The 72089-nt window shown below is 38.5% G+C and overlaps 1 protein-coding gene across 2 annotated transcripts; it reads left to right on the forward strand.

Annotated features, from left to right (window-relative positions):
- The first annotated feature begins 2449 nt into the window (after positions 1 to 2449).
- On the forward strand, positions 2450 to 41204 carry RRAGB (Ras related GTP binding B). 2 transcript variants are annotated; one of them, XM_068962490.1, is made up of 11 exons: positions 2450 to 2541; positions 3363 to 3396; positions 8923 to 9022; positions 13306 to 13389; positions 15515 to 15581; positions 23909 to 24131; positions 26503 to 26598; positions 28765 to 28887; positions 35506 to 35597; positions 36901 to 37016; positions 40922 to 41204. In XM_068962490.1, exons 1-11 carry the CDS (start codon positions 2450 to 2452, stop codon positions 41017 to 41019), a joined length of 1125 nt encoding a protein of 374 aa, XP_068818591.1. In that variant the 3' UTR covers positions 41020 to 41204. The 2 variants fall into 2 exon arrangements, with proteins under 2 accessions (XP_068818591.1, XP_068818593.1); XM_068962492.1 differs by lacking the exon at positions 13306 to 13389.
- The last annotated feature ends 30885 nt before the right edge of the window (positions 41205 to 72089 follow it).

Genomic DNA, 72089 nt, shown 5'->3' on the forward strand with positions numbered 1-72089 from the left:
CAATCTGTGGAAAATTCTTCAAGAGATGGGACTACCAGACCACCTTACCTGTCTCCTGAGAAACCTATATGCAGGACAAGAAGCAACAGTTAGAACCTTACATGAAACAACGGACTGGTTAAAAATTGGGAAAGGAATATGTCAATGTTGTATCTTGTCTCCCTGCTTATTTAACTTATATGCAGTGACTATCATTTAAAATGCCCAGCTAGATGAAGCTTAAGCTTCATCAAGTTTGCCAGGAGAAATATCAATAACTTCAGATATGCAGATGACACCACCCTAATGGCAGAAATCAAAGAGGAACTAAAGAGCCTCTTAATGAAAATGAAAGAGGAGAGTGAAAAAAATTGGCTTAAAACTCAAGTTTCAAAAAACTAAGGTCATGGCATCTGGTCTCATCACTTCATGGCAAATAGATGGGGAAATAATGGAAACAGTGACAGACATTATTTTCTTCGTCTTCCAAAATCACTGCAGATGGTGACTGCAGCCCTGAAATTAAAAGATGCTTGCTCTTTGAAAGAAAATATATGAAGATCCCAGACAGAATATTAAAAAGTAGAAACATCACTTTGCTGACAAAGGTCTCTTTAGTCAAAGCTATGATATTTCCAGTTGTCATATATGGATGTGAAAGTTGGACCATAGAGAAGACTGAGCGCCTAAGAACTGATGCTGAGAAACATTGAGGGCAGGAGGAAAGGGGGCAACAGAGGATGAGGTGGTTGGGTGGCATCACCGACTGAATGCACATGAGTTTGAGCAAACTTCGTGAGACAGTGAAGGACAGGGAAGCCTGGGTGCTGCAGCCCATGGAGGGGTGGGATTGTCCCAAAGAATTGGACATGACTGAGTAACTGAACAATGACAGAGCTAAAGAATCATGGTCAGAATAGAATGAATTTTTCTTGAGTCAAGTCATTTGTTGTAAGACGGAATCATATAGAAGGTTAAATGGTGACATCTGGGGGCAAAACAGTATCTTGTTTCTGTACAGTTTTCCTTCCCTTTGTTCTGTTCTTCCTACTCTCCCTCCAGTCTTTCGTTCCTTCCTTTTTAAGGAATATATACATGTGGCTTATATATATTTATGTATACACACACACATATATAGATATAATATATATTACATTATAGATATACTACATATATCTATATCTGTACGTGTTTAGTTGGTCAGCCCACCAGGCTCCTCTGTCCATGGGATTCTCCAGGAAAGAATACTGGAGTGGGCTGCCATGTCCTGCTCCAGGGGAATCTTCCTGACCCAGGAATCGAACTCCAGTCTCTTATGTCTCCTGCACATAAGAGATATCTTCTTTATCACTAGAGCCACCTGGGATATGCCCCTATATAATTCCCTTACTTTCAGAGAACTATGTGTAAGTCCTAAATTTCCTGATGAACCCCTGATCCCAGCAATAATTACTTTTATTGAGCACTATGCGGAAGAAGCAGTTGTAAGCACTTTGGATGTATTAACTCATTAGTTCCAAGCTCAGTCACACATATGGGTTAATATCAGTAATAAAAACACAAATACGTAAAAAACAAGGAGAAAAAAAATGTTTGGCTCTCATCACTGAAAAACATCAAGGGTGACGTTACAGTTAAAAAAAAAAAAAAGCTAGCTTTGAGACACTAAAATTACAACTGGCTCCTTTAATTCTCCGCGGGAGGTGGGGCCAGGTGGCCCACAAGGAAAGCCCCTTCAGGCTGGCAGCGCTCAGCGGAGCTTCGGTTTTGTAAGAGCCTGGGCCACGTGACGGCAACGGGTGGCACTCTGTTTTTCCGTGCAGTCTCTATGGTATTCGTCTCAGCCCACTGGCCCCTAGGGAAGCGGCAGTCACGTGACAAGCTCCGGGATTAAGGCAGGTGCCCACGTGATCCTGGCCTGCAGTAGGGTGGCTGCGGTGGTTTACCTGCGCTCCTGAAGGGCGGGCTATTAGGTCGTAGTCGCCGCTGCCTCCAGCGGACTCTCCGGAGCAGTTAGGCTCGAGAACAAGGAGCCTACTGAGGCATTCATCGCTTGGTGCCTACGGCATGGGTCTGCTCTTTCTGCCACCTCTGCCTTCCTCATCCCCACCTCTTTGCGAGTGAAGTCCCCTTTGGGTTTCAAGACCTTGGGTCCTGAGGCCCAAACTTGAGACGAACCTCCCGCATCCCTCTTTCCTTCTCATCCTCCATCTCTTCCTTTGCATCACCGAATCACTTAGCCTTTGCGCTGGCCGGCTCGCCGGTGCCTTGAGGCCAAGTTCCAGTCGGTAAAGGTAACCGTGCGGAAAGCGGACCCCCCAGTGGACAAAGGCGGAGGCGAGAATAGAACAGGCCTAAGGACCGTACGCGACGAGAACAGGCGGCTGAGGGGGTGAACAAGGAAAAAAAAAAAAAAAAGAGAGAGAGAGTACTGCGGATTTAGAAGAGACTGGAAAAGACTTGTTGCACGATGGAAGAATCTGACTCTGAAAAAAAGATGGAGAAAGAGAATCTGGGGCCCAGAATGGATCCTCCTATAGGGGAACCGGAAGGATCGCTTGGGTAGGTGAAGGGTATTAACTGAAAACTGGAAGCGGAGGTGGGGGGCTGTGGGGCGGGCATAGACGTTCTAACTGAAGGGAGTATTATGAATTAGAATACCCCACCCTATGATAAATTGCTTCGGTTTGCCAGTAAGGTTGCTTTTGCTGATTGGATAAGCTATCAAGAGGCCTGGTTGTTGGGACAGGCGTGATATCACTCTGGGGAGTGAGGATTGTGTAAAGAGGCAATCTGGATTGTTTTGAATTGTCCATAAAGAAGATTTGACGTCATCATGTTGAGAATAAGAAGACTGAAAAAAGAGCTGGTTTTTCCTGGGCAGAGATCAGTGGCTTGAGAATGCTTTCTGTGCCAATTTGTACTTGAATTTGAGAATTTATATACTTTGTGCCTGTGATGAGTGAAATATGACTTGGAAAGACAGCTGAAGGAATAAAGATTTATAAAAATATGCTGACTGAAAAAAGATATTCAAATATGACAATATTCGATTTATTAAAACATTTGTACATGTTGCTTTGATAAATTTTTAAGGTGATAAAAAACTGAATGTTGAATTTTAGTTCATTTATATTTCTAAATACATCTTCCTAGGAGCTATCTCCTCAGCAGGTAATTAGGGGAGAAGGGAGAATAAACACAGTTTTATAATTTAGGAAATTGATGGCCTCTACTTAACTAAGGTCTGCCACACAGCTGTACTTAGCTGTTGTGCTAAATATGCTCTTTTGCACCTCTGCATTGAAAAAAAAAAATTATTTCATTCCAATTTCCAAGGCAGCTGGATCATGGAAACTCTCTCTTTTGGTTTATATCTGCAGGTGGGTGCTACCAAATACAGCCATGAAGAAAAAGGTAAGATGTGTTAGCTACATCAAAAACATGAAATAAAGGTAAGAAATTACTGTTTAGGAAATATAATTGTGGTTACATTTGCCATCTTTTCTTGACGGTTGTAGGAGCCTTCTACGTGTTCTCCCTGACTCTTGTCCCCTTCTTTGCTATCACATTTAATTTTTTCTAACATAGAAATCTCCCATTCACATACTAAAGAACTTTTTATAACTTCCCAAAGCCCACTGAATACAATCCAAAAGATTCATCTTATAGAATGCCTTTTAAAAACCAATACAATATTATAAAGTAATTAGCCTCCAAAAAACTAAATAAATTTATATTAAAAATAAATAAATTATATTCCTGACTAAATCATCTGCCACACCTTTAAACCCTATCACAGCCATGCAGAATGTGTTTTTCTCCAAGTTTACAGATTAATTTGCATTTTGGGCAAATTAGGCATATGCACTACACACGTCTCTGCCTGTACATTTATGTTGAACCCAGCTCAGATATTACCACTATAAGGTTTCATGTGAGTTCTCCAAATGGAATTGTGCTCTTATGGTAATGTTCCCAACCTTGGGGTTTAGGGATAATCGATAAGGGCACAGCTCTGGAGCAAATTTCTGACCCATTTAAGTTTTCAGCTTCCTCATTTATAAAATGGTGATAATAATGTTACCTATCTCATAAGATTGTTATTAAGCTTAAATGAGCAAATGCAGATAGAGCACTTAAATTAGTACTTAATACAGTTAACCTTGATAAGTCTTTCACAAGCTATTAAAATAAGATTTCTTAAATTAAAAATCAAAGACCATAAAAAAATGAAATATTGCCATTTGCAGCAATATGGATGGACCTAAAGAATATTATGCTCAGTCAAATAAAACAAAGACAAATGCTATGTGATGTCACTTATATATGGAATCTGAAAACTAATACAGATGAATCTATACACAAAATAGAGACAAAAACAGAAGCAAACTGCTGGTTACAAAGGAGAGAGGGACAGTTTAGGGGTATGAGAGTAACAGATACAAACTACTATATAAAAATAGATAAGCAACAAACAATTACTGTATGGCATGGGGAATTATACCCAATATCTTGTAATAACATGTAGTGGAATATACTCGGCAAAAAATGAATCACTGTTCTGTACACCTGAAACTATTGTAACTAATTATTTTGTCATAAATATTGTTTGTATGGATGCTAAGTCACTTCAGTCATGTCCAGCTCTGTGAGACTCTATGGACTGCAGCTGGCCAGGCTCCCCACTCCATGGTATTCTCCAGGAAAGAATACTGGAGCAGGTTGCCGTGCTCTCCTCCAGGGGATCTGACCAACCCTAGGATAAATATTGTGTATTAATATTCAATTTCTTTTTCATAGTTCATCAGGCACTCTATCTATCAGATCTACTCCCTTAAATCTATTTCTCACTTCCACTGTATAATCGTGAGGGATTTGATTTAGGTCATACCTGAATGGTCTAGTGGTTTTCTCTACTTTCTTCAATTTAAGTCTGAATTTGGCAATAAGGAGTTCATGATCTGAGCCACAGTCAGCTCCCAGTCTTGTTTTTGCTGACTGTATAGAGCTTCTCCATCTTTGGCTGGGAAGAATATAATCAATCTGATTTCAGTGTTGACCATCTGGTGATGTCCATGTGTAGAGTCTTCTCTTGTGTTTTTGGAAGAAGGTGTTTACTATGACCAGTGCATTCTCTTGGCAAAACTCTAATAGCCTTTGTCCTGCTTCACCGTACTCCAAGGCCAAATTTGCCTGTTATTCCAGGTGTTTCTTCACTTCTTCCTTTTGCATTCCAGTCCCCTATAATGAAAAAGACATCTTTTTTGGGTGTTAGTTCTAAAAGATCTTGTAGGTCTTCATAGAACTGTTCAACTTCAGCTTCTTCAGCATTACTGGTTGGGGCATAGGCTTGGATTACTGTGATATTGAATAATTTGCCTTGGAAACGAACAGAGATCATTCTGTCATTTTTGAGATTGCATCCAAGTACTGCATTTCAAACTCTCTTGTTGACCATGATGGCTGCTCCATTTCTTCTAAGTGATTCCTGCCCACAGTAGTAGATATAATGGTCATCTGAGTTAAATTCACCCATTCCAGTCCATTTTAGTTTGCTGATTCCTAGAATGTCGACGTTCACTCTTGCCATCTCTTGTTTGACCACTTCCAATTTGCCTTGATTCATGGACCTGACATTCCAGGTTCCTATGCAATATTGCTCTTTACAACATCAGACCTTGCTTCTATCACCAGTCACATCAATAGAGGATGAGATGGCTGAATGGCATCACCGAATCGATGGGCGTGAGTTTGAGTAAACTCTGGGAGTTGGTGATGGACAAGGAGGCCTGGCGTGCTGCGATTCATGGGGTCACAAAGAGTTGGACACGACTGAGCAACTGAACTGAACTGAATATTCAATTAACAAAAAAAGAAATACACTTTAGCCTTTATCTAATAATTCAGTTATAAAACTTCAGTTTGCAGAGGAAATGTTCCTGATGAGCCTATCTAAAGTTGCTATCAACAAGGATGCCTAAAAATACCAAAAATTTGTAAATGATTAAGAGTAAAACTAAAACTTTTTTTCTAACAACTTTAAACAATATTATTAGTGACATTTCCTTAGTAAGATACAGTTATATAGCTAAATAGTTAGATTAAGTTGAACTGAGTGTAGTTTACTTTTTTAATATTCTCAATATATGTAGTTATAATTTTTTATAAAATATCTTAGAATTGAAGATAAAATGTGTACCCCTCATTTGAAAATCAAAGTAATTAGAACTATAGTTCATAAATTTTAAGTGAGAAAAAGGCTCTTAAAATACATCACCTAGTTTCTCTCTTAGTGCAAGTGTCTTTGTTAAATGCTGTCACTGACTAGAAGGTGTTTACCTTCACTGTTTCTATTGGACAATTCTCATTGCTAAAAATTTGCTTGTTTTATATCTTTGTTTTGATAGCTTGCTCATTCTTTTGATTAACATATTTTAAATGACTGTTATATGTTAGGCACTGAAGACTCAAAGGGGATTCTCCCTGCCATGCAGGAGCTCAGAGTCTTGTGAGAGACACACCAAAACAAAAATTGAATAACTGCAATGCATTATGGTCTTTGCAGTGTCATAAGAGTATCATGGGAGAAAAGAGATGAAATATACCTAAGCCAGCGTAGGGTATTAGAATCAGAGAAATTATTATTTTTTAATTTATTTATTTTAATTGGATGCTAATTACTTTACAGTATTGTGGTGGTTTTTGCCATACATTCACATGAATCAGCCATGGGTGTACAGGCGTTCCCCATCCTGAACCCCCTCCCTCCTCCCTCCCCATCCAATCCCTCTGGGTCATTCCAGTGTACCAACCCTGAACACCCTGTCTCATGCATTGAACCTGGACTTGCGGTCTGTTTCACATATGATAATACACATGTTTCAATGCTGTTCTCTCAAATCATCCCACCCTTTCCTTCTCCCACAGAGTCCAAAAGTCTGTTCTTTACATCTGTGTCTCTTTTACTGTCTCACATATAGGGTCATCATTACCATCTTTCTAAATTCCATATATATGCATTAATATACTGTATTGGTGTTCTATCTGACTTACTTCACTCTGTATAATAGGCTCCCGTTTCATCCACCTCATTAGAACTGATTCAAATGCATTCTTTTTAATAGCTGAGTAATATTTCGTTGTGTATATGTACCACAGCTTTCTTATCCATTCGTCTGCTGATGGACATCTAGGTTGCTTACATGTCCTAGCTATTGTAAACAATGCTTCAATGAACATTGAGGTACATGTGTCTCTTTCAATTCTGGTTTCCTCAGTGTGTATGCCCAGCAGTGGGATTGCTGGGTCGTATGGCAGTTCTATTTCCAGTTTTTTAAGGAATCTCCACACTGTTCTCCATAGTGACTGTACTAATTTGCATTCCCACCAACAGTGTAAGAGGGTTCCTTTTTCTCTGCACCCTCTCCAGCATTTATTGTTTGTAGACTTTTGGATAGCAGCCATTCTGACCAGCCTGAGATGGTACCTCATTGTGGTTTTAATTTGCATTTCTCTGATAATGAGTGATGTTGAGCATCTTTTCATGTGTTTGTTAGACATCTGTATGTCTTCTTTGGAGAAATGTCTGTTTAGTTCTTTGGCCCATTTTTTGATTGGGTCATTTATTTTTCTGGAATTGAGCTGCAGGAGCTGGTTGTATATTTTTGAGTTTAATTCTTTGTCAGTTGCTTTGTTTGCTATTATTTTCTCCCATTTGGAAGGCTGTCTTTTCACCTTGCTTATAGTTTCCTTCATTGTGCAAAAGCTTTTAAATTTAATTAGGTCCCATTTGTCTATTTTTGCTTTTATTTCCATTACTCTGGAAGGTGGATCACAGAGGATCCCGCTGTGGTTTACGTCAGAGAGTATTTTGCCTATGTTTTCTGGAATCAGAGAAATTCTTGAGATGATTGCTGAGCCAAGTCTTAAAGGATAAGTGGAGCTTAGCTGAAGAAAGAAAAGGGAGTATAAAGTTAATGGAAGAGATTTCAGCCTAAAAAATGACATAGAACTGGGCTCCCTGGAGACCTGACACATTCAAGGGAACTACAAGCAGTTCAGTTCATTGTAGCTGGACTCTACAAGTTTCAGGTTAGGAGGGTCAGAAGACAAAGGCAGAGAAATAGATAAGCCAGATCAAGGAGGGTCTTATATGTAATATAGTTTAAGGACTTGATCCTGTATGCAATGGGACACTTATGAAAAGAAATAAAAGAGTAACTAGGACTTCCCAGGTGTCTCAGTGGTAAATAAACCTGCCCATGTAGGAGACATTGGTTTGATCCCTAGGTTGGGAAGATACCCTGGAGAAGGAAATGGCAACCCACTCCAGTATTCTTGCCTGGAAAATCCCATGGCAGAGTATTCTGGCAAGCTACACTTCATGGGGTTACAAACAGTCGGACACAACTGAGCGACTGAGCACACGCACAGTGCAAAAGAGTAAATAATGGAACAAAATCATGAAGGTGAGTAAAAGGGATCAAATTAATGGCAGAAGCGGAAGGTTGACTCTGAGTAGGAGGGTGAATTTTCATTTATACTGAAATACCCTGACAGATAGTTCAGTGCATAAAATATTAGATTATGAGAGTTTCCTGTTAAGTTGATTCCTTTTATCAGATTATTGAAGTTTCCTTTATCTCACTAATGTAATACTGAATGTATGATAGTATGTATTTATAACATGGTAAATTCACTGTGATTCTATCACCAAGAGAAATTGTGACTTATGACAGGTAAGTGACTGGTCTCTGGAATTCTAGGTACCTCCATGTTCACATTGGTCAGAGAACTAGTCAGTTACAAGTATCCACTTTAGGTTGTGTGTACTGTCACTTCAGTAAAATACCAAGTTCAAGAGATAAATAGATCCCTTTAGATTTGATTTACCCTTGATTGCTGACTTTTTTCTTTTCTTTTTTCCCATTTTGTCTTTAGGTGCTGTTGATGGGTAAAAGTGGGTCGGGTAAGACCAGCATGAGGTCTATTATCTTTGCAAATTATATTGCAAGAGACACACGTCGTCTTGGTGCAACAAGTAAGATGTTTTATCTTATTGTAAAGTCGTGTGATCTTAATCTGAATAACACACTTGGTTGCAGTAACTTGGTGATACAGAAACTGACAGATTTGTTTTTGAGCACTTTTCCTTTTTTTTTTCATTCCTTCTCAGAAGGATGTGACCTAATTCTGGTTACTACTGCTGGCTCTCTTGGAGAAGTTCTTTCCTTTCTAGGTTGCTTACCAAATGGGATATCCTTGTCCAACTTCATTTTTATCCTGTTCTTTCTCAACAAGCATAGGGGTCCTTTTGTTTGTTCATTTTTTATGTGGGGGAGGGTATTTGTTTTTAACTGTTATTACGTAAGAAGAAATTAATTTATAGGTATTAACAAGCATAACATTAAAATCTATGATTTTTAAAGCAGTAGTTAGTCCTAGTCTTATTAAAAGGTAAATTCCTGGGGTTGGGAGGCTGTCAGAGGAAGATTATCTGGATCTGTACTCTGCTATTTCTCTTCCTGGATATACATAGATGTTCTTGTTGGAATTCAAGCTTTGACTTGAGAAATGTTTCATTGCCCTTTATGGTTTGAATCTTAAATCTGATTTCTTAGTACAAGCTAGCTGGGCTGCCATGGATGCCCAGTGGACCTGTGCTCCTGGGAGACCCTTTCTGTCTTTAGGCTATAATACCATTTCATTTTGTAGCATCCATGCATTTTTGGATTCTTCCTTGGTCCTTGGCCTTTAGGTAACAAAACCATTGTCCTACCTGGCTTTCAATTTTTCCTGATCTGGGTTACTAGCATCTTGAACACTTTTAGGGACAAGCTACCTACTACTTCAAAGGTTATTTCATTCTGGTTTCAAGAACAACAAACATTTTTAAAACACTCCTATGTTCCAGATGCTAGGATACAAAGGAGAAAGAAACTTCTTTTCTGTTCTTAAAGTGCTTATAGTATAGTATAGACTCTCATAATTGGGTAAGCTTTAATGATTAGAAAGTTATTTCTTAGTTAAAGCCCCAGATCTGTTTCCCTTTATTTCTATTAGTTGGTACCCTTTATGTTCTCTTGAGTCTCTGCAAATATTTTGGTATGATTAATGTCTCAATCTATCCTAGCCATCCCTTGCCTCCCAAATCTTATCTTCCTTAAGTTAAAAATCTCTGGTTCCTCCATCTCTCTCTCATTTGATATCATTTTGAAGCATTTTTAAGGACTTATTTGAATATGTCTATATTTTTTTAGAGCTGAGATTTAAATGAAGACATGGTCTAATCACAGGAGAGTATGACTAGTACATCTCTTGTCCTGGGTATCACACTGCTGTTAGCACAGTCTAGCCCCCACTCTCCTTCTATGGAGTGGCTTTCATTATACTGAGTCATACTTTAAAAAAAATTCCTTTTCACATATATTTTTATTAAAACACAAATCCTCCTTCTGATTCTTGTGCAGAAAACATTTTGAACATATGAATAAATGTTTATTGAATTATTCAGTTTTGATTGTTTTAGCCCATGAAATGTTACCTGAAATCTAGAACAAGTTACTATCTCACTGGGCCTCAGTTTCCTTATCCATAGAAAAGGAGCTGGATCCTGTTTTCATTTTAGCTACTTATTTGCTCATCTGATATGTTAACTATCCTTCCTAGCTATGTGCAATTTTTACATTTGATAAGCATCTCATCTAGTTTTCATCTAAGTCATTTATCAGCAATTTTGGTCAGGACAGGGTCCTATGGTCTATTATGCCTCAGGAGACTTCCTTCTAGAAAGTACCTATTCAGACTCCTCCCTGTTTTGATTGGTTATGTTTTAATTTTTTTTCTGTTCTTCCAAGTTTAATACTTGGACCTTAATCAAATGGTTTCAGTAGAACAGATGAAGGTAATGTTTAATTATATTGCTGTTCTATTTACTTCCGTTCTCATATGAACTTCATTTTAATAGATGAAGAAAATATGACCTTGAAGTTAAGCTCACTCAACTCATGAATGTTAGAGCTAGAATGTCAGTCTGTGCTCCTGCTTTATTCATTATGCTACAGCTGCAATTTCTGGCAGACTTCTCTTTGTGTTTTAAGTTCTGCACCTTTCATTGAAGTTGTTTTTCAGTCTAATAAATATTTTTGTCTTTAGCTAATCAGAGTTGAATGACTACTTTGAGTCTGATGAATAGTCTTATCACCCAAATTTCAGAGCTTGTCAATCTACTTAAAATAGTTTTGAAATAATCTAGCAGGTTCATTAAAAAGTTATAAACAGAATATTGCAAATTATATGAACCCTATATGTTTAAACAGGCCATTTATTTAACAAATGTTTTTCTGGAGCTTCCTGTGCATGGGACAGGGCTCTTGGGGCTATCTCAAGTGGTACCTTTATTGATAATACTTTGTTAGTAATTACTGTATTTCTTAAAGTTCATAAAAGTGTACTTCAAAATATTATGTTGACCTTAATGCTTTAGTGTATCATTAACTAGTTTGTCATTTCTGGAAGAAAGGTCTGAGTTCTACTGCTAAACTTATGGACTAAATAAAAATATGTATAGTATATTGATTTTTGCTTACTATTCATTTTTGTTCAATTGCTAATTTTCTTTAAGAGTAGTGAAAGAGTACATATTCTAAAATATTATATCACCTTGAATGTTTTAGTGTTCTTCTAGTTTGTCATTGCTGAAAAAAGTCCAGTTTCATTTTATTAAACTTAGAGTGTACTATGTTTTGGAATTTGAAGTAAGGATACAGAATGGTGGTATTTATTTATTATGGGGCTATTAAAATGTTTGTTGGAATAGTTAACTTGTCAGCAGAAATTGTGCTTATGAAGTATTTTAGTCTTAAACACTGTTGACAGCTCCAAGATTTCCTACCTTCTCAAAATTCTCTGATCTCTTGGCTTTTATTTAATGCTTTATTACCCTGGTTTTATTCCTTTATCTTTAATCATCCCTCCCTTTAAAAGAAAAAGAATTTCTTCTTTCTGCCCCATAAGTGTATGTGTTCTCTCAAAGCTCTGTTCTTGGTTCTTTCCAGTTGCTCTTATGATAGCAAGACAGGAAGACTAGGGGAGCCAGAGGGCCCTGTAGGAGAACTGAGACTGAAGAGAGAGGCAGAAAGCAGGGGTTAGATCATAAAGTGCCCTGTATGCCAAGTCAGGTAGTTTAAACTGAAGTTGGAGGGAAATCCTCAGAGTGTTTCTAACAGAAAAGTAATATGATCAGATTTCATTATTTTTAATTTTCAATTTTAATTACAAAAGTAATACTTGTGAAAAGTCCCTCATTCTCAGGCCTACTTCTATGGACAACCACCACTAATAATTTGAGGTTATCCTTCTGGCCCTATTTTTTGAGTGTATGCAGTCGTGCATAGAGACATGTTATTATTTTTCTTTTTAAAGAAGGATTAAATAAAATTTGCATTGTGGAGAGATCATTATATCTGTAATATGGATGATAGATTGGAGAGAGGCAAGGGAAGAAACAGATTGACAAATTAGGGAACTCTTTTTAGTAGACCAGGTAAGAGATGATGGGGGCTCAACTTGGGTTAGGGTAGTAGTAGTGAATATGTTGAGAAGCAAATGGATTTGGGATATATTTAAGAGGTAAAGTCATCAGGACTTGCTAGGATGTTTTAAGGGAATGAAGCAGGAAAGAGTGAACTCAGGATAAAACTTAAGGTTTGGGCTTAGTCACCTGGTTAAAGTCATTGAATTAGGGAAGACTGAAAGAGGAATAGATTTTGTGGGAAGAATGGGGAGATGATGTTATATTTGGATATATTGAGTTTGGGATACTTGCAATATATGCAAATAAAGATGTCCAATATATGATTCAGAAAGGGAAGAGAGAAATCTGTATTATAGATAAATAATTATGGATTATCAGTATCCAAATGTTAAAATAATGTGAAGAATAACATATAAAATAACATAGAAGAGTAGGTGGCCAAAGATGGAATCCTGAAGAACTCCAACATTTAAGGGACAGAAAGAAGAACAGGAACCTGTGAGAGAGGACCTGCTGGAGCAGTTATAGGTCTCCTATCAGAGGCCAAGAGAAGAGAATTTTTTTGAGAAGAAAATAGTCAACAGTGTCATGTGCAGAAAGTAAGACAAGGACTGAAAAGTCCACTGGATTTGGTAATGGGGCCATTGATGAGAACAATTTTTATGATATGGGAGTAGAAACCAGATTTTTATCCCATGTGCTTCCATATCTAAAGTCACTGAATCCTGTCACTTCTTTTGTTATTGTCTTTCCCTTTCTCAGTAGTACTTCTTTCCATTTTTTTTTAGTACTAGACCGTTTACATAGTCTTCAAATTAATAGCAGTTTGAGCACCTACTCTCTCGTAGACTCTGTTGGAAATACAAAGACATGTAAGATATGATTCCTTTTCCAAGGAGGGGGAGAAAAGGGGAAAAGGGAAATAGTTTGAGCAACTACTACATGCCAGGCACTTGAGATATGATAATGCCTTTAATCCTGTGAGGTCAATAGTATGGCTCCCACCTTTTTTCCTAATAGAAGAAGAAACTGATACTCAGAGGTTAAGTGACTTACCCAAGGTCACACAGAGAGGTAGAATGTGTATTTGAGTTAAGAGCTGTTTGATTCCAATGCCCGTATTTTTTAAGTAATGCTTTGGTGTTTATGATCTAGTTTTTTAGAAGATAAAATTCCACAAAGTTAGATAGCAGTCAGTTTAAGCAACAGCTTCAAGATAGTCAGAGAAGAAACACCTCTGTGTGTTGATTAACTATTACAGAAATTATAAAGATGATAATTGGTAGACTTCAAGAAATTTCCAGGAAAAGAATTTTCATTATTATTCCTTATGATTTATAAGTGCCTGGCAGAGAGTAGATGCTTAATAAATGTTTAAATGAATTCAGAGGGTGCGATGATGGTAAGTGGGGGTGGCTAGGTAGGGTTTTTAGAGGAGATGGGGTTTAAGCTGGGTCTTAGAAGATGAATCTAACTTTGGAAGAAAGGTGGGGAAGATTTTCTGGCAGATGAACAGAATAGACAAAGTATAGGGTGGGGAGGGACATGGAAGGCAGAGGTCGCAAACAGGCAGCTTGTATGCTGGATAAAGCCTGTAGATGTGTTTTGTTTGGCCTGTGCAATGTTTTAGAAAAATTGGAATTAGTTATCGATATGTAAAAGTTTCCACAAAAACTCTGGGTTTCCTGCTACTATTGAAAATTTAAAGATCTGGAAATCCTGAGCCCATGTTTCTGCATGGCAAATGAGCTAGAGCTAAGTGATTGCTGCCCATTCCATTGTCCCCTTTGGTGGATGTTTACTCTCCATACATGATCAACTTCACACTTGTACGTTTACTGGCCTGGCTTCTATCAGCAAGTTTGCGACCCCTGATATAAGGTGTGTTGGAGGCTGGGGAGGTAGAGGGGTTTGGGAGGACTGTGAATAAACTGTGAATAAAATTGGACTGGAGCAAAAGGCTTTATTAATATGATTCATTGGGGAACATAAAGGTAGATTGGAAGCCAAATTCTGAAGGACCTTGCATGCCCCTCTGTAGGCATGAAGGAGCCATTGAAAGTTTATAAACTGGGGAGTGACATGTTCAAAGTAGTGTTAAGAAGATGAACCTGGCAGAAGTCTATAGGATGAAGTAAAGTGAGTAAGGCTTCCTGAGACTGAGCGTGTGCATGCTCAGTCATGCCCAACTCTTTGCAACCCTATGGACTGTGGCCTACCAGGCTCCTCTGTCCTTGGGATTTTCTAGGCAAGAATGCTGGAGTGGGTTGCCATTCCTCCTCCAGGGAATCTTCCTGACCCAAAAACTGAACCCTCATCTCCTGTGTTACCTACAGTGCAGGCGGATTCTTTACTGTTTGAGCCATCAGGGAAGCCCTCAAGGCTTCCTGGTGGGAGGTAATTATGGAGCTACTGTAGCTGTATAGGCCTGAGAAGGTAAGAGCCTTCCCTAATATTAGTAGCAGATAGTGAAACAAAGAATGGAATTGGGAATAGCAATGAATTGAATGTGGACAGAGGAGTCAAAAATGACCCCCTTGAAATGGGTAAATGATAGGGTCACTAATCAAAATAAGAAAATCAGTAGAGGGAGTGAGTTTGGTTATGTTTTATATTCGTTTGTATTTGGTTTTTGTTGTCCTTTTTAATTTTAATTTTTTGTGGAATGTATTGATAGGTCAGAAAAGAGCTATTAAATGGTATATGTCTGTCTTACATGTTGAAATTTTAACAGTATTATAATTGGAGATTTTTTCTTCTCTAAGCACTAAAACTACTAAAATATAATGACTTACATGAAGGCCATTTCTGTAGCTCCGGATAGTTTAGGTGCCCACCTTGCCACTAAACCACACTGCTAAGCTGAAAATCACCTTCTTGTTGTAGCTTTGAGCATTTCACTCCACTTTGGTCCTTCTAAATTCCATGGGTTAGTGCTTTATTTTGAATTTTATCTTGCATGCTACAATTATTAGATTTGTCATATTTGTTTTCCAGTTGATGTAGAACATTCTCATGTTCGGTTTCTGGGAAACCTGGTATTGAACCTGTGGGACTGTGGTGGGTAAGTACCATCTGCTTAATTCTTCATGAGGTCAATGACAATAATCATGGCATCTAGTATAATCAGCACAGAGAATGTTATTGCTGCTGTTTAGTCACTAAATTGTGTCTGACTTTTTGCAACCCCATGGACACAGCAAATATACTAGAGTAACTATCATTTGTAATAGATACATTAGATAAAAATTACTTCAGAATTGGTACTTGATTGAATGAAGATATCTGACTTTTCTATTATTGTGAAAATGCCCTCTATATTTGACATGTTTAAGCAGTATTCACACAAGCTATATCTAAGTATCTATGGTATGGGATCAATCATCCTTCTCTTTTTCAGATGAAGAAATTAGGTTTCTGTCTCAAGCGGCCTAACACCAATGCTGAGCTCTTAGCTATCACACCATACCACCTCATTCTTTGATATTTTAATAATTATCTCCAGGCAGTCTAAGCAGTTATTTGGATCTCAGTTCTCCAGCTGAGTTTCCCACTGTTGGAGGAATAGATAGTTTTTCCTCTCATGTCCAACACACTTCCAGAATATCCCATCACAAATACACATTCACTGTGCATATGGAGCTATCTTCCATATGGTGTGCTTTCTATTCTTGCATCTCTGTGCTACAGTAGCAATATATAGTACACAATAATTAGAAGCCCTTAGGCTGTGGAATTAGATTGGGGTTTGTATCTCAGCTCTATTAGCTGTGTTATCTTGGATAGATCATTTAAACACTCTGAGCTACAGTTTTTTCATCTATATAACAGGAATAATGATGGTATCAACCCACAGAGTTTTGATGATTGAAATTATATATATATATATATATATATGCATACACACACTTATTTCAGAGTGCCTCACAAAGTAAAGAAATGTTATAATTAGCTCAGTATCTCCTAGCTCCTAGTATAGAGCCAACTAGGGAATAGGTGCTCAATGAGTATTTGGTGAAACAATAACAAATCAGAAAATAACTTCATTATTGCTAACTGGTGGTTCACTTAACACATTAGTAGCTTTCTCCATGTAAATCCTTCTTCAGTATCATTGCTTTCAATTCTGTAATCTGTATCAAGAGATTAGTCCAGGTCCTTCGCTTTTAGTTACTAACATGTTATTGTCATTTTTACAGATAAGGCAGCTGAAGTCCAGTGAGATCATGAATCTCCCAAGGTCACATAGCAACTTGATAGCAGAGTGTAGGACTAGAAGCTACACTCACGATTTTTTGTAAAGGAACTGCTATTTATTGACACCATGCCATATGCCAGGTTTCATGCTAGATTCTTTCCTTTAGGAAAGAAAAACCATAGATTTTCAGAATGGCCTCCAGAAATTTAGAAAGTTAAATTTACCAGAAACCCCCACCCCAATTCAATGAGTATTCTTGTTTTCTAGAAATCTATTCAACATTCACTCAGCAAATGCCTATTGATCACCTTCTGTTTATCACACAGTAAGAAAAGTATTGAAAGTTACACCACACTAGATTAACATACACAGTATTTGGTGGCTATGACAAAAGCCTTCATAGTACATATTTTTTTTCTTTCCTTCTTTATTTATATAGTTGTTTCATTTTTGTTTTTTTTTTAAGATTTAATTTTTGTTGAGGTAACATTGGTTTTTACCATCATATAGATTTCATGTGTACAACATTGTATTTCTGCTTCTGTATACCCTACAGCATGCTCACAACCCAAAATATAGTTTCTATCCATACAGTTTACCCTTTTTATCCTTTCCACCCACCTCCTGCCCCTTTCCTTCCAATAACCACTACTCTGTTTTCTATATCTATATGTTTGTTTTTTTAGTTTGATCTGTAAATTTACTATTTTTTATATGATGAGTAAGATCATATGGTATTTGTCCATCTGACTTATTTCATTTAAAATAATATCCTTAAGATCCATCCATGTTGTTGCATATGTCAAGTTTTCATCTTTTTTATGGGTGAATAGTAGTCCATTGTATATAGATATGACATCTTTGTTATCCATTCATCTGTTGATCGACACTTAGGTGGTTTCCATATCTTATCTATTACATATAATGCCACAGTGAACATAGGGGTGCATGTATCTTTTCAAGTTAGTGTTTTCATATTCTTTGAATAAATATCCAGAAGTGGGATAGCTGGTAGTTGTAGTCTTGATTTTTTGAGGACTCTCCATATTTCTTCCTTTATCATGAGAATCCACAATAAAGGACAGAAACAGTAAGGACCTAACAGAAGGAGAAGAAAAGAAGAAGAGGTGGCAAGAATACAAAGAAGTGTAAAAGAAAGATCTTGAGAGCCCCTTGGAAAGCAAGGAGATCAAGCCAGTCATTCCTAAAGGAAATCAACCTGAATATTCATTGAAGAGACTGATGCTGAAGCTGAAGCTGCAATACTTTGGCCACCTGATACAAAGAGTCAATTCACTGAAAAGGCCTTGATGCTGGGAAAGATGGTTAGATAGCATCACCAACTCAACGGACATGAATTTGAGCAAACTCCAGGAGATAGTGGAGGACAGAGAAGCTTCTTGTGCTACAGTGCATGGAATTGCAAAGAGTCTGACACAACTTGGCAACTGAACAACCGCAACAACTTATTTCTTCCATACTGGCTGCACCAATTTACATTCCCACAAAGAGCTTATAAAGGTTCCCCTTTTCCCACTTGTTATTTATCCACTTGTTATTCCTGCTTTTTTGTTAATAGCCAATGTAACAGGCCTTAGATGATTATTGTAGTTTACATTTACATTTCCCTAGTAATCAGTGACATTGAACATCTTTTCATGCTCCTGTTAACCATTTGCCTACCTTTGGAAAAATGTCTATTCAGCTGCTGTGCCCATTTTTAAATTAGATTGTTTTGTTGTTGTTGATGATGAGTTTCTATGAATTCTTTATATATTTTGGATATTAGCACCTTATCAGATATATGATTTGAATGTCTTTTCCCATTCAGTAGGTTGTCTGTTCTGTTGTTGGTTTCTTTTGCTGTGGAGAAGCTTTTTAGTTTGTTGTAGTTCCATTTGTTTATTTTTATTTCTGTCTCCCTTGCCTATGGAGACATATCTAGAAAGATATTGCTAAGACTGATGTCAAATACCATACTGCCTAAGTTTTCTTCTAGGAGTTTTATGGTTTTAAATACTGTATTGAAGTCTTTAAACCATTTTCCATTTTCAGTTAATTTTTCTGTATGGTATGAGATTAGTCTAGTTTCATTTCATTTCGGTATGGTATGAGAGTGGTCTAGTTTCTTTCTTTTTTTTTTTTTTGGATGTTGCTCTTCATTTTTTCCAACACCATTTATTGAAGAGACTATACTTTGTCCATTACATATTCTTTCCTTCTTCGCCATAAATTAGTTTCTGTATATGCATAGATTTCTAGACTCTCAGTTCTGCTCCTCGATCTGTATCTATTTTTCTGCTAATACCATGCAGTTTTGATTACTGTGGCTTTGTAGTATTTTGAAAAGAGGGAGTGTTATAGCTCCAGCTTTGTTCTTTTATTCAGAATTACTTTCACTATTTGTGTCTTTTGTAATTCCATACAAATTTTAGGATTATTTCTTCTATTTCTATAAAAATGTTCTTGGAATTTTAATAAGGATTATATTCATTTTGTATATTGCTTTGCATTATAGAGACATTTTAACAATATTCTTCTAATCCAAGAGCACACAATATCTTCCCATTTATTTGTTTCTTCAGTTCTTTTTTATCAGCGATTTATAGATTTCAATGTATAGTTCTTTTACCTCCTTGGTTAAATTTACTTCTAGATATCTTATTCTTTTTGTCATAGTTATAAGTGGGATTGTTTACTTAATCTCTCTATCTCAGTATTAGTGTATAGAAACACAACAGGTTTTCGTATATTGATTTTGTATCCTTCAACTTTACTGTGTTTGTTTATTTATTTATTTTTTTGGTGGAGACTTTAGGATTTTATACAAAATCATGTCATCTACAAATCAGTTTTGCTTCTTCCTTTCCAATTTGGATATCTTTCATGTCCTTTTCTTGCCTAATTGCTCTGGCTAGGATTTCCAATACTATGTTGATGGTGGGCATTCTTGTCTTGTTCCAGATTTTAGAAAAAGCTTTCAATTTTTCACCAATGAGTATGATGTTAGCTGTGGGTTTATCATATACAGCCTTTATTATGTTAAGGTACATTCCTTTTATACCTACTTTATTGAGTTTTATCATAAATGTATGTTGAATTTTGTCAAATGCTTTCTCTGCAGTTACTGAAGTAATCATATGATTTTTATGCTTCATTTTATTAATGTAGTATATCATATGGATTGATTTGCAGGTGTTGAAACATCCATGTATCCCTAGAGTAAATCCCACTGATCATGGTGCATGATCCTTTTAATGTATTATATTTGGTTTGCTGTTATTTTGTTGACGATTTTTGCATCTATGTGCATCAGAGATACTGGTTTGTAATTTTCCTTTTGTGTGTGTTGGCTTTGTCTGATTTGGTATTAGGGTGATATTGGCTTCATAAAATGAGTTAGGAAGTGTTCCTTTCTCTTCAATTTATTAGAGTAGTTTGAGAAGGGTAGTTATTAAATCTTCCTTGAATGTTTGGTGGAATTCATCTGAAGCCATCTTGTTCTGGGCTTTTGTTTTTTGGTAGTTTTTTGATTACTGTTTCAACCTCTGTGCTAGTGGTCAGCCTGTTCGAATTGTCTATTTCTTCATGGTTCAGTCTTTGAAGGTTTTATGATTCTAAGATTTTGTCCATTTTTTTCTAGGTTGCCCAATTTGTTGGAATATTCTCTTACAATCCTTTGTACTTCTATGGTATCTTTTGTTATTCTCATCCTTTGTATTTTTATGTTATCTTTTGTTTCTGATTTTTTAATATGGGTCTTACTTTATAACTCATCCAGCTGTTCTGTATCTTTTCATGTAAATTCAGTTCACTTACATTTTGGGTGATTATTGATGGATGAGGACTTAGTACTGCCATTTTGTCTTTTGTTTTCTACTTGCTCTATATTTTTATTGTTTATTTTCCTTGTGTTTATGTCTGCCATTTTTGGTTGGTAGTTTTCTGATATTTTCCTCTGTTTCCTCTTTTTGTATGTTTTGTGTCTCCATTTTAGATTAATGTCTTCCAGTTACCATGAAGTGTTTATCAAATATCACATAGATAAGTAGTCCTTGTTCTGTTAATAGCATCTTATTTTCATTTAACTACATGGTTTCCCTCTTCTTCTTTTGTGTTTTTGTTGTCTCAAACTTCCCCTTTTTATATTGTGAGTTTGTTACCAAATTAAAGTAGCTATAGTTTTGTTTTGTTTTTTGCTCTTTTTTTTTTTTTGCATTTTCTCCCCTTTTAACCTTTATGCTATAATAAAGCATTTTAAAACCTGTTCTGACAGTTGAAATTTTCTGATTCTGTCACCTTCTCATGCTCATGCTGAGTTGTGTCCAACTCTTTATAACCTTTTGGACTGTAGCCCTCCAGGCTCCTCTGTCCATGAGATTTTTTAGGCAAAAATCCTGGAGTGAGTTGCCATTTCCTTTTTCAGGGGATCTTCCTGACCCGCAGATCAAACCCACGTCTTCTGCATTGCAAGTGGATTCTTTACCACTGAGCCATTGAGGAAACACATTTATCACTTTATTTATGCCAAGTTTTGTGTACTTTTGTCTTTTTGTTTCTGGTATAAGAACTCTGTTCAGCATCTCTTGTAAGGCAGCTCTAGTATTGATAAACTCCCTCAACTTTTGTAAACTCTGCTCCCTTCTCCCTCTGGGATGTCCACTATCCTAATGTTGCCCTACCTAAAAGAGTCAGATAGCTCTTATAGAATTTCCTCATTGTTTTGCATCTTAGATTTCTGTCTTCATACTTGCTAATTCTCTCTTTCATATGGTCTGCTTTATTTCCAGTGCTTTTTAATGCATTCTTCATCTCATTTATTATGAGTTTTCAGCTCCAGAATTTTAGTTCTTTCTTAAAGTTTCAATCTTTTTGGTAAAGCATTTCTGTTTATTAGTTTTATTCCTAAGCTCATTGGAGTGCCTTTCTGAGTTTTTGTGGCTTGTTGAGTTTTATCATGATAGCTATTTTAAATTCTCTATCAGATCACATTATTCTTTGACTTTATGTTTGATTTCTGGAGAATTGCCATTTTCTTTTTGTGGTGTAATGTTACTGTAGTTCTTCCTGATGCTTCTTCTGACAGAGCATGTGATATGGAACAAGTTAGAAATTAGAGGTCTTTTCTTTTTCCATAGGTGGCACTTCAGTGTAAGTTTTTGGTTTCTCTTATCTGAGCTATCTCTGTCAGAAGTGTGCCCCCTGCTCTTGTGCTCATTATCACTTCTTGTATTTTCAGATTCATTGGCACCTTGCTTCTGCCTATTTAACTGGCAGAAGCTTCTTGGTGTACCTGAATGGTGGTTCTTCCCTTGCTTCCAGTATCCTCTGAGTCATAGGCTCTGCCACTGCAGGGGGAAGGGGTAGGGGGAGCCAAGTTCATACCAGTACCTCTTCCCTATCTGGTTTTCTAAGGTTCATAGGCTCTGCTGCTACTGGGGAAGAACAGGGAGCTGGAGACTTAGGAACCTCAGTGGCTGGAGACACAGTGCCCCAGCCCCCATTCCCACTACTTGTGGTCATAGGTGTCACTCCAGCCAGGAGGCTGGAGTTGTGTGCACTGCCTACCCTGCTGCTGCCAGGTTATATGGGTCTGTGGGCTTAGCTGCCCTGATTAGAGAGTCAGAAATGCAGGTAATGCTTTTACTGTTCCTTAGGTTCTGCCTCCTTTATCTATTCCAGTCCATCCACCTTTAGAGGTGTGGGTGTGTGGAATTCTCTAGCTTTGCTGAGTTGTAAATGTTTTACTGGTCGTAGGTTAAAGGGGAGAGACAAAGGTAGCTTTTCGTTCTACCATGTTGTTGATACTATTCCTTGATTTTTGTTGTTGTTGTTGTTGTTGTTGTTCAGGACAAAACACTACTGTTTTCTCCTATTAGCTGGTAATTGAAAATTTCTTGGAAAGCTGCATATAGCCTAAGAAGCAAAGAGAAAAATCTACTAAAATATTAACTTGGAGCCATTTTCATATAGTTTAGAATATTTGACTAGTTATTCATGTAAATATTCATTGAACAGCTACTCTGTGGTAGTTGTTCTGTGCTAAGCTCTGTGCTAAAAGCTGGGAAACCATGTCAAATAGTAATGGCCATAGTTCTTGCTTTCATGGAGCCTGCTGTCTAGGGAATTGAATGCCATTAATCACTGCAGATAGTGATTGCAGCCATGAAATTAAAAGACGCTTACTCCTTGGAAGAAAAGTTATGGCCAACCTAGATAGCATATTCAAAAGCAGAGACATTACTTTGCTGACTGAGGTCCATCTAGTCAAGGCTATGGTTTTTCCAGTGGTCATGTATGGATGTGAGAGTTGGACTGTGAAGAAGGCTGAGCACTGAAAAATTGATGTTTTTGAACTGTGGTGTTGGAAAAGATTCTTGAGAGTCCCTTGGACTGCAAGGAGATCCAACCAGTCCGTTCTGAAGGAGATCAGCCCTGGGATTTCTTTGGAAGGAATGATGCTAAAGCTGAAACTCCAGTACTTTGGCCACCTCATGTGAAGAGTTGACTCATCGGAAAAGACTGATGCTGGGAGGGATTGGAGGCAGGAGGAGAAGGGGACGACAGAGGATGAGATGGTTGGATGGCATCACTGACTCGATGGATGTGAGTCTGAGTGAACTCTGGGAGTTGGTGGTGGATAGCGAGGCCTGGTGTGCTGTGATTCATGGGGTTGCAAAGAGTCAGACATGACTGAGCGACTGAACTGAACTGAATTAAGAACTCACACAAATATGTGTAATATCACACTTGTGGTGAGTGTTACAAATAAGACCAATGTGTTGGTATAAGGGTCTGTGGTGACTGGATTTGTCCAAGTCAGTGAGGGCAGGGATGGTTTCTGTGAGGAAGTATGGATTATACTGAAATCCAATGGAAAAAGTAGCCATTAATTAGATGTAAAAGTATGAAACACGTGAGACAGAGTGAACAGCATGGTGGATAGACCATGGGCCTCTAGAACTATCAGAAGGTCCAATATATTTGGAACGCAAGGAGGGGGGCAAAATGTGGTGCAAGGTGTGGCCTAATAAGTAAGAAAGTGAGCCCATCCTGATTTATTATTATCATTTGCCTTTTAATTTGAAATGTTAGCATTATCTTTCACATTGATTAAGCCAACAAAAATAGATCATAAATAGGGGTGATTAAGTGACATTTGCTTACTACCTAGATTTTCTTTTACCTCCTAGACAGGACACCTTCATGGAAAATTATTTTACTAGCCAACGAGACAACATATTCCGAAATGTGGAGGTTTTGATTTATGTCTTTGATGTGGAAAGCCGCGAAATGGAAAAGGACATGCACTATTACCAATCATGCCTGGAGGCCATTCTGCAGAATTCTCCAGATGCCAAAATCTTTTGCTTGTTGCACAAAATGGATCTGGTACAGGAGGATCAACGGGACCTGGTAAGTAGAAAGGGTGATGCACCAAATGATTGATGTACTTTGTAAACTTCTTTTGTAGAGATATAGGGAAATTTGTACCATTCATTTTTAGGGAAAAAAAAAAAATCTCAGTATAGGCTTTCAAAATAAAATTGACATCTGTTTTTAAAAACACTTACAAACAAACTTTCTCTCGTAAGGGAAAGATAATGTTCATTTAGCAAATAATGTTCAAATTTAGGAAAGGATCCTAACCACGTGATATCACTAAGCAGCTTTATATATTTTTAAAATATATTTGCTGCCCTTGTTTTACTGTCCTTCAGAACAGACAGTTATTCTCAAGGCTAGAAGACCTACCAGCGTTGAGATGAAGAAAGGTCACAACTGTCTCTAGATTGACCTAGGAAACTGGTGTGCACCAATTCAAATGCCAATTACACAGTGTTAGGCACAATTCCAAGACCTCATAATTGCACTGATATGGTATATTTATCTTCTTTTCTACCATGGGAATTAGTACACAAATATTAAACCAGAAAAGACATGGTAGAAAGGGCAAACTCCTAGGTAGCTATGAAACCCAGGACTGGAAAGTCACAAATACAGTCCAGCATTAGTTTGCTCTATATAAAATGAGAAGATTGGATTTTAAAGTCTAAGTTGAAAGAGAAGATTCTCTATTTCCAAGAGTAAATAAAGTTGAGGAAAGCAGTTTCAAAATATACTGGTGATACAGAAGAATACAGTTCCTCTTTGGGTTGGAACCTAGGAGTCTAAGGATCCCCTTTAGCTTAAGAATTTTTTTGATAATAACTGTGGTCAAGAATACTTTTTTCCATAATTAGTTATATGATTGCCTTCAGTGTTCCGGTATTTGCGTATGTTTTGTTGTTTCTGGGTTAACTTCCAGGCTTTTAGAAACAAATTGACAGTTCAGTATTTGACTCTGTAAAGGACTTTGGAGTGTCTATCCTTTCTAATTCCTTTTCCCTCTCACTAAGTATTAATTTTTTCTTAATTCCGCTGAAAATTCTGTATGTAGCTTGGCCTTGAGATTTTGAGGGTTTATTAGTTTAGAGTTTTCTGTTTTGTTTCCCTGGCCCAATTTACCACAGAAAATCCTAGAGCATTCCAATGGATTTTTTAAGTACTTATAAATTTTAGTGATCAACTTAATATTTTCTAAATGCATATGCAAATATCCCCAAAGATACATTAATGTTCTTTGTGGGATTTTAAGCTTAATTAACAGAAGTATACTCTTTCATTAAAGATTCAAACTTGGAAGTTTTAGAGTAAAATGGCTAGGGTGTTCTGTGAATAGCAATTTCAAGCAAAATAAAGTGTTTCCTTATATGTGTATTACGCAGGTTCCTCAGAGAAAGAGAACAAATAAGAAGTATTTGAGAATAAGAGAGAGATTGAATTAATTTTAAGGAATTGACTCATATGATTGCAGAGGTTGGCAAGTCTGATATCTACAGGCAGGCTGATAACCCAGGAAAGAGTCAGTGTTGAAGCTTGGGTCAGAAGGCAGTCTGGAAGGCAGAATTCCCTCTTCTTGGGAAATGGGAGTCTTTTTCTCTTAAGGCCTTCAACCAATTATATAAAGCCTACTCATATTATGGAGGGGGCTCTCCTTTACTGAAAGTCTATTGATTTAAATATTAATCTCATCAAAAATATCTTCATACCAACATCTAAATTGGTGTTTAACCAAATGTTTGGATCCTATGGCCTAGTCAAATTGGTAATATAAAATTATCCATCACAGTGTTGAACATACACTCATGCAAGCTCTGGAAAATATCTGTGTATCTGTTTATATTTGTATAAATAGATGTTTTTCCATGTGCATATGGGTGTGTGTGTGTGTGTGTATATATATATATGTGTGTGTGTGTAATGAGTTGTTATATCTATGTAGCCAAATAAATACAGCCTGTACAGAAATAATATGTATGAATGTATGCCTGTGTGTATGAGAGAGAAACATATCTATACAAGTTTAAGTATTTTGATTTATAAAATCTTGATATTGGTATGGATATCTTAAAAGTAACCCAGATTGGGTGATTTGGAATGTTAGATATACTTTATTAAGATTTCTCTATATGGTGAATTTTATTTTCCAACATAGTACTCTCAGTGAGTACTCAGAATAAGCGGCACAGTCCTGAAGAATTCTAGTAGCTGTTGCACTTTTTAGACCTGACCTGAAATCATCTCTGCCATCCTAGTCTGTAAAGCAAGGTACACATTTAAAAATTCCTCTGGTGGAAAATGAAATATCTCTGTTTAAAATATTTTGAAATATTACACCTCAGATTTTGCAGTGAGAGAAGAGAGCTGTTATATGCTGATCAGTATATTGGTATTTTTACTTCAGATTTTTAAAGAGCGAGAAGAAGATCTGAGGCGTTTGTCTCGCCCATTGGAATGCTCTTGCTTCCGAACATCTATCTGGGATGAAACTCTCTATAAGGTGTGTATGTTTCCCTGAGTTTAAAGAGCATGAAAAAAAGCTAGAAAGGTATTATCAGAACTAAAAGATTTTAGACTCTTTCATAGCAATCTAGATGTGTTGAGCTAAAAGAAGAAATTATCTACAATACATTGAAAAATATCCAACTTAACCTTAAGAGATTTTGGTTTTGATTTTAGGTTGGGTCGACGTACCTACCAGATCACACTGAATTAGCCCAGTTTGGTCCTGATTAATTTGATGCAGATCTTCATGACAGTAGAGGTTTCACTGGCCATCATCCATTTTGACCTGTTTTGGTCTCAATGCTGATTGGAACTGTATCTAATATTCAGGTACCTCTACAGGATATAAGCTAGTCTGTCTAAGTTTGGATGGCAATAGAAGAACAGTATTTAGGGGAGAAATTGGAAAGGGAGTCTTAGAATGAGACGTGTTATTGCAAGAATATGATAGCTGCAACTTTCGTGCAAAATTAAAGACTAGCATTCTTTCAACCAAAGAAATTGTACCTATTGCTGGAATGGATACCACACTGCTTATAAAGGTTACAATAATAGCTGTGTTATGGATAAAGTTGAAATTACCTCATTGGCACATAGGCTCCTTATCCTGCTTTCTCCCTTTCTCCCAGTGATTTAGTGATTTGAAAGACTGGCTTCTTTTGGGTCTTCTGTGGTCAGACCTTTCCTTCAGACTGTTTCTGGTATTCATTGACAAGTCTGGGTAGGAAAGCATCCTTTTCAGTGACTCATAGCTACAGCCTCAGTATCAACTGCTTCTGACAAGTATCTTCAACCAAAAACACAGAAACCTGATTTGCCAAGGAGAAAAACAGTTGGACTTTAAAACATAACCACTGATTTATTTTTTAACTAATTAATTTTTCCCAATATTATGTTGACCCAGCCTCACTCTAATAACAGATCATTTTGAGATACCTGTCTAGGAAATACTGTTCTAGATTAATTTGGGCCGAATTTCTCTCAAAGCCTTATTCCCATAGAACAGGTAACCGTGAATAAGGATGGACATGACGCACTGATAAGAACCAACTGCGGTGTGAAGGATGGCAATACATAACACGACCAAAGACAATTGGCTAATCACAACACTGCTGTGAGTGACAATGTCTCTGCTGTGGTTAGCTTTGGTGCCTTCTCCAAGGTAAATTCAGCAGTGACATTAACACCGACCTGGGAACTTGGAACCTGAACCCCCATGCCTAAGTAATAAAACTAATTGGAACAGAAACATGGCTCTTACATCTCTTACATAAATGTTACATAGAGCTGACATAAATTTTTTATATTTATTAAGTTTTATCCTACAAGCACTCATTGCATATCTGCTTGATACTGTTGGACACACAAATAACTAAGACCAGGTTCCTGTGCTCTAGTAGGGGAGAGAAGATGATACACCCTACCAGACAAATTGGAATGAAATTGAAAGGAATAATATAATGAAAATTCAAATAAAAGAGCCTTAAGAAAATAGAGGGAGGGTGTGATTAATTTAAATTCCTATTATAGTCATACTCCTCTGGATGAAATCAGTTTTAGGCAAACACACGTGGACCATTTTTAATTTGATTAGATCAATAATTTATACAGCTGACAATAAGCCTTTTCAAATAAAGCCACTATTTTCTCTTGTAATTTCTCTTGTATGTTATCCCATTGAGGGGAGGGGCCATTTTTCTATGTGGCTCTGGTATTTACACTGAATTGATTATTGGATGTATGTAAATATTAGGTTCTGATCTTAAGAGCAGTCTACACTATTGGTCTTATCTATTTGAATGACTAGATTATAAGTTCTTTGGCCCAGTAAATCAGAGTTTTCAGCTTTCCCTAAGGCAATATGATTGAATTAAAGTATTTGTTGATTTTTAACTATCAGTGGAAAGAAGCATTTCATAAGTGTTTGAAACTTTTAAAAATCTAACTGAACAACAAAAATAAAATATTAGTTTCATTTTCTCATTTCATTTGTGTTATATTTGTTACTAGAATTTGTTGAGGACTCAATTATCACTATATTTTCCTGCCTATATATTATAGTATACTTCCACCAGGGAAGCCCATAGTATACTTACTCATTTGCAAAGATCTGGGCCTGTTTACCAGTTAGTAATATTGCACTGTGCTTCTGTTCTGTTAGGCTTGGTCCAGCATTGTTTATCAGCTGATCCCCAATGTCCAGCAGCTGGAAATGAACCTAAGGAATTTTGCTGAAATTATCGAGGCTGATGAAGTACTTCTCTTTGAGAGAGCCACTTTTCTGGTAAGAACTTTCTGCTGTGCAGATGTATTTCACACTCACCTTCTGTTCAGCAATGGAGAATATGTTGCACTTTCAGAAAGATGCGTTTTCTTTGTCATTACTTCAGCATACATAGCTTTATTTATGAAGTAGTATTGTCAGCAAGTAACGTGAAAGAAGTTCTTTTGTGTGTTGGTCTTTAGTAATTAGTAGCACTTAGACATTTGCAGGTATTTGTTACTATAGAATTTATTTTGTTAATAATTGTCCATTTGTCTTAAATAATTCCTATTTCCCATTGACTTCTATTATGAAATGATGGGTATTTTCCTTTGAGAAAACTTGCATCACACCCCTTTTTCCAAAATAGTTTAAAACTTAACATGGAAGAGATGTAATGGTCAACTCAGTGACATAGATAAGAGTTCAGATGGTGAGGTGAAAGGGCAAAGAGGTATGTTGGCATTATTTTTTTTATAAATTCAACTTAATAATATCTCGTACTATGTATATGGCTGTGATGGAGTATGAAAAAACCAATATTATATTTATAAGTAAAATGTTTAATAACAGTAATGAAAACTCATTTGACATGTCACAAAAACTGCATAAGTAATTGCTGATCAGCTGCATAAATATAACCCTAAGAATAGCTCACAGTAAATTTGTTTCTGAGCTCTACCAAAGCTTGGTGATTTTAGATACATCTTTTTTTACATATACATGAATCTATTCTTTTTTTTTTCAAGTTATTTTCTCATTTAGGTTATTACAGAATATTGAGCAGAGTTCCCTGTGCTATATAGTAGGTCCCCATTGGCCATCTATTCTAAAATATAGCAGCATCTATGTGTCAATCCCAGACTCCCAATCTATCCCTACACCCACCTGTCCACCCTGGCAATCACATGTTCCTTCTCTAAGTCTGTGAGTCTGTTTCTATCTTGCAAACAAGTTCGTCTGTATCATTTCTTTCAGATTCCATATATGAATGATATCATATGATATTTATCTTTCTCTTTCTGGCTTCGCTTATTCACTTAATATGATAATCTCTAGGTCAGTCCATGTTGCTGAAAATGACATTATTTCATTCTTTTTTATGGCTGAGTAATATTCAGTTACTCAACTGTGAAGAAAGCTGATAGCGTATTCGAAAGTAGAGACATTACTTTGCCAACAAATGTCTGTCTAGTCAAGGCTATGGTTTTTCCAGTGGTCATGTATGGATGTGAGAGTTGGACTGTAAAGAAAGCTGAGCCCCGAAGAACTGATGCTTTTGAACTGTGGTGTTGGAGAAGACTCTTGAGAGTCCCTTGTACTGCAAGGAGATCAGTCCTGGGTGTTCATTGGAAGGACTGATGCTAAAGCTGAAACTCCAGTGCTTTGGCCACCTCATGAGAAGAGTTGACTCATTGGAAAAGACCCTAATGCTGGGAGGGATTGGGGGCAGGAGGAGAAAGGGACAACAGAGAATGAGATGGCTGGATGGCATCACTGACTCGATGGACATGAGTTTGAGTAAACTCTGGGAGTTGGTGACGAACAGGGAGGCCTGGTGTGCTGTGATTCATGGGGTCGCAAAGAGTAGGACATGACTGAACGACTAAAATGAACTGAACCGAATATTCAATTATATTTATATACCACATCTTTATCCATTCACTGTCAGTGAACATTTAGGCTGTTTCCATGTCTTAGCTTTTGTGAATAGTGCTCCTGTGAACATAGGGATGCATGTATATTTTTGAATTATACTTTTATCGAGATACATGCCAAGGAGTGGTATTGCTGGATCATATGACAACCATGCTTTAGTTTTTTAAAGAACCTCCATACTGTTTTCCATAGTGGCTGTACCAACTTAAATTCTCACCAACAGTGTAGGAGAGTTCCCTTTTCTCCACACCCTCTTCAGCATTTATTGTTTGTAGATTTTTTTCATGATGGCCATTCTGACTGGTTTGAGGTGACATCGTGTTTATAGTTTTTATTTGCATTTCTCTAATAATTAGTCATGTTGAGCATTTTTTCATGTGCCTCTTGGCCATCTGTATGTCTTTGGAGAAATATCTATTTAGGTCTTCTGCCCGTTTTTTGAGTGTGTTGTTTGTTTTGTTTGATATTGAGAACTACATGAGCTGTTTGTAAGCCTGGAGATTAATTCATTGTCAGCTGCATAGTTTACAAATATTTTCTCCCATTTTGTGAGTTATCTTTTTGCTTTCTTTACGGTTTCCTTTACTGTGCAAGGCTTTTCAGTTTAATTAAATCCCATTTGTTTGTGTTTAATATCTATTAGTCTAGGAGATGGATTGAAAAAGATATTGATGCAATTTATGTCAGAGTGTTTTGCCTATGTTTTCCTCTCAAGAGTCTTATACTGTCCAGTCTAACATTTAGGTCATTAATCCGTTTTGAGTTTTTGTGTGTATGATGATAAAGAATGTTCTAATTTAATTTTTAAAATGTAGCTCTCTGGTTTTTCCAGAACCATTTGTTGAAGAGATTGTCTTTTCTTCATTATATAGTCTTGCCTCCTTTGTTGTAGATTAACTGGTCATAGGTTGTGGATTTACATCTGGGCTTTCTAGTCTATTCCATTAATCTATATGTCTATTTTCATGCCAGTGCCATACTGTTTCATTTACTGTAGCTTTGTAGTATAGTCTGAAGTCAAGGAGCGTGATTCCTCCAGCTCTGCTTTTCTTATTCAAGATTGCTTTGGATAGTCAGGGAATTTTGTTTCTCCATACAAATTTTAAGATTTTTTTGTTCTGGTTCTATAAAAAATACCATTGGTAATTTGATAGGGATTGTGTTTAATTTGTAGATTGCCTTGGGTAATATAGTAATTGTGACAATATTCATTTTCCAATCCAAGAACATGGTATATCTTTCTATCTGTTTGTGTCATGTTTGATTTCTTTCATCTGTGTCTTTGTTTTTTGCTACTCAGTAAAAACTTGCTATTCAGGACAGTAAGATGAGGAAAAGTGAGGTTCTGGCAGTCTGGAAGAAGTTTCTTTATGACACAGAGAAAAGAAAATTGAGATGAGTCTACTATGCTGTAGATTCCCTAAATGCTTTTGTGTTCTATTTCAGTCCTATGGAAACTGAAAAAGTTAGGGCTTTGAGTAGTTCTAGTTAGTGTTGTCAACCTCCATTTCTCCCAGTTCACAATGGCTCATCTTTTCCATAGGGGATGAAATCAAATAAACTCCCAGCTTGAAAGAATATTTGTTGAGGAGTTTTGCTTCTGTGTTCATCAGTGTAACTGGCATGTAATTTTCTTTTTTTGTGATATCTTTGTCTAGTTTTGATATCAGGGTGATGGTGGCCTTGTAGGATGAGTTTAGAAGTATTCTACTCTCTGTGTGTTTTTGGAAGAGTTTGAGAGTGATAGGTATCAGCTCTTCTCTAAATGTTTGATATAAATCACCTGTGAAACCATCCAGTCCTGGACTTCTGTTTGTAGGAAGATTTTTAATCATAATTTTAATTTCATTACTTGTGATCGGTCTGTTTATATTTTCTATTTCTTCTTAGTTCAATCCTGGAAGGTTGTACTGAAACATGTCCATTTCTTCCAGATTTTCTATTTTATTGGCATATATTTGCTTGTAGTCATCTCTTACAATCCTTTTTATTTCTGTGGTATCAGCTCTATGTAACTTTTCCATTTTCATTTCTAATTTTATTTGAATCCTCTTCTCTTTTTTTTCATGATGAGTCTGGCTAATGGTTTATCAAATTTATTTATCTTTTCAAAGGTCCAGCTCTAGTTTCATTGATCTTTTCTATTATTTTCTTCATCTCTATTTCATTTACTTCTGTTCTATCTTTATGATTTCTTTCCTTCTATTAAACTTTGGGTTTTATTCTTCTTCTCTAGTTGCTTTAAGGTTAAGTTGTTTATTTCAGATTTTTCTTGTTTCCTAGATAAGATTATATTGCTATAAGCTTCCCTCTTAAAACTGCTTTTGTTGTGTCCCATAGGTTTTGAATCATCATGCTTTCATTTTCATTTATCTCTAGGTGTTTTTTATTTCCTCTTTGATTTCTTCAGTGATCCATTGGTTGTTTAGTAGCGTATTATTTAGCTTCCATGTATTTGTGTTTTTTAGTTTTCTTTTCTTGTAATCGATTTCTAACCTCATAGTGTTGTGTGGGAAAAGATGCTTGATATGACTTCAATTTTATTAAATTTACCTGGTGGGGCTCACTTTGTGATCCAGTATGTGATCATTTCTGGAGAATGTTCCATGTGCACTTGGGAAGAATGTATATTCTGCTGCTTTTGGATGGAAAGCTCTATAAATACCAGTTAAGTTCATCTGGTCTAATGTGTCATTTCAGGCCTGCATTTCCTTATTGATTTTTCTGTCTGGATGATCAAAATTGTGGTGTTAAAAGTCCCCTAATATTTTTGTGTTACTGTCACTCTCTTTTTTTTAAATTAAATTTAATTTTTTAAATATAAATTTATTTTAATTGGAGGTTAATTACTTTACAATATTGTATTGGTTTTGACATATAGTATTTGCCTTATATATTAAGGTGCCCCTATGTTGGGTGCATATATTTTTACAATTGTTATGTCTTCTTCTTGGAGTGACCCCTTGATCATTTTGTAGTGTTCTCCTTTGTGTATTATAACAGTTTATTTTAAAGTCTATTTTGTCTGATATGAGTATTGCTATTCCAGCTTTCTTTTGATTTCAATTGCATGGAATATATTTTTCCACCCCCTTACTGTTAGTCTCTTTGTGTCCGTAGATCTGAAGTGGGTCTCTTGTAAACAACATATATATGATAGACACATATTTTAATCTGAGTTTGGTTCCCCTTTTATAAAATAGAGATAATATCTATATCATAATTTTTATGTGGTTTAAAATAGGACAGTTCAGTTCAGTTCAGTTCAGTCGCTCCATCGTGTCCAACTCTTTGCAACCCCATGAATCGCAGCATGCCAGGCCTCCCTGTCCATCACCAACTCCTGGAGTTCACTCAGATTCACGTCCATCGAGTCCGTGATGCCATCCAGCCATCTCATCCTCTGTCGTCCCCTTCTCCTCCTGCCCCCAATCCCTCCCAGCATCAGAGTCTTTTCCAATGAGTCAACTCTTCACATGAGGTTGCCAAGTACTGGAGTTTCAGCTTTAGCATCATTCCTTCCAAAGAAATCCCAGGGCTGATCTCCTTCAGAATGGACTGGTTGGATCTCCTTGCAGTCCAAGGGACTCTCAAGAGTCTTTTCCAACACCACAGTTCAAAAGCATCAATTCTTCGGCGCTCAGCCTTCTTCACAGTCCAACTCTCACATCCATACATGACCACAGGAAAAGCCATAGCCTTGACTAGACGGACCTTAGTCGGCAAAGTAATGTCTCTGCTTTTGAATATGCTATCATGATAACATTAAATCCTAGTACAAAGTTTAGCATATAGCTGACAAACTGTCAAACATTGGATTCTTTTCTTATTACAGCCAACAGAGTGCAGAGAATGCAGGTGCAGTTTTTCCTCTTAAATTTGTAGAAATATTGTTTTTAATGGCAGCATACATACTTGGCAGTCGTTCTTCTTGCTAACTGGTACAGCTGAGGCAACAAGACCTAATCAGTGTCTTCTGCTTCATCCCATAGGCAGGGGTTACTTGCTGGGAAGTTCATTATCCTGAGTCCTGTCTTTCCCACTAGTGTGAATAGCAGTAAGCAAGTGAGCTTTTGTCTGTCTTGATACACATGGCATGATGGAATCCTGCTTAGTGGTATTTTCCTGCCACATCTACCACATATGATCATAGGGGTTAATTTAATATGAACTCTGTTTTTCAGCAATAACAAGTAGCTTTTGGTTTCTCTTGAGGACTGTGTTTAGATACTTTGACCATTTTCACTGAGGTGCTTGAAGTCAAGCAACAGGAATCTAGTCCACCATTGGTCTAGGAATTATGTTTTTGAAATTTCAGGGAATTGCCCTGTGAATTTTCTTCTGGCAAATGACTCAGTTTTGCTTCCTACTAGAAACTTAACATCAGCCTGTGGGGAATACTTTTGTGGTTTTATTAATCTGGAAGTGTTAGGGGATGCATTTTCAGCTGGCATTGGTGTCCATCATGAATAGGTTTATTTTTCATTTATGAATAGTACATCCTCAGAGGTTAGAATCAATCAGTTAAGATTTTAAAATATAATACCAAAAATCACTTGGTTATAGCCTTCATTAAAATTAAGTACATTAAGTATACCTCAGGAAGAGCTAAGAATTTTTATTCATTTTTCCTTTTTGATTTGTACTTTTTTTGAATCAACAACTGTTCTGCGAAATATTGAAATAAGATGAATATTTAAAGTAAGTGAGAAAGGCTAGCAGTGAAGCAAAATAGATAATACTTAAATGTTCTAATAAAATTATAACCAAACATTACTGGATGGGTCATCCTTAGGGATGTTGAATTTATGCAAAATGCTGATAGAATATGGGACAGAGCAATAAAGACAGTAAAGCCAGTTGCTAACTACCCTGAAAATCAGGGTGATCAAGAGACTGATGAATGTAATGGCTTGAGGAGTAGTAGAGGGTGATATGACAATGCTGCATGGATTGAAAGGGCATTGTTCTTTTTTGTAGGTGATTTCTCACTATCAGTGTAAAGAACAGCGCGATGCCCACAGATTCGAGAAAATCAGCAACATTATTAAGCAATTTAAGCTGAGCTGCAGGTAAGAGATCTTGTGTGATGTATTCAATATTTATCTCAGGAAAAAATGGTCATATTTGAGAGGTTCAAATACCTTTAGTAGACGCCAGCTCTCTATTCAGCATAGTCCCTCATATTAAAAACAAATTTGGGGCTTTCCTGGTGACTCAGTGGTAAAGAATCTGCCTGCCAATGCAGGAGATGTGGGTTCGATGCCTGATCTGGGAAGATCCCACAGGCCACAAAGCAACTAAACCTATACTCCACAACAAGAGAGGCCACCACAATGAGAAGCCCATGCACTGCAACTAGAGAATAGCCCCCACTCCCCTAACTAGAGAAAAGCCTGTGCAGCAATGAAGACCCAACACAGCCAAAATAAATAAACAAAATTTTAAAGCAAGACAAAAACTCAACTCTAAACTTCTTGACTGAAGTGAAAGACAGTATCCTTTAATGCAAAATCAACTGATGCAGAAGAAGCATATGAAAAATATCTAAGCTGAGTACCCTTTCAAGATGTTTTTTACTATTTGGGAAGAAATAAACAGACGATGTCCAAGAGAGTTTTGAAAAAAAAAAGGAGGGTTACCTTATCAAATACCAAGATTTACTATAAAACTACAATAATAAAAATAGTGTGGTACTGATTTCAGGAATGGTACAAAGAAGAGCATCTAAAAATGTCTGATCATATTGTCTCAGCTTTGTTTAAATCTAGTGTGAATCTTAGCATTGTGAATGTAGGAAGTAGGAATGGCTGAACATTATAATCTAGTAAAGATTTAATAATCAAAATTCTTATTGTGGTAAAACTTTGATACTCAGACAATAGAATAAGTGTAAGTAATCCCTTTAATGCTTTAGCATATTTTGAGACTTTCTGGTATGTTTATACCAACATTTTTAAAGAAGAAATTGCAAATGGCATATAAATATTATTACTCTTTTTGTTTTCAAAGATGGAATTTCAACATAACTAATATTCAAAAGGTATGGTTGTTAATCTCAATGATAGGAAAATTTCAACTGAATAAACTTAAATATTAGAGAAATCTTTGGCAACATGAATCTAGGTCTAAGCCCACTTTTCACTTCACAGTCACTGTCAAGTCCTAATCTGCTTTCTGTCAAGGCCACTTTCCAAGACATGTTAAATTTGGCATTAGAGTTTCCTTGGAAAACAAAGTGAGATTAGTGATTAACTGTCTTAATGAGGTGATGGATGAGATATAATGGTATTCAAATGTTAATATGAAAGATAAGAATGTCTGATATTACTATTATTTTATGTCCTTTACTCACTTTTCCCCTTTCTCCTATAGCAAGCTAGCTGCCTCTTTCCAGAGCATGGAAGTCAGGAACTCTAACTTTGCTGCTTTCATTGACATTTTTACATCCAACACTTATGTGATGGTCGTGATGTCTGATCCATCTATTCGTAAGTTTATACTTAGCTGACATAGATTCAAAGCCACATATTCTTTAAACTAATTGCTTTAAAAGTTGTACATTATTAAAGATACTAAAAACGATTTTATAGTGCACGACCCTGTGAATGTACTTAGTGCCACTGACCTATACATTTAACAATGGTTAAAAGGGTAAATTTCATTTTATGTGTATTTTACCACAATGAAAATAAATTAGTACTAATGGTAAATCAGTTCAGTTCAGTCGCTCAGTCGTGTGCAACTATTTGCAACTGCATGAATTGCAGCAGGCCAGGCCACTCTGTCCATCACCAACTCCCAGAGTTTATTCAAACTCGTGTCCGTCGAGTCGGAGATGCCATCCAGCCATCTCATCCTCTGTTGTCCCCTTCCCTCCTGCCCCCAATGCCTCCCAGCATCAGGGCCTTTTCCAGTGAGTCAAATCTTCTCATGAGGTGGCCAAAGTATTGGAGTTTCAGCTTCAGCATCACTTCTTCTAATGAGCACCCAGGACTGATCTCCTTTAGAATGAACTGGGTTGATCTCCTTGAAGTCCATGGGACTCTCAAGAGTCTTCTCCAACACCACAGTTCAAAAGCATCAATTCTTCGGGCTCAGCTTTCTTCACAGTCCAACTCTCACATCCACACATGACCACAGGAAAAACCATACCCTTGACTAGACAGACTTTAGTCGGCAAAGTAATGTCTCTGCTTTTTAATATGCTGTCTAGGTTGGTCATAACTTTCCTTCCAAGGAGTAGGCATCTTTTAATTTCATGGCCACAATCACCATCTGCAGTGATTTTGAAGCCCCAAAAATAAAGTCTAACACTGTTTCCCCATCTATTTGCCATGTAGTCATGGGACCAGATGCCATGATCTTAGTTTTCTAAATATTGAGCTTTAAGCCAACTTTCTCAACTCTCCTCTTTCACTTTCATCAAGAGGCTTTTTAGTTCCTCTTCACTTTCCGCCATAAGAGTGGTATTATCTGTATATCTGAGGTTATTGATATTTCTCCCAGCAATCTTGATTCCAGCTTGTGCTTCTTCCAGCCCATTTCTCATGATGTACTCTGCATATAAGTTAAATAAGCAGGGTGACAATATACAGCCTTGATGTACTCCTTTTCCTATTTGGAACCAGCCTGTTGTTCCAAGTCCAGTTCTCACTGTTGCTTCCTGACCTGCATATAGGTTTCTCAAAAGGCAGGTCAGGTGGTCTGGTATTCCCATCTCTCTCAGAATTTTCCACAGTTTGTTGTGATCCACATAGTCAAAGGCTTTGGCATAGTCAATAAAGCAGAAATCAATATTTTTCTGGAACTCTTGCTTTTTTGATGATCCAGCGGATGTTGGCAATTTGATCTCTGGTTCCTCTGCCTTTTCTAAAACCAGCTTGAACATCTGGAAGTTCAAAGTTCACGTATTGCTGAAGCCTGGATTGGAGAATTTTGAGCATTACTTTACTAGCATGTGAGATGAGTGCAATTGTGTGGTAGTTTGAGTGTTCTTTGGCATTGCCTTTCTTTGGGATTGGAATGAAAACTGGCCTATTCCAGTCCTGTGGCCACTGCTGAGTTTTCCAAATTTGCTGGCATATTGAGTGCAGCACTTTCACAGCATCCCCTTTCAGGATTTAAAATAGTTCAACTGGAATTCCATCACCTCCACTAGCTTTGTTCGTAGTGATGCTTTCTAAGGCCCACTTGATTTCACATTTTAGGATATCTGGCTCTAGGTGAGTGATCACACCATCGTGATTATCGGGTCATGCAGATCTTTTTTGTACAATTCTTCTGTGTATTCCTGCCACCTCTTCTTGATATCTTCTGCTTCTGTTAGGTCCATACCATTGCTGTCCTTTATCGAGCCCATCTTTGCATGAAATATTCCCTTGGTATCTTTAATTTTCTTGAAGAGATCTAGTCTTTCCCATTCTGTTGTTTTCCTCTATTTCTTGCATTGATCACTGAAGAAGGCTTTCTTATCTCTCCTTGCTATTCTTTGGAACTCTGCATTCAGATGCTTATATCTTTCCTTTGTTCCTTTGCTTTTCACTTCTCTTCTTTTCACAGCTGTTTGTAAGGCCTCCCCAGACAGCCATTTGGCTTTTTTGCATTTCTTTTCCATGGGGATGGTCTTGATCCCTGTCTCCTGTACAGTGTCACGAACCTCCGTCCATGGTTCATCAGGCACTCTATCAGATCTGCTCCCTTAAATCTATTTCTTACTTCCACTGTATAATCATAAGGGATTTGATTTAGATCATACCTGAATGGTCTAGTGGTTTTTCCCACATTCTTCAATTTAAGTCTGAATTTGGCAATAAGGAGTTCATGATCTGAGCCACAGTCAGCTCCCGGTCTTTTTTTTGCTGACTGTTTAGAGCTTCTCCATCTTTGGCTGCAAAGAATGTAATGAATCTGATTTCGGTGTTGACCATCTGGTGATGTCCATGTGTAGAGTCTTCTCTTGTGTTGTTGGGAGAGGGTGTTTGCTATGACCAGTGCGTTCTCTTGGCAAAAGTCTATTAGCCTTTGCCCTGCTTCATTCTGTACTCCAAGGCCAAATTTGCCTGTTATTCCAGGTGTTTCTTGACTTCCTCCTTTTGCATTCCAGTCCGCTATAATGAAAAGGACATCTTTTTTGGGTGTTAATTCTAGAAGGTCTTTTAGGTCTTCATAGAACTGTTCAACTTCAGCTTCTTCAGCATTACTGGTTGGGGCATAGGCTTGATATTGAATGGTTTGCCTTGGAAATGAACAGAGATCATTCTGTCATTTTTGAGATTGCATCCAAGTACTGCATTTCAGACTCTCTTGTTGACCATGATGGCTACTCCATTTCTTCTGAGGGATTCCTGCCCACAGTAGTAGATATAATGGTCATCTGAGTTAAATTCACCCATTCCAGTCCGTTTTAGTTCACTGATTCCTAGAATGTCGACGTTCACTCTTGCCATCTCCTGTTTGACCACTTCCAATTTGCCTTGAATCATGGGCCTAACATTCCATGCAATATTGCTCTCTAACACATCAGACCTTGCTTCTATCACCAGTCACATCCACAACTGGATATTCTTTTTGCTTTGGCTCCATCCCTTCATTCTTTCTGGAGTTATTTCTCCACTGATCTCCAGTAGCATATTGGGCACCTACCAACGTGAGGAGTTCCTCTTTTAGTATGCTATCATTTTGCCTTTTCCTACTGTTCATGGGGTTCTCAAGGTAAGAATACTGAAGTGGTTTGCCACTCCCTTCTCCATTGGACCACATTCTGTCTAATGATAAATAATTTTTTTAGTCAATTTATATTTTGAAGTTTAGAAATGATTTAGACTCTAGGGTATTATATTTTTCTTCATGGGAGCTTCAAAAATCAAATTACTAAATCTGGGGATTTTAAAGAAAACAAACTCAAATGTATGACTTGTGCTCCACATGGAGTATATTTTTAAAGGACTAGTCACTCTAAGCTCTGAACTTTTCCTTGTTGAACCATTTTATATGTCATTGTATATTTCTAAATACTGTACTCCCATATTTTTGTTAGGGGCATAGAGAGAGATATTTGGTGCCTCCATGCCATAATAGCTATATCAATCACAACTGTTAAAATAAAGGTTATCTATCTTAGGGTAATATTAGAATATAGCAGAAGATAATGTTTTACTATTAGCCCCAAACTAAACAAGTTTGAAAATTTATTTTGAAAATATTATGTTTAGAATATAAATAAATCTTTTACTCAGAAAAATTAAACTCTGATTAACTTGGGACATAGGTTCTCTGTGACATAAATTGAGGAATTTGGCTCTCTTTCATTTTTTATTTTTTTTTTTTACTAGTAATATATTCCTTTGGCTCTTTGTACTAACTGTGTTGGATATCTTCCCTACCCCATCCTCAGCTTCTGCAGCTACTCTGATCAATATTCGCAATGCCAGGAAACACTTTGAAAAGCTGGAAAGAGTGGATGGGCCAAAGCAGTGTCTTCTCATGCGCTAAAACATTGCCAAATGCTGTTTCAGAAAAATAAATGGAATACTATTTCTTAATGTTGTATTAGTATATATAGGCTCTGAAATGTTGTGATGCTTATCACTTCTGCATTTCTTCCCTACTCCCCAGTCTTCATGTATAACCTTGAATGCTATTTACTCAAATAGCCTGTAAGAAGTTAGAAGATAAACTGTCTATGAATGTGGTGTGACACAAAAGTAGGTGATATGTAAGTGTTCTGATAACAATGTTCTAATAGTGTAAGTGTTCTAATAACCTGGTTTCAGTTGTTGTGTATGCCGAAGCCTTTTCCAGCATCATCTTATATTCCTCATCAGATAGTAACCTATATGTTTGGAATATTACTGTTTTCTCAGCATGCACTAAAAATATTCCTTAAATGCAGTTATAAATAAAGTTTTGCTATTACAGATTTCAGTAACATTCTTTTCTTTTTTTTTTTTCTTTCCCTTGTTTCTTCAGCTTTTCCCTAAGAAAAAGAAAATGAATTTCAAAGTTAACCTAGGGGAAGAAGACTTGCTGTTTGGGAAATAGTATAAAATAAAGTTGGTTGGGAAGGATGAGCCAAATGATAGCCTTAAAGCTAGGCAGAAGAGTTTTGATATAATATGATAGGAAATGGCAAAGGAATTTTGAAAGAAAGTTAACCTGTGGGCTGACTGATGGCAGCTGGAGAAACAGATAGTAGTCCAGGCCTGAAGTGTGCTGAAAGTCTGTTTCAAGATGCAACTAGAAAAGGAATGAATTAAAAGTTGAGGGGAAATAGATAGTATATATGAGATGTAAGTCTTCTTTCTATGAGGCCCAAGAATGGTTAATTTATATATTCCATAATACCTAATGGGATGTGCTTTCGTTATCCTCATTAAAGTGAAAGAAAGTGAAAGTGAAGTCGCTCAGTTGTGTCCAACTCTTTGCGACCCCATAGACTGTAGCCTATCAGGCTCCTCCATCCATGGGATTTTCCAGGCAAGAGTCCTGGAGTGGATTGCCATTTCCTTCTCCAGGGGATTTTCCCAGCCCAGGAATCGAACCCAGGTCTCCCGCATTGCAGGCAGACGCTTTACCGTCTGAGCCACCAGGGAAGCCCATTATACTCATTAAGTATTATTATAAAACCTCATTCAAGGTGGGACTTTATTTGACTTCATTCCCAAGGAAAAGATGACCCATTGTGAACGGGGAGGAGAGCTTGGCAACACCAACTGCTGCTACTGCTAAGTCGCTTTAGTCGTGTCTGACTCTGTGCGACCCCATAGACGGCAGCCCACCAGGCTCCACCGTCCCTGTGATTCTCCAGGCAAGAATACTGGACTGGGTTGCCATTTCCTTCTCCAATGCATGAAAGTGAAAAGTGAAAGTAAAGTCGCTCAGTCATGTCCTGACTAGAATTACTCAAAGCCGTAACTTTTTCAGTTTGTATAGAACTGAAACAGAACACAAAAGCATTTAGGGAATCTACAGCACAGTAGATTCATCTCAATTTTATTTCATGAAGAAACTTCTTCCAGACAGCCAGAACCTCATCTTTCCTCATCTTATTGTCCCCAGTGGAGATAAATAGAGTTTTTACTGAGTAGCAAAGAACATGCTGTCATTATGTAGATTAAAAATGTAAATTCTTAAAAGAATCTTATGGGATTAATTTTATCAACAGTTGCATTAATCTTCTATAGAAGAAGAGTTTAAGTTTGATGTTCTAGATTATTTGTCCTATTAATATCTAGGAAAATGAAAAGAGCAAGTGAAGAGGGAGTCTGTTCTGTGACTAATGATTTGGCATGTTCTCCTTATCCTTTATCTGGGATGAGATTTGAAGGAAAACACCCAAAAGTGTTTTTTTTTTTTTCTCCTTTGGAAGTAGATATAGGTCTCCCACATTGCAGACATTATTTAACAGCTGAGCTACCAGGGAAGGCCTAGATATAGATATATAGATATTCAATTAGTTGAGCACCAGAAAAAGCTGTTACATGATTACTTTGTTTGCTCTTCATTCAACCTTTTCTCAGATTCTAGTTATAACTTGAACTTAAAGGATGTATAAAATTATGAAAGGTTAGAAAAATAAGGTTATGATTTGACTTAATCCTAATGGTAATGAACAGCTGGTCTTCTTTGTCACTGAAGACAAGAAAAAAATGTTTTGAGATATTTGCCCAAAGATGTGCCACTTAGAAACTGAAATAACACAAGTGGACAGTGAAGACATGTGCACAGAAAGAGTTGGAGAGAAGAAATCAAAACTAATGATGTAAAACTTATGAGTTTAGTGATACAGTGAATTGATTCTTTTTATAGGCCTTGTTAGCTATTTTAGTAGTAGGATAGGGCAATGGTTCTCAAACTTGAGCATGCATCAGAACCACTTGGAGGATTACAGATAAAAAACACTGGTGCTGGGGGGCACTCTCTGTCCCCGCTCTGATGTCTATGTCAGAAGCTTTCTCTGTCCCTTTTCATACTTTAATAAAACTCTGCTATACAAAAGCTCTTGAGTCTGGTCCCTGGTCCCAAAGCTAAATCTTCTTCAGACATCACAAATCCAACATCATTCACTGTGAGCTATCATCTTGGGGGCTCATCTTGAATCTTTGGGACAAAGTAAGAACACTCAAGAGCTCTAGCCTCTCTGCTTTCTCAGTATACGTTTCTCCTTTTACTTCACTAACTCTATGGTGTGCTTGTGTGAATGAATGATATGCCCTGTGTGAACCAAGTGATGAGCCCTGCTCTGTGGTTTCATGGTGCCTCAGAATGACTGAAGGCAGCCCCAAAAAGGAGAGCCTTGTTGGGTGTTTATACTGATCTACCAATGTCAAGAGACACCCAACGTCCCTGCGAGGGGAGCAGCCAGAAATGGGCAAAGCGTGTGGAACAAACTTTCCTTTCTCTGTCATCTTTTCCTGGTCCCTTTGACCATTTCATAATTGTGTGGGAAATCAGAACTACTAACCTAATCTATTGGGTCATAGACTTTCAAGGGAGTTGTGATCCATGCTGTTACTGTGTACTTTTACTTAGCTGAAAGTTATAAGAGCACATTTGGGAGTGAGATGCATCTCTAGCTCCAGGAATGCCCCTCAGGCTAGAGGTCACTCTCTTGGCTGCCTGCCTCTGAGGCCAGAGACCTGAAAGTAAGTCTTTGTCACAGCTGTCCCTCTAATCTATGTGGATAAAAATATTGCTGGTGACCATGAGCTTTTTGAGGACACAGATTAGGAATTGTAGGATCTGGTCAGATTGGAAGTACAGTGGGCTTCTTCCATTGGTAGTGCTAACTGTTAGTGGATCAGAGGAGGCTCTCTGGTGACTTTTGTCTCAATGCCTTAGATATTCCTTTTGTGGAATCTGTGGGAATGAATTGGAAGGATCAGCCCTAGTAGCTTAAGGAAAAAAAATAAAAAAGTTTTCCTCGCTGGCTAAACCTTTTGCTATCACATATACTGGTGTGGTGACACTCAGAACAGACATCTTGATTGTTGTTCATCCCTTTATAACTCACCTCTTCTATTGTGATCAGGACTGTACTCAGAAATGTGCACAGGCACATAGGACATGGATGCTTCCCCTAATAGTCCTAGCTTGGGAAACATTCTGAAAATCTCTGTTACACTCTGGGTGGCATCAGAGACAAGGGAAAATCAAACAAAGGTTTTGGTGGTAAGGAACTAGAAATCAGTCTGGGATGCCATCAGGTCTTACCTCTGTGCATCTCCACCCTGCCTTCGTGGTAGAACCAGGAGGGACAAGTAAGGTACCTGTGTCAGTAAGGGACAGACTAAGTCCTACCAGGGAAGGAAAGCTTTAGTGGGATGTCTGTCTAACCCCTATCTGGAGTTGGGAGGGACGCCTCCAGTGGAAAGAAGCCACAGCTGTGGATGCCGCTTCTTTCTCTTTTACAGATGGGAGCTAGCAGTTCCAGAACCACTCCTTTAAAATGCATTTTAAAAAACTTGGACAAGTTTGATCCCCAGAGTTTAAAAAGACACACCTGATCTTCTGTGATACTGAATGGCCACAGTATCCTTTGGAAGATGGGGAACACTGGCCTTTTGAAGGGTCTCTTAATTATGATACTGTTTTACAATTAGATTGGTTCTGTAGAAAACAAGAGAAATAGGTAGAAGTGCCATATGTGTTGCTCTTTATCTCTCTGTGAGACATGGCAGACTTATGTCCTAAGGGTTCAGGTTTGGGTGTGAAACCTTTTTAGCAGCCTCCTGTCCTCTTACTTTGCCCCTGTGTCTGGGGCTTCCAACTGAACGGGCTGAGAATCAGGGCATCTTCCAGGAGGGGTTGCCTCAGTCTCGGTAGAGATTCAAACAGTTCCAATTGTGGTTGAGACTATTTAGAGGATCTAAAAAGTACATGGAAGCCTTTACAGGACTAACTTTACTTTATGACCTTACTTGGAGAGATACAATGTATGTCTGGGGACAGATGCTGACCCCTGACTCAATAGCTTGAGTTTTGGGGGAAGCTACTACTTTTGGAGATGAATGGCTTGAACATGAGACAAGGGGAAAGAGGGAACACGAAATAGCCCTCCTCCCTATGGGGAGCCAAGCAGTTCCCATAACAGAGCCACTTTGCTGGATGTATTCTTGAAGGACTCAAGCAAGTGCACATGAAGACTTTAAACTATGCTAAGTTGACTGACATAGAACAGGGAGAGAAGAAAACTCCTGATAAACTCCTAGTATAGACTACTGGAGGCTCTCTGCAAGTTTACTGACATTGATTCCAAAAGTGCAGATGGAGAAATTTTCTTAAAAGATAGATTTCTCACTCAGTCAGCTCCAGATATCTGCAATAAGTTACAAAAACAGGCATTTGGACCAAATCAGTCTTTAGAAAAACTGTTGCAGCTGGCTCAGATGGTATATTATGGTAGAGGATATGAGGAGGAAAATAGGAGGCAATAAATGAACCAGGCAAAAGACTGAAGCCCCAGCATGGCTGTTAGTTCTGCTCTGAAACAGCCTGAGGAAAAATGCCCAGAGGAACCCATGTGAAAAGGGATGAGCTTGTTATTACTGTGGAAAGGAAGGGCATCTCAAGTGGGATTGCCTTCAGGCATCTAAGCTAACCCTGGCCCCATGTCCGGTCTGTAAAGGACCATACCTGAGGAGAGACTGCCTTCCGAGGTATAGGCCCCAGGGGTCGGACTCTCAGGACAATGAGGACTGAAGGTGCCCAGGGGTTCACACAAGCTCCCATCCTAATTATACCTGAGGAACGGGGTGGGGGGAAGGACAATCAGTTGATTTTCTCTTGGACACCAAGGCAACTTTCTCTGTGCTCACTGAAGCCCCTGGTCCGCTTTCCTACTGATCCACTACTGTGATGGGACTGTCTGGATGAGACAAATGTTTATATTTCAGTTATCCTTTAAGCTGTAACTAGGACTCTGTGCTATTTTCTTGAGTTTCAAATCATGCCAGAGTCTCCCTCAACTCTTCTAGGGAGAGATATACTGAGCAAGGTCCAGGCCTCTGTTTTCATGAATATGGAACCTGCTGTTTTTAACAGAACAAAATGTAAATCCTAGAGTGTGGGCTGATGGAAAAACTGTGGGTTGAACACAAAATGCTGTTCCTGTCATTATCAAGCTCAAAGACCTTCACTTATTTCCATGTCAAAAGCAGTATCCTCTAAAGTTGATGAATAGGTGAAATCTTACTGTACTGATTTCTCATGATATAAGTGGAATCTTAAACTCTAAAGTTCAGAGTGACAATGGTTCTCTCTTTAAAGCTGCTATAACTCAAGGGGTGTTGAAAGCTCTAGGAATAGAATATCACTTACACTGTTCCTGGAGACCTCAATCTTCAGAAAAAGTTGAAAAGGCTAATGACATTATTAAGAGACATCTGTATAAGCTAACTCAGAAAACACAAGACGGTTGGTTTAAAAACTTACCCATAGCTTTAATGAGGGCTCAAATTGCCCCTAAGAAGGGACTGTCTCTATGACAGACCATTTTTGTGCACAGATATTGTCATAGATCCTAAAGCCTTAGAATTAATTAACTATATGACTCAGCTTTCAGCTTTTCAGCAGACATTACGAGAACTCCAGGAGGTGGCCACTGACCCAGCCTCCACAGTAGGTCTAATTGCTGGGTCTGTGGAGTGCTCCCCCTCCTCATCAATTGAAGACTTCCCATGGTGAGATTCTCTGCTTCAAAGAAAGGACTTTCTTCAACTCTGCAAAAACTTTCACCAACAACAATCTTATGTGATACCTCTTCTTGATCTGATGACGTCTAACAATCCTAAGATGGACTGATGAAACTATGGATATGCTACTGCTGCTGCTGCTAAGTTGCTTCAGTCGTGTCCAACTCTGTGCAACCTCATAGATGGCAGCCCACCAGGCTCCCCATCCCTGGGATTCTCCAGGCAAGAACACTGGAGTGGGTCACCATTTCCTTCTCCAATGCATTAAAGTGAAAAGTGAAAGTGAAGGTGGTCAGTCTTGTCCAACTCCTAGCGACCTACCAGGCTCCTCTGTCCATGGGATTTTCCAGGCAAGAGTACTGGAGTGGGGTGCCATTGCCTTCTCCAAACTATGGATATAGTGTAACCTTTAACTTTGATTATATTTTAACTTGGTTTAAAGACTGTTTTGCCTTACATCTGTAACTGTGAAACGGGGTTAGTTTCTAACCCTCTGAAAGCTTTTAAGTTACAAATGGTTGTCCAGGCTCCTATGAGTGCCACAGCCTCCTCCAACTATTACTTGGGGCCCTTGGATCAGAGACCTTCTGAGGTTAGGAGAATATGTTGCCTCAACATTTTAGGGACCATGCCCTTCAACAGTAGGAAGTAGTTATGGAATGAAAACAATGCCCTTTTCCCTTGGCAACATAATTTTCCTAAAAGAAAAGCAGAGGTGAGAGAGTCAATTCCTAGGTAGACTGATAAGAAGTCTGGGCTCCCCAAGGAGGACAGAGTCTGGGGCTCTCAAGGAGGAGAAAAGGACAAACTTTTTTCTTTTTTTCTTTAAGCCCAGAGCTGATGATTGCACAACAAAACAACTCATCTTGCTCAAGGATATGTTTTTCCCTTAAACTCTGTATCAGTGACAACAATGTATCCTGCTTGAGGACATGTTTCTCCTTCTTGAGAACCTTCTGACTAAACCTGTCATCTTAAAATGTATATTATGGGAGTGGGTCTGGTTCAGTTCAGTTCAGTTCAGTCGCTCAGTCCTGTATCACTCTTCGCGACCCCATAAATCGCAGCACACCAGGCCTCCCTGTCCATCACCAACTCCCAGAGATCATTCAGACTCACGTCCATCGAGTCAGTGATGCCATCCAGCCATCTCATCCCTGGTCGTCCCCTTCTCCTCCTGCCCCCAATCCCTCCCAGCATCAGAGTCTTTTCCAATGAGTCAAATCTTCTCATGAGGTGGCCAAAGTACTGGAGCTTCAGCTTTAGCATCATTCCTTCCAAAGAAATCCCAGGGTTGATCTCCTTCAGAATGGACTGGTTGGATCTCCTTGCAGTCCAAGGGACTCTCAAGAGTCTTATCCAACACCACAGTTCAAAAACATCAATTCTTCAGCGCTCAGCCTTTTTCACAGTCCAACTCTCACATCCATACATGACCACTGGAAAAACCATAGCCTTGACTAGATGGACCTTAGTCAGCAAAGTTATGTCTCTGCTTTTGAATATACTATCTAGGTTGGTCATAACTTTTCTTCCAAGGAGTAAGCATCTTTTAATTTCATGGCTGCAATCACCATCTGCAGTGATTTTGGAGCCCCAGAAAATAAAGTCTGACAGTTTCCATTGTTTCCCCATCTATTTCCCATGAAGTGATGGGACCAGATGCCATGATCTCGGTTTTCTGAATGTTAAGCTTTAAGCCAACTTTTTCACTCTCCTCTTTCACTTTCATCAAGAGGCTTTTTAGCTCCTCTTCACTTTCTGCCATAACGGTGGTGTCATCTGCATATCTGAGGTTATTGATATTTCTCCTGGCAATCTTGATTCCAGCTTGTGTTTCTTCCAGCCCAGCGTTTCTCATGATGTACTCTGCATAGAAGTTAAATAGGCAGGGTGACAATATACTGCCTTGACGAACTCCTTTTCCCATTTGGAACCAGTCTGTTGTTCCATGTCCAGTTCTAACTGTTGTTTCCTGACCTGCATACAGATTTCTCAAAAGGCAGGTTAGGTGGTCTGCTATTCCCATCTCTTTCAGAATTTTCCACAGTTGATTGTGATCCACACAGTCAAAGGCTTTGGCATAGTCAATAAAGCAGAAATAGATGTTTTTCTGGAACTCTCTTGCTTTTTCCATGATCCAGTGGATGTTGGCAATTTGATCTCTGGTTCCTCTGCCTTTTCTAAGGTTCCTCTGCCTTTTCTGGGTCTGGTAAGATCTTTCTATTGTTAGTTCTAATCCTGTTATCTTAAATTATATATTGTGGGAGTGGACCTGGTAAGACATTTACAGCCTTGAGACATTCTTTTGATTTACTGTAATAACCAATTGAAAAAAATATATAGCTTCCTTGTTAAAACTAGCGATGTGGGCACTCTCTGTCCCTCTTCTGATGTCTATATCAGAAACTTTCTCTGTCCCTTTTCATACTTTAATAAAACTCTGCTACACACACACACACACACACACACACACACACACACACACACACACACACGCACAAACAAAACTGGTGCCCCACACACCACAACTAAGAGTTTCAGATTCAGTAGATCTTTAAATTGAAGAAAGTAGGGAAAACCGCTAGACCATTCAGGTATCATCTAAATCAAATCCCTTATGATTATACAGTTGAAGTGAGAAATAGATTTAAGGGCCTAGATCTGATAGATAGAGTGCCTGATGAACTATGGAATGAGATTCGTGACATTGTACAGGAGACAGGGATCAAGATCATCCCCATGGAAAAGAAATGCAAAAAAGCCAAATGGCTGTCTGGGGAGGCCTTACAAATAGCTGTGAAAAGAAGAGAAGTGAAAGGCAAAGGAGAAAATGAAAGATATAAGCATCTGAATGCAGAGCTCCAGAGGATAGCAAGAAGAGATAAGAAAGCCTTCTTCAGTGATCAATGCAAAGAAATAGAGGAAAAGAACAGAATGGGAAAGACTAAAGATCTCTTCAAGAAAATTAGAGATACCAAGGGAACATTTCATGCAAAGATGGGCTCGATAAAGGACAGAAATGGTATGGACCTAACAGAAGCAGAAGATATTAAGAAGAGGTGGCAAGAATACACAGAAGAACTGCACAAAAAAGATCTTCACGACCCAGATAATCATGATGGTGTGATCACTCATCTAGAGCCAGACATCCTGGAATGTGAAGTCAAGTGGGCCTTAGAAAGCATTGCTACGAACAAAGCTAGTGGAGGTGATGAAATTCCAGTTGAGCTATTTCAAATCCTGAAAGATGATGCTGTGAGAGATGATGCACTCAATATGCCAGCAAATTTGGAAAACTCAGCAGTGGCCATAGGACTGGAATAGGCCAGTTTTCATTCCAATCCCAAAGAAAGGCAATGCCAAAGAATGCTCAAACTACTGCACAATTGCACTCATCTCACATGCTAGTAAAGTAATGCTCAAAATTCTCCAAGCCAGGCTTCAGCAATACGTGAACCGTGAACCTGATGTTCAAGCTGGTTTTAGAAAAAGCAGAGGAACCAGAGATCAAATTGCCAACATCCACTGGATCATCGAAAAAGCAAGAGAGTTCCAAAAAAACATCTATTTCTGCTTTATTGACTATGCCAAAGCCTTTGACTGTGTGGATCACAATCAACTGTGGAAAATTCTGAAAGAGATGGGAATAGCAGACCACCTGACCTGCCTCTTGAGAAATCTGTATGCATGTCAGGAAGCAGTAGTTAGAACTGGACATGGAACAACAGACTGGTTCCAAATAGAAAAAAGAGTACGTCAAGGCAGTATATTGTCACCCTGCTTATTTAACTTCTATGCAGAGTACATCATGAGAAATGCTGGACTGGAAGAAGCACAAGCTGGAATCAAGATTGCTGGGAGAAATATCAATGACCTCAGATATGCAGATGACACCACCGTTATGGCAGAAAGTGAAGAGGAGCTTAAAAGCCTCTTGATGAAAGTGAAAGAGGAGAGTGAAACAGTTGGCTTAAAGCTCAACATTCAGAAAACCAAGATCATGGCATCTGGTCCCATCGCTTCATGGGAAATAGATGGGCAAACAGTAGAAATAGTGTCAGACTTTATTTTTTTGGGGCCTAAAATCACTGCAGATGGTGATTGCAGCCATGAAATTAAAAGACACTTACTCCTTGGAAGAAAAGTTATGACCAACCTAGATAGTATATTCAAAAGCAGAGACATTACTTTGCCGACTATGGTCTGTCTAGTCAAGGCTATGGTTTTTCCTGTGGTCTTGTGAGAGTTGGACTGGAAGAAGGCTGAGTGCCTAAGAATTGATGTTTTTGAACTGTGGTGTTGGAGAAGACTTTGAGAGTCCCTTGGACTGCAAGGAGATCCAACTAGTCCATTCTGAAGGAGATCAACCCTGGGATTACTTTGGAAGGAATGATGCTAAAGCTGAAGCTCCAGTACTTTGGCCACCTCATGCGAAGAGTTGACTCATTGGAAAAGACTCTGATGCTGGGACGGATTGGGGGCAGGAGGAGAAGGGGACGACAGAGAATGAGATGTCTGGATGGCATCACTTTCTCGATGGAAGTGAGTCTGAGTGAACTCCGGGAGTTGGTGATGGACAGGGAGGCCTGGCGTGCTGAGATTCATGGGTTCGCAAAGAGTCAGACACGACTGAGTGACTGAACTGAACTGAGGGTGGGGCCCATGAATCTACATTTCTAACATAAGTTCCCAGGTGTTTCTGATACTGATTCTGCTGACCCACTTTGGGAAACACTGCTTTAAGGGAAAAAAAGAGGAAATATAGATATGGAAGCAGGAATGAGAAAACATGTTCACCAGGTTTGCAAGGATAAGTTGAAGACATTATAGCAAAATATATAGTTTAGACCACTGAGTCTCAAAGTGATCTAAAACGTTGAATAGTACTGTCTTAGATTAAAGCAGATTAAGGCAGTGACTAGGAAGCTTCTATTTTTTTTTTCAAGTATCACAATGTTTATTGATAGATACAAGTATGTAAAATCAGGGCATGAACATGACTTGATAAATTAAGTAGACTTAATTTCAATACTATATTTAATAAGTAATATGTTCCAAGTGGAAACCATTGCTAACATATGGGTAGTTTGTGTAGGGACTTAACTTTTTCCAGTTTCAATCATCTTTATTTGTTAACACAATAGGATATGAAAGTGTAGATGGATTGCCAAATGGAAAGTGTTAATTTTAGTCCAGTATTTACTAAGTGTCATGTTATAAATCCTTAATACAGATCATCTCATTAGTCTTCACAAGAATCCCATGAGGTAAGTATAATAACTATCTCACTATTTTTTAGATGGGGAAATTGGGTTCAGAGAGGATAAGAAATTTGGCTACATTTAAACAGTAGTGGTGAAACTGGTGTTTGAATTCAGGTATTATAACTTGAGGGCTCATGCACTTAACCTTGAAATTATGTTGCCTCCCTGAATTTAATGGTCTTCTTAGGCTGGAGAGTTTGAGATGCACCCGTTTATGGTACCTAGCTGAGAGATTACCACTGTGTTGGCTGCTATAGAAATAGTAAGCCAAATGCTTGTGAATCTGTATTACTCTTGTTTTCAGTGGGACTTTGCTACATGAAATAAGAAGCTTTACCACAGTTGGCAGTAAAAAGCAGAGTCAAATAGGAGGGAAAAAAAATCTCCAGCTTGAAGGATTTAGGTCAAATCTAAGCAGTTTCTCAGTATTTGTTATTTTTTGCAAGAATTGGACAGCTGTGAGCAGTTATTTATAACTTCTATGTCTCCATGTGCTCAGTTGATCAGTTGTTTCCGAGTCTCTGTGACCCCCCCCCCCCCCGAACTGTAGCCTGCCAGCTTCCTCTGTCCATGGGATTTTCCAGGCAAGGATACTGGAGTCGTTTCCATTTCCTCTTACAGGGGATCTTCCTGACCCAGGGATCAAATGCATGTCTCTGCCATCTCCTGTGGTAGTACGGAGATTCTTTACAAATGCACCACCTCTGCGGCCCTTTAAGAATAGGAGGGAAAAACTTTGCAACATTTTTGGGTGTCTCACAGCAAAGGCCACCTTATGATTTCCCACTTAAATTCCTGATTTCCTTGCAAAGCAGGAAAGCAGTTAAGGTCTTCCTGCAGTCTTCACTAACAAGGTTTCTGGTCTCATTGTATATAAATGTCCTCACTGCATGAGATTTAGTGGAAAACAATTAGCATTTTTCCAACTTTATTGAGGTATGATTGACAAACAAAAATTGTATACATTTATGTTGTACAATGTCATATTTGTTTTCTTAAGCTGTACAACATTGTGATTTCATATACAAATACACTGTGAAATGATTATTGCAACTAAGACATCCATCACCCCACATAGTTACCTTTTATTTTTCTGTTAAAGAACACTTAAAATCTACTTTCTTCGCAAATTTTAAGCATACAATACACTCTTCTTAATTATAGTCACCATACTGTAATTAGATCCTCAGAATTAATTCATCTTATAACTGGAAATTTGTTCTATTTGATCAGCATCTCCCCATTTCCCCCACCCTTCAGCCCCTATGGGTGCTACGGTGGCTCAAATGGTAAAGAATTTGCCTGCAATGCAGGAAACTCAGGTTCAATCCCCGGGTTGGGAAGATCCCCTGGAGAAGGAAATGGCAACCCACTCCAGTATTCTTGCCTGGAGAATTCCATGGACAGAGAAGCCTGGTGGACTACAGTCCATGGAGTTGCAAAGAGTCAAACACAAATGAATGACTAACACTTTCACACTTTCTCAGCCCCTGGAAATGACCATTTTATTCTTCTTATATGAGTTTGACATTTTTAGATTCCACATATAGGTGAGATTATACAGTATTGGTCTTTCTTTAACATCTCACATAGCATAATGTTCTCAAGGTCAGTCTGTGTTGTCACAAATGGTTACATTGGAGTGGAGGAGGCAGAAACCATACTCAGGCTTGAAGAGTATGTGGACATTAATGAAGCAAAGCAGCTGCTCCTTCAAGAAGCAAGGTTAAGCAGGGAAGGAAAGAGGATGGAAGCAATATCAAGGGAAGTATTTTTCCATAACTCCTGAAGAATTTCTTTAGGCTGGTCTTATCCTAAAAGAAATTCCTCAAAATCTGGTCTACAGCTTCTGAGTGAAAGATTGCCTCATTTGTGATCTATTTTCAACATCACATATATACTCCTCTTGAGCACTACTTGAAACTGGAAAGACTGAACTCAGTGTAGGAGAAAGTAGCTAAATTCTCACCCCATAAAAAGTAAGACACTGAATTCTTTGGAGTAGCTCAATTGCAAACTGCTAATATTTGGTATCTCCCTTCATTTTAGCTCCAGAACAACAATTATGATTTCCAACATTTATTGATTGCTTACCATGTATCATGCACTCTTATAAATAGCTACACTAATTACATTATTGCAGGCAAAGTCACTTCAGTGGTGTCTGACTCATTGCGACCCTATGGACTGTAGCCTGCCAGACTTCTCCGTCCATGGGATTCTCCAGGCAAGAACACGAGTGGGTTGTGATGCCCTCCTCCAGGGGATCTGCTGACCCAGGAATTGAACTAATGTCTCTTATGTCTCCTGTACTGGCAGGTTGGTTATTTACAACTAGCACCACCTGGGAAGTCCAAATATATTGTTAATATCTATTCATTTTGTCCTTAAAATTCCATTAATTAGTTACTGTTATATATGATAAAAATGAGACACAGAGAGATTAGGTTACTTGCCCACAAGTTACATGCTATGTGAGTGACAGATTTGGGACTTGAATCTAGGCATCTAGTGTGTGCCACTAACCTCTCCTACTGCACTGCTCGAGTAGCACAGAAGATGTTAGAAAAAGAGATGTCTATACCTTGTATAACTCAGGAACTTCAGAATAAGGTAGCTAGAACTGGACAGACACACTATCTCTAGAAGAGATTGACTATAAATTAGCTCCATAGTGTGTCAACTCCAATTTCTCTTCATATATTAGTAAGTACTGATTGAGTAGTCCTGTATATTTAGCTGTTGTAGGCCTTGTGGTTAGGAAGACAAAAAGACAGTCTGCTTGCAAAAAAGATCTTCCACAATAATGGAAACTCCTTGAGAGTATCAGTTCAGTTCAGTCAGTCAGTAGTGACTGACTCTTTGTGACCCCATGGACTGTAACATGCCAGGCTTCACTGTCCACCAACACCTGGAGCTTGCTCAAACTCATGTCCAGTGAGTCAGTGATGCCATCCAACCATCTCTTCCTCTATCGTCCCCTTCTCCTCCTGCCTTCAATCTTTCCAAGCATCAGGGCATTTTCTAATGAGTCAGTTCTTCGCATCAAGTGGCCAAAGTATTGGAGCTTCAGCTTCAGCATGAGTCGTTCCAATGAGTATTCAGGATTGATTTCCATTAGGATTGACTGACTTGATCTCCTTGCAGTCCAAGGGACTCTCAAGAGTCTTCTTCAACACCACAGTTCAAAAGCATCAATTCTTTGGTGTTCAGCTTTCTTTATGGTCCAACTCTCACATCCATACATGACAACTGGAAAAACCATAGCTCTCAGTATACGGACCTTTGTTGGCAAAGTAATGCTTCTGCTTTTTAATATGTTGTCTAGGTTTGTCATAGGTTTCTTCCAAGGAGCAAGTGTATTTTAATTCAGTGCCTGCAGTCACCATCTGCAGTGATTTTGGAGAGGAAGAAAATAAACTCTTTCACTGTTTTCATTGTTTCCTCATCTATTTGCCATGAAGTGATGGTACCAGATACCATGATCTTCATTTTTGGAATGTTGAGTTTTAAGCCAGCTTTTCACTTTCCTTTTTTACTTTCACTAAGAGGCTCTTTAGTTCCTTTTTGCTTTCTGTCATAAGTATGGTGTCATCTGCATATATGGCCAGCTTTTCACTTTCCTTTTTTACTTCCATTAACAGGCTCTTTAGTTCCTTTTCACTTTCTGTCATAAGTATGGTGTCATCTGCATATATGAGATTATTGATATTTCTCCCAGAAATCTTGACTCCAGCTTGTGCTTCATCCAGTCCATCATTTCTCATGATGTACTCTGCATATAAGTTAAATAAGCAGGGTGACAATATACAGCCTTGACATACTCCTTTCCCAATTTGGAACCAGTCTGTTGTTCCATGTCCAGTTCTCACTGTTGCTTCCTGACTTGTATACAGATTTCTCAGGAGGAAGGTCAGGTGGTCTGGTATTCCCACCTCTTGAAGAATTTTCCACAGTTTGTTGTGATCCACAGTCAAAGGCTTTGGCATTGTCAATAAAGCAGAAGTAGATGTTTTTCTGAAACTGTCACTTTGTTGATGATCCAATGGATGTTGGCAATTTGATCTCTGGTTCCTCTGCCTTTTCTAAATCCAGCTTGAACATCAGGAAGTTCACAGTTCACATATTGCTGAAGCCTGGCTTGAATTAAGTGATTGCTTGGAAAGGCTTTTTTTTTAATCTCTCCTTGCTATTCCCTGGTGGCTCAGATGGTAAAGTGTCTGCCTGTAGTGTGGGAGACCCGGGTTTGATCCCTGGGTTGCGAAGATCCCCTGGAGAAGGAAATGGTAACTCACTCCAGTACTCTTGCCTGGAAAATTCCATGGACTGAGAGGCTCCTCAGAGCCTAGTAGGCTACAGTCCATGGGGTCGCAAAGAGTCAGACATGACTGAACGACCTCACTTCACTTGCTATTCTTTGGAATTCTGCATTTAGATGGGTATATGTTTCCTTTTCTCCTTTCCCTTCTTTGCTCAGCTATTTTAAGGCCTTCTCAGACAACTGTTTTGCTTTTTTTTGTTTTTCTTCTTCTTGGGAATATTTTTGATCACCGCATCCTGTACAATGTTATGAACCTCTGACCATAGTTCTTCAGGCACTTTATCAGATCTAATTCCTTGAATCTATTTGTCAGTTCCACTGTATAATCATAAGGGATTTGATTTAGGTCATACCTGAGTGGTCTTGTGGTTTTCCCTACTTTCTTCAGTTTCAGTCTGAATTTTGCAATCAGGAGTTCATGATCTAAGTCACAGTCAGCTCCTGGTCTTGTTTTTGCTAACTGTATAGAACTTCTCCATCTTTGGCTGCAAAGAATATATTCAATCTGATTTTGGTATTGACTATTTGGGGATGTCCATGTGTAGAATCATCTCTTGAGTTGTTGGAAGAGGGTGTATGCTATGACAAGTGCTTTCTCTTTGCAAAACTCTGTTAGACTTTGTCCTGCTTCATTTTGTACTCCTAGGCCAAATTGCCTGTTACTCCAGGTATCTCTTGACTTCTTATTTTTGCTTTCCAGTCACCTTTGATGAAAAGGACGTCTCTTTTGGTGTTGGTTCTAAAAGGTCTTGTAGGTCTTCATAGAACCATTCAACTTCAGCTTCTTTGGCACTTTTGGTTGGGACATAGACTTGGATTACTGTGATATTGAATGGTTTGCCTTGGAAGAGAACTGAAATCATTCTGTCATTTTTGAGACTGCACCCAAGTACTGCATTTCAGGCTCTTTTGTTGACTATGAGGGCTACTCCGTTTCTTCTAAGGCATTCTTGCCCATAGTAGTAGATATAACGGTCATCTGAATTAAATTTTCCCCTTCCAGTCCATTTTAGTTCATTGATTCCTAAAATGTCAATGTTCACTCTTGCCATCTCCTGTTTGACCACTTACAATTTACCTTGATCCATGGATCTAACATTCCAGGTTCTTATGCAATATTGTTCTTTAAAGCATTGGACTTTACTTCCATCACAAGTCACATCCACAAGTGTGTGTTGTTTTTTCTTTGGCTCAGCCTTTTCATTCTTTCTGGAGTCATTTCTCCACTCTTCTCCAGTAGCATATTGGTCACCTACTGACTTAGGGAGTTCATCTTTCAGTGCCATAACTTTTTGCCTTTTCATACTCTTCATGGGGTTCTAGATATGTCTATTTTGCCTCCTCACTGACTCACTACAATATAGTACATTCCTGATATGTCATAAGTATTCAGTAAGTAGTTGATGAATGAATGAATAAAGCTTTTCCAGACATTTCCTAGAGAAGGAGCAAGCAACATTGGCTGGATTAATTGAGTTCAAGAATAAATCTAGCTCTAGTTACTAAGTTTTGGATTGCTATATAGTCAGACCTTTTTTTTATTTTTTTTTAGGTTTTTCTTTCGAGGAAGAGTTCAAATTCCTAAGCCAGTTGCTTGGTGTCCTTCTAAGCCAGACTGCTAAAATGCCTCCTGAAACATTGGGCAAGAAAAGACATTCTGCTGCTGTGGACCCTTGAGAATAAGATTAGTTCTTTTCACACTTTCTGACATAATCTGAGATAAGGAGACATCATCTTACTTTGAGGCATTCTCTGATTAGTATCTAGGAAGAAAAGTACAGCTAAGGTTATGCATACTTTATACTTTTCCACTCCAGACACTTTTCTGCCTCCAGCCATACTTTCTTAGGTAGAAGTCTCAGGGAATGAATCTTAACCACCACCCCCCAAACCAGATGTCTGCTCGTCCTTCTGCCACCTACTTAAGGAGATAGTTGGGGTGCAATTTTCAGTGGCTCATGTTGCCAAGAGCTACCAAGGTGTCTGAATATGAAAGATAGTGCCTTTTCTCTAAGGTAGCCTAGTGTAGAATTAAGATGTTTGACATTAAAGTTAGACCAGGTGTGTACTTTCTAAGTGGATTATTTTGAATAGTCTCCTAAACTCTCCCACCCTCAATTTCCTCATCAGTAAAATGGTAGTAATAACATCAGCTTTACATAATTCGATGAGATGAGATAATGTTTCTGAAGTGCCCTAACAATGCCTGGTGTATATTTGTACTTTACAATGGTGAAAAATAATAATAACAGCAATAATATTAGTTCATTCAGTTGGTAGATCCATGGTGAGATGAAACTGAAATACCTGACTCAGGAGAATGCTAAAGGGAACATGACTTGATTAACTCCCCAGAAACTGTAGTTTTATAACACTGAAATGTCATGAGGCATTGGAGTCTACAGATCTCTGGCAACACTGAACCTGGGCAGGGTCACTAGAAAGCTCTGTGGATTTGCCTTCCTAAGGCTTCACATAAGCAGAGATATCACTTGTGGTAGTGAGAGAGCTTAGCTCACAGGTGTGCCTGACTCTCTTGTGACTCTCTACAGACATGGCTCTGATTTGACCACCATGATGGCAATAGCTATTTTACCTTATGCATATCCATTTCTATTACATCTCTACCATACCTTGCTCCTGGCTGACTTTCCTCCCCAGTCGGATCCTCAATTCTGTCTCCACTCTACACGGTTATCCTGGTCTCAGTTTCAGTCAAGATTGCAACTTCCTCAGCATCCTGTCAGAGGAATAGTGATAATAACTGCCATTTGGAGAGTACCTACTATGTAATAGACACTTATTTTGTTTCATCTTCAAAGTAATCTTCCTTATTTAACACTTTCCATACAAAACACTCAGATGGTCCTTATCTTTCAGACATAAATGCCAAATGATAAAAGGATAGGAAGTGTGAAATTTGTTTCAAAATTATCTGAAGATGTGTGGGGAGTAGGTGAGTATACAGAAGAAACAAAAGAAACCATGACTTGATGACTTGATAATTATTAAAGCTGGATGATAAGTGAAACAGGTTCATTATATTCTCTCTCAGTTCAGTTCAGTCGCTCAGTCGTGTTCGACTCCTTGTGACCCCATGAATTGAAGCATGCCAGGCCTCCCTGTTCATCACCAACTCCTGGAGTTGACTCAAACTCACGTCCATCGAGTCAGTGATGCCATCCAGCCATCTCATCCTCTGTTGTCCCCTTTTCCTCCTGCCCCCAATTCCTCCCAGCATCAGAGTCTTTTCCAATGAGTCAACTCTTCGCATGAGGTGGCCAAAGTACTGGAGTTTCAGCTTTAGCATCAGTCCTTCCAAAAAGCACCCAGGACTGATCTCCTTTAGAATGGACTGGTTGGATCTCCTTGCAGTCCAAGGGACTCTCAAGAGTCTTCTCCAACACCACAGTTCAAAAGCATCAGTTCTTTGGTGCTCAGCTTTCTTCACAGTCCAACTCTCACATCCATACATGACTACAGGAAAAACCATACCCTTGACTAGACGGACCTTTCTTGGCAAAGTAATGTCTCTGCTTTTGAATATACTATCTAGGTTGGCCATAACTTTCCTTCCAAGGAGTAAGCATCTTTTACTTTCATGGCTGCAATCACCATCTGGAGTGATTTTGGAGCCCCCCAAAATAAAGTCTGAGACTGTTTCCCCATCTATTTGCCATGAAGTGATGGGACCGGATGCCATAATCTTCATTTTCTGAATGTTGAGCTTTAAGCCAACTTTTTCACTCTCCTCTTTCACTTTCATCAAGAGGCTTTTTAGTTCCTCTTCACTTTGTGCCATAAGGGTGGTGTCATCTGCATATGTGAGGTTATTGATATTTCTCCTGGCAATCTTTTTTTTTTTTTAAGTTAGTTTAAAATTTTATTTATTTTTTTAATTTTTAAAAATATTTTTATGTAATAAAAAGTAAACGTCCTTATCCAACCATCCTTGTGGGGCATGTCTGTTTCTCTTATGCAGGTGACTCAAGTTAATGGGAAGAAAGAACAGGGGGCCCAAGGTTATAAATAATAGAAAATAAAAGATCTTCCATCTCCAGTGGGGGCGGGGGATAGATGAGAGGACGGGAAGGCAAGATGGGGTGGGGATGGGCAGGCGCAGAGCAGGAACCCCACCCCCCACCCCCGCTAGACCCTGGCCCTGCCCACTTTGAGGCCCTTCCCATTCAAGGTGCTTGGCAGGAATACCCCAGCTCCCCTGGGGTGGGGAAAGGAGGTGGGGGGCTGGGACTGGTCCAAGCTGCTGGGGGAAGAGATGTAGATCACTCTTCCCTCCACTCATGGAGGTCTCAGGTCGTGGCCAGGACAATCTTCAGTTCCCCATCTCCTGGCAATCTTGATTCCAGCTTGTGCTTCTTCCAGCCCAGAGTTTCTCATGATGTACTCTGCATAGAAGTTAAATAAGCAGGGTGACAATATACAGCCTTGACGTACTCCTTTTCCTATTTGGAACCAGTCTCTCTACTTGTGTATATATTTGAAACTTCCCATAATAAAAAAGATACATTTTAATTAAAGAGAAAAGTAAAACACAGGTAAAGACATATGCAAAACAAACAAAAGTTCTCTCAAATTCCTTCTCAACACACTTGGAAGAAATACTGCTTAATATGATTTATAGGGACCTATATGACCTGTTTTGATCTCTTTTCCTATCACTTTCCCCCTGGCCTGATGAATTCCATCCATAATGTTCTCCTTGCTATTTTTTAATTACACTAAGCCTGACTGTGCATTAGGGTTTAGCACTTCTTCACTTGCCTTGTTCCTTCTTTTCATTCAGGCCTCTGCTCAAATGTCTCCTCAGAAAAAACTTTTCTGACTTTGGAAGATAGCCTCACTTGAACTTGTTATTCTGTAACTTTTTACCCTGTTTTTCAGATTTTAAAAAGTACTTATCACTGCCTGAAATGGCAACAAACCTTTTTTGTTCACTTGTTTGTGTTTTGTCTGTCACACTAAAATGTGACTTTCCTGAAGATAAGGACTTTGTCTTATTCCCCATTACATCCTAACGTACCTAAAACAGTTCCTAGGAAATGATAATTCTCAAATGTTCATTAAGTGAACTTAGTTGAGGTATAATTACCACGACTCTTAAATGAAGTTCCAGGAAATGTTACTGCCATACTAAATGCAGACATGTGTGTAACACAGGCAAAGTAACTACTTGGTTTCCCACCAAAGCCAATATTCTTCAAACATTAATTCAGCATTTTTGAAATTATAATCAGTTTTTCTACTAATACATTTTTAGATCTCTTTATTTCAAAATAAGAGGGTTTGGTATGTATACATTCCATGTGATGTTCTAAAATCAACTTCTTGGAAGACACTTTAAGAAGACATAATATTCAGCTAACAAAACAACTCTTTTTCCCAAGCAAACAGTATACATTAAGTACCATTTAGTTTCACAATTCCATCTAACTTAGACTACCAACTTTAGACACCTCTCAGTTGATTGGTCTCAGGTTGGTGATCCAAACTTACGGATTCACAGTGCAGTTTGCAAGGGTGTGTTGCAAAATTGTTCAAAAAGGGATATTTAACTTGTGCTAGTAAAGAGTGAGCATTTAAAAAAAAATTCAATTTCAATTTGAATGTATTTTCCCCATCAACAGTAGGCAGTAGAGAGACTAAGTCACATTTCAATAGTCACATTAAAAATATTATGCTGAGATCTGAATTATCTAAATCTATGTTTATGATATATTCCATTGACACTGCAGTGCTTATAGAGATCTGGCTAATATACAGCATGCAGTTAATGAGGCCTAAAACTCTAGCAGAGCCCTAAAAAGATCTGTCAATAAGAGGTGAGATAAGGAGAGGCTTACACTGTACCTTTCTAACTAAGGAACTCTGCCCTAAGCCTCAGCTTTTCCCATTTCCAGTCTCATTCTGAGTTCCTAAGAACAACAGCTATTTCTCAAGGGTAAAACATGCAAAATCTTTAACTATTACCCCACTAATACTACACTTACCTTTTTTTTTTTTGACCACCTGGACACTGCTTTTCTGCCAATAGCAACTTTTCTATAGACACACACACAAAACAAAGACAAATGTACTATATTTGTATTCAAAAGACATGGGATCTAGTCTCCTGCTCAATCATGGCATTGTGAGGTAAAGTGCAAGTTGCTTAACCTCTTTAAGCCTCAATTTATTCATATGAAAATCTGGGATAATAATATCAATCTCATTAACTCATTGCACCCACCCTTTTATGGGAATTCCCAGAGCACCTGCTACATCTTTCTACATTGTGCTTTTAAAGTTATAATGAAATGAGTTATTTACAGCTTTCCAACCAGAACTTGAGCTGCCTACTGGCAAAACTGTGCCTTATACATTTCTGTACCCCCAAATACTTAGGATTAGGGTGTTTAGACTTGCCTGCAAGTGTCCAGGGGTCTCCAGTGGACCTGTGGGTCGGCGGTGGCCTGCTGCTGGGTTAGGGGCACTGAGTATAGCAGTGCATTCATGGGACATTTTGAAGGAGGTTGCATTATCTTCATTTAGTTCAGTTCAGTTCAGTCACTCAGTCATGTCCGACTCCTTGTGAGCCCATGAATCGCAGTACGCCAGGCTTCCCTGTCCATCACCAATTCCTGTAGTTCACTCAAACTAACGTCCATTGAGTCGGTGATGCCATCTAGTCATCTCATCCTCTGTCGTCCCCTTCTCCTGCTGCCACCAATCCCTCCCAGCATCAGAGTCTTTTCCAATGAGTCAGCTCTTCACATGAGATGGCCAAAGTACTGGAATTTCAACTTTAGCATCAGTCCTTCCAAAAAACACCCAGGACTGATCTCCTTTAGAATGGACTGGTTGGATCTCCTTGCAGTCCAAGGGACTCTCAAGAGTCTTCTCCAACACCACAGTTCAAAAGCATCAGTTCTTCGGTGCTCAGCTTTCTTCACAGTCCAACTCTCACATCCATACATGACTACAGGAAAAACCATACCCTTGACTAGACGGACCTTTCTTGGCAAAGTGATGTTTCTGCTTTTGAATATGCTGTCTAGGTTGGTCATAACTGCCCTTCCAAGGAATAAGCGTCTTTTAATTTCATGACTGCAGTCACCATCTGCAATGATTCTGGAGCCCCCCAAAATAAAATCTGACACTGTTTCCACTGTTTCCACTGTTTCACCATTTATTTCCCATGGAGTGATGGGACCGCATGCCATGATCTTTGTTTTCTGAATGTTGAGCTTTAAGCCAACTTTTTCACTCTCCACTTTCACTTTCATCAAGAGGCTTTTTAGTTCCTCTTCACTTTCTGCCATAAAGGTGGTGTCATCTGCATGTCTGAGGTGATTGATATTTCTCCCGGCAATCTTGATTCCAGCTTGTGCTTCTTCCAGTCCAGCATTTCTCATGATGTACTCTGCATAGAAGTTAAATAAGCAGGGTGACAATATACAGCCTAGACGTACTCCTTTTCCTATTTGGAACCAGTCTGTTGTTCCATGTCCAGTTCTAACTGTTGCTTCCTGACCTGCATACAGGTTTCTCAAGAGGCACGTCAGGTGGTCTGGTATTCTCATCTCTCTCAGAATTTTACACAGTTTACTGTGATCCACACAGTCAAAGGCTTTGGCATAGTCAATAAAGCAGAAATAGATGTTTTTATGGAATTCTCTTGCTTTTTTGATGATCCAGCTGATATTTGCAATTTGATCTCTGGTTCCTCTGCCTTTTCTAAAACCAGCTTGAACATCTGGAAGTTGACGGTTCATGTATTGCTGAAGCCAGGCTTGGAGAATTTTGAGCATCACTTTACTAGTGTGTGAGATGAGTGCAATTGTGCGGTAGTTTGAGCATTCTTTGGCATTGCCTTTCTTTGGGATTGGAATGAAAACTGACCTTTTCCAGTCCTGTGGCCACTGGTGAGTTTTCCAAATTTGCTGGCATATTGATTGCAGCACTTTCACAGCATCATCTTTCAGGATTTGAAATAGCTCAACTGGAATTCCATCACCTCCACTAGCTTTGCTCAGAGTGATGCTTTCTAAGGCTCACTTGACTTCACATTCCAGGATATCTGGCTCCATGTGAGTGATCACGCCATCATGATTATCTTGGTCGTGAAGATCTTTTTTGTACAGTTCTTCTGTGTATTCTTGCCACCTCTTCTTAATATCTTCTGCTTCTGTTAGGTCCAGAATATTTATGTCCTTTATCGAGCCCATCTTTGCATGAAATGTTCCCTTGGTATCTCTAATTTTCTTGAAGAGATCTCTGGTCTTTCCCATTCTGTTGTTTTCCTCTATTTTTTTGCTTGGATTGCTGAAGAAGGCTTCCTTATCTCTTCTTGCTATTCTTTGGAACTCTGCATTCAGATGCTTATATCTTTCTTTTTCTCCTTTGCTTTTTGCCTCTCTTATTTTCACAGCTATTTGTAAGGCCTTCCCAGACAGCCATTTGGCTTTTATGCATTTATTTTCCATGGGGATGGTCTTGATCCCTGTCTCCTGTACAATGTCACAAACCTCATTCCATAGTTCATCAGGCACTCTATCTATCAGATCTAGGCCGTTAAATCTATTTCTCACTTCCACTGTATAATCATAAGGGATTTGATTTAGATCATACCTGAATGGTCTAGCGGTTTTCCCTACTTTCTTCAATTTAAGTCTGAATTTGGTAATAAGGAGTTCATGATCTGAGCCACAGTCAGCTCCTGGTCTTGTTTTTGTTGACTGTATAGAGCTTCTGCATCTTTTGCTGCAGAGAATATAATCAGTCTGATTTCAGTGTTGACCATCTGGTGATGTCCATGTGTAGAGTCTTCTCTTGTGTTGTTGGAAGAGGGTGTTTGCTATGACTAGAGCATTTTCTTGGCAAAAGTCTATTAGCCTTTGTCCTGCTTCATTCTGTGTTCCAAGGCCAAATTTGCCTGTCACTCCAGGTGTTTCTTGACTTCCTACTTTTGCATTCCAGTCCCCTATAATGAAAAGGACATCTTTTTTGGGTGTTAGTTCTAAAAGATCTTGTAGGTCTTCATAGAACTGTTCAACTTCAGCTTCTTCAGCATTACTGGTTAGGGCATAGACTTGGATTACTGTGATATTGAATGATTTGCCTTGGAGACAAACAGAGATCATTCTGTCATTTTTGAGATTGCATCCAAGTACTGCATTTCAGACTCTTTTGTTGACCATGATGGCTACTCCATTTCTTCTGAGGGATTCCTGCCCACAGTAGTAGAAATAATGGTCATCTGAGTTAAATTCACCCATTCCAGTCCATTTTAGTTCGCTGATTCCTAGAATGTCGACTTTCACTCTTGCCATCTCCTTTTTGACCACTTCCAATTTGCCTTGATTCATGGACCTGACATTCCAGGTTCCTATGCAATATTGCTCTTTACAGTATCAGACTTTGCTTCTATCACCAGTCACATCCACAGCTGGGTATTGTTTTTGCTTTGGCTCCATCCCTTCATTCTTTCTGGAGTTATTTCTCCACTGATCTCCAGTAGCATATTGGGCACCTAATGACCTGGGGAGTACCTCTTTCTGTATCCTATCATTTTGCCTTTTCATACTGCTCATGGGGTTCTCAAGGCAAGAATACTGAAGTGGTTTGCCTTTCCCTTCTCCAGTGGACCACATTCTGTCAGACCTCTCCACCATGACCCGCCTGTCTTAGGTTGCCCTGTGGGCATGGCTTAGTTTCATTGAGTTAGACAGGGCTGCCTTGTCTAACTCTATGAAACTATGATCCATGTTGTGTAGGGTTACCCAAGATAGATGGGTCATGGTGGAGAGTTATGACAAAATGTGGTCCACTGGAGAAGGGAATGGAAAACTAATATTCTTGCCTTGAGAACCTGATGAATGGTATGAAAAGGCAAAAATAGGACACTGAAAGATGAACTCCCTAGGTTGGTTGGTGCTCAACATGCTACTGGAGATCAGTGGAGAAATAACTCCAGAAAGAATGAAGAGAGAGAGCTGAAGCAAAAACAACATGCAGTTGTGGCTGTGACTGGTGATGGAAGTAAAGTCTGATGCTGTAAAGAGCAATATTGCATAGGAACCTAGAATGTTAGGTCCGTGAATCAAGGCAAATTGGAAGTGGTCAAAAAGGAGATGGCAAGAGTAAACATCAACATTTTAGGAATCAGCTAACTGAAATGGACTGGGATGGGTGAATTTAACTCAGATGGCCATTAAATCTACTACTGTGGGCAAAAATCCCTTAGAAGCAATGGAGTAGCCATCATAGTCAACAAAAGAATCTGACATGCAGTACGTGGATGCAATCTCAAAAACGACAGAATGATCTCTGTTCATTTCCAAGGCAAACCATTCATTATCACAGTAATCCAAGTCTATGTCCCGACCAGTAATGCTAAAGAATCTGAATTTGAATGGTTCTGTGAAGACCTGTGAAGGCCTTCTAGAAGAAACACCCGTAAAATATGTCCTTTTCAGTATAGGGGAATGGAATGCAAAAGTAGGAAGTCACAAAATACCTGGAGTAACAGGCAACTTTGGCCTTGGAGTACTCAGGGCAAAGGGTAATAGAGTTTTGCCAAGAGAATGCACTGGTCATAGCAAACATCTCTTCCAACAACACAAGAGAAGACTACAAATGGACATCACCAGATGGTCAATACCAAAATCAGATTGATTGTATTCTTTGCAGCCAAAGATGGAAAGGTCTATACAGTCAGTAAAAATAGGACCAGGAGCAGACTGTGGTCAGATCATGAACTCCTTGTTACCAAATACAAACTTAAATTGAGGAAATTAGGGAAAACGACTAGACCATTCAGGTATGACCTAAATCAAATCCCTTATGATTATACAGTGGAAGAGAAAATAGATTCAAGTGATTAGATCTGATAGAGTGCCTGAAGAACTATGGATGGAGGTTTGTGACATTGTACAGGAGGCACTGATCAAGACCATCCACAAGAAAAATAAATGCAAAAAGGCAAATTGGTTGTCTGAGTAGGACTTACAAATAGCTGAGAAAAGAAGTGAAAGGCAAAGGAGAAAATGAAAGATATAACCATCTGAATGCAGAGTTCCAAAAAATAGCAAGGAGAGATAACAAAGCCTTCCTCAGTGATCAATGCAAAGAAATAGAGTAAAGCAATAGAATGGGAAAGACTAGAGATCTCTTCAAGAGAATCAGAGATACCAAGGGAATGTTTCATGCAAAGATGGGCTCGATAAAGGACAGAAATGGTATGGACCTAACAGAAACAGAAGATATTAAGAAGAGGTGGCAAGAATACACAGAAGAACTATACAAAAAAAAAAAAAAAAAATTCGTGACCCAGATAATCACGATGGTGTGATCACTCACCTAGAGCCAGACATTCTTGAATGCAAAGTCACGTGGGCCTTAGGAAGCATTACTATGAGCAAAGCAAGTGAAGGGGATGGAACTCCATTTGAGCTATTTCAAATCTTAAAAGATGATGCCATGAACGTGCTGCATTCAATATGCCAGCCAATTTGGAAACCTCAGGAGTGACCACAGGAGTGGAATATGTCAGTTTTCATTCCAATCCCAAAGAAAGGCAATGCCAAAGAATGATCAAAATACCACACAATTGCAATCATCTCACATGCTAGAAAGTTATGCTCAAAACTCTCCAAGACACGCTTCAGCAGTACATGAAACGTGAATTTCCAGATGTTCAAGCTGGACTTAGAAAAGGCAGAGGAACCAGAGATCAAATTGCCAACATCTGCTGGATCATCAAAAAAAGTGACAGAGTTCCAGGAAAACATCTACTTCTGCTTTATTGACAATGCCAAAGCCTTTGACTGTGGATCACAACAAACTGTGGAAAATTCTTCAAGAGGTGGGAATACCAGACCACCTGACCTTCCTCCTGAGAAATCTGTATACAAGTCAGGAAGCAACAGTGAGAACTGGACATGGAACAACAGACTGGTTCCAAATTGGGAAAGGAGTATGTCAAGGCTGTATATTGTCACCCTGCTTATTTAACTTATATGCAGAGTACATCATGAGAAATGATGGACTGGATGAAGCACAAGCTGGAGTCAAGATTTCTGGGAGAAATATCAATAACCTAATATATGCAGATGACACCATACTTATGACAGAAAGCAAAGAGGAACTAAAGACTCTCTTGATGAATGTGAGAGAGTGAAAAAGTTGGCTTAAAATTCAACATTCAGAAAAATAAAATCATGGCATCTTGTCCCATCCCTTCATGGCAAATAGATGGGGAAACAATGGAAACAGTGACCGACTTTATTTTTAGGGGCTCCAAAATTACTGCAGATGGTGATTGCAGCCATGAAATCAAAAGATGCTTCCCTTGTAAGGAAAGTTATGACCAACCTTCAGTTCAGTTCAGATCAGTCACTCAGTCACGTCCGACTCTTTGTGACCCCATGAATCGCAGCACACCAGGCCTTCCTGTCCATCACCAACTCCCGGAGTTCACTGACTCATGTCCATCGAGTCAGTGATGCCATCCAGCCATCTCATCCTCTGTCGTCCCCTTCTCCTCCTGCCCCCAATCCCTCCCAGCACCAGAGTCTTCTCCAATGAGTCAACTCTTCACATGAGGTGCCCAAAGTACTGGAGTTTCAGCTTTAGCATCAGTCCTTCCAAAGAAATCCCAGGGCTGATCTCCTTCAGAATGGACTGGTTGGATCTCCTTGCAGTCCAAGGGACTCTCAAGAGTCTTCTCCAACACCACAGTGCAAAAGAATCAGTTCTTTGGTGCTCAGCTTTCTTCACAGTCCAAGTCTCTCATCCATACATGACTACTGGGAAAACCATACCCTTGACTAGACTGACCTTTGTTGCCAAAGTAATGTCTCTGCTTTTCAATATGCTATGTGTTTTTGTATTGTTTATGGTTTCCTTTGTGGTGCAAAACCTTTTAAGTTTAATTGTGTTCCATTTGTTTTATTTTGTTTTTATTTTCATTACTCTAAGAGGTGTGTGGGTCAAAAAAATATCTTGCTGCAATTTATGGCACAGAGTGTATTTCTTTTGTTTTCCTTTAAGAATTTTATGATGTCCAACCTTACATTTAGGTCTTCAATCTATTTTGAGTTTCTTTTTCTGTATGGTGTTAGGAAGTATTTTAATTTTGTTCTTTTACATGTATCTGTCCAGTTTTCCCATCACCACTTACTGAAGAGGCTGTCTTTTCTCCACTGTATATTTTTGCCTTCTTTTGCCACATCTAATCTAAGATGACCATACATGCATGGGTTATCTCCAGGTTTCTATACTGTTCCATTGATCTATATTTCTGTTTTTGTATCAGTACCATACTGTCTCGATTTATGTTGCTTTATGGTATACTCTGAAATCAGGGAGCTTGATTCCTCCAGCTCTGTTTTTCTTTCTCAAGATTCCTTTGGCCATTCAAGGTCTTTTTGTGTTTTCATACAAATTGAAAATTTTTTTGTTCTAATTCTGTGAAAAATGCCATTAGTAACTTAATAGGGATTGAGCTGAATCTGTAGATTGTTTTGGGTAGTTTACTCATTTTCACAATATTGATCTTTCCAATCTAAGAACATGGTATATCTCTCCATTGATTTGTGTCACCTTTGACTTCTTTTCATCAATATCTAATAATATTCTTAGGTAGGTGTATGTCTAAGTATTTTGTTCTTTTTGTTGTGATGCTAAATGGGATTATTTCCATAATTTCTCTTTCTGATCTCTCATTGTTGGTGTAGAGGAATGCAAGAGACTTTTGTGTATTAATTTTGTATCCTGTGACTTTATTAAATTCATTGCTTAGTCTAGTAATTTTCTGGAGGCATCTTCAGGGTTCTCTACGTACAGTATCATGTCATCTGCAAATAATGAGAGTTTTCTTCTTCTTTTCCAACTTGGATTCCTTTTATTTTTCTTCTCTGACTGCTATGGCTAAAAATTCCGAAACTATGTTGAATAATAGTGGCAAGAGTGGACATCTTTGTCTTCTTCCTGATCTTAGAGGAAATGCTTTAAGCTTTTCACCATGAAGAATAATGTTCACTGTTAGTCTGTGATATGTGGACTTTATGATCTTCCCTCTATGCCTACTTACTGAAGAGTTATCATAAATGGACGTTGAATTTTAACTAAACAATTTTTTATATCTACTAAGATGATCATATGGTATGTATTCTTCAATTTGTTAACATAATGTGTCATATTGAATAGTTTGTGTATACTAAAGAATCCGTGCATTGTTGGGATAAATCCCACTTGATCATGGTGCATGCTGCTTTTAATATGTCATTGGATTCAATTTACTAGTGTTTTGTTGAATATTTTTCCATTTTCTTCAGTGATTTGGGCCTGTAATTTTCTTTTCTTATGATATCTCTGTCCAGTTTTGCTATCAGGGTGATGGTAACCTCATAGAATGATTTTGTGAGTGTTCATCTCTCTGCAATTTTTTGGAAAAGTTTGAGAGTGCTAGGTGTCAGTTCTCTAAATGTTTGGTATAATTCACCTGTGAAGTCTTCTAGTCATGGACTTTTCTTGGTTGGAAGATTTTTAATCACAGTTTCAATTTCATTACTTGTGATTGATCTGTTCATATTTTCTATTTCTTCCTGGTTCATTTTTGAAAGGCTGTACTTTTCTAAAATTTGTCCATTTCTTCCAGGTTTTCCATTTTATTGGTATATAGTTGCTTGTAGTAGACTCTTCAGTTCAGTTCAGTCACTCAGTCATGTCCGACTCTTTTCAGCCCCATGAACCACAGCATGCCAGGCCTCCCTGTCCATCACCAACACCTGGAGTCCACTGAAACCCATGTCCATTGAGTTGGTGATGCCATCCAACCATCTCATCCTCTGTCATCCCCTTCTCCTCCTGCCCTCAATCTTTCCCAGCATCAGGGTCTTTTCCAATGAGTCAGCTCTCCGCATCAGGTGGCCAAAGTATTGGAGTCTCAGCTTCAGCATCAGTCCTACCAATGAACTCTTATGATCTTTTATATTTCTGTGATGTTAGTTGTTACTTCTCCTTTTTCATTTCTAATTTTATTGATCTCTTCACTTGTTTCTTGATGAATCTGGCTAAAGGTTTATCAATTTGGTTTATCTTCTCAAAGAACCAGCTTATAGTTTTACTGATCTTTGTTACTGTTTTCTATTTCATTTATTTCTGCTCTTATCTTTATGATTTCTTTTCTTCTACTGACTTTGGGTTTTTTGTTCTTTTTCTATTCACTTTAGGTGTAGGGTTAGGTTGTTTATTTGAGATGGTAAGGGGTCTTCTTGCAGT

This window comes from Capricornis sumatraensis, chromosome X (assembly GCF_032405125.1).
Source record: "Capricornis sumatraensis isolate serow.1 chromosome X, serow.2, whole genome shotgun sequence".
Lineage (NCBI taxonomy): Eukaryota > Metazoa > Chordata > Mammalia > Artiodactyla > Bovidae > Capricornis > Capricornis sumatraensis.

Coding starts and splice junctions, on each gene's coding strand:
- RRAGB (XM_068962490.1), top strand. CDS start 2,450: ATGGAAGAATCTGACTCTGAAAAAAAGATGGAGAAAGAGAATCTGGGG. Junction 9,023..13,305: donor ACGTCGTCTTGGTGCAACAA/GTAAGATGTTTT, acceptor ATTTTTTTTTAG/TACTAGACCGTTTACATAGT. Junction 35,598..36,900: donor CAATTTAAGCTGAGCTGCAG/GTAAGAGATCTT, acceptor TTTCTCCTATAG/CAAGCTAGCTGCCTCTTTCC.